Genomic DNA, 63,980 nt, shown 5'->3' with positions numbered 1-63,980 from the left:
ATAAATAAATAAATAAATAAATAAATAAAAATTTGAAATATAAAAGAAGGAAAAATTAGGACCAGACGAGATGTCATTTTCAACGAGAAATCAAGTGTAGCTGTGACTGAGAAACAATGATCAATGGTGATGTTTCGAGTGGAGAACAGAATGCAGAAAACGACTCGGTATCAGGAGAATTCGACAATTGTGTCAATGATTTCGTCGTGCATACAAATCATTTTGTTTTCACTGTGAAGTGATCAGAAAGAGAAAAAACCATGAAATTGAAGAGCACAAGTGTCTTCATTGCGGCGGGACTCCTCATGATTTTACTCAATGCCCGGTGTACATACAATGAGGGGAAAAACTCATACTCAAAGGAACGTTCCAAGCGGACTTTTGCAGAAATGCTTAAGAGTTCCGCTTCAACGACTCTGGACAATCCCTACTCCATTCTGCAGAACGACGAGCCTGTTGCTGACGCTCCCAATGCCGGATGTTCCGGTACATCGCAGGGTGCCATCAGGAAAGAAAAATTACTTCTTTTCTATCACTCCCCAGAAAGAATACCGAAACTTCCCAAGTTGGAATGAAGCCTCGAACTGAACGTGCTGAGAATAGGCCGAAGCAAGTACCTCCCGGTTTACGTGGTCATGCTACCAACCAGGGGTCCTCAGCACTTCCCGGAACAACAACGAACACGTCTGTTCCATTTTCGCGGTCGAAGCAACAGCCACTACCTGGCCTGCTTGCGCTTTCAGACCTTGTGGATAACATTTTAAATGCTTTAAATATAAATGATCCTATTAAAAGCATAGTATTATGTTTGCTTCCGGTTGTGAGAACATTTTTGAAAGAAAAATGTGGCTTTTTAGCAGCGTTCATTTCCCTCGATGCCTAATTCAGCGCAAGAGGTCAAGGATTTGACCACTGTCATACAGTGGAATTGCAGAAGCATCATCCCCAAACTAGACCAATTTAAATTTTTAGTTCACAGTTCTAACTGTGATGTATTTTCTCTCTGTGAAACATGGCTTTGTTCAGCCGACGAGCTGAATTTTCACGATTTCAACATTATTCGCCTAGATCGTAACGACTCGTTTGGTGGCGTACTATTGGGGATCAAAAAAGTCACAGGAGGGTTGTGTCTGAGACACGACTGCATAGTTGACGTAGGATTACGTTAGGCTATCTGCCACATGCTGATTTTGGATACGTTTGAGAAACTACAGGGAAACTTCGATATAACATACCCTCGTTATAACGTACCCTCGATATAACGTCACTCGATATAACGTCACTCGATATAACGTACATTTTACTTCGATATAACGTACACATTTCCAAAGTGTAAAGGAAAAAAAATCATTTTTTTTCCTGATAGAACAATGAATTATATGAATGTGATGCTAAAACAGTTGTGTACCTTCAATCAATCCCGAAATACAGCTGATTTTGTGATTCCGGATTCTAAATGAATCAAGATTCAATCAACACTACGAAGGGAAACATCATGAGAAAGGCTGGCTTCGTCTTCTGATTGAAGTTATTCATTAACTTTACTAAAACAGCAACACAATAATGTATTATAGACTACGTTTGTGGGTACTTTATTATGCTTCGATATAACGTACAATTCGATACAACGTACAATTTTGAAAGTGAAATGTACGTTATATCGAAGTTTACCTGTATATTGTTAAACTCTTTGATAATGATTTGGTGGCTCTGAAAAGAGCCGTCAAAAATCAAAATAAAAAAAATAAATACATTTAAATTTTATCAATTCAAAACTGCATTTGGGCCTGCTAGTTCGATGGGAGATTAATCTGCCTCCCTAAATGAATATTGCTCATGACGTCGCTTGGTGCCGCCGAAAGCAGACTCGTTTGCTGAGGAGTGCTGAGCGACAATGAAAATGTCTTTCTAAAGGTAGGTCGAGAAAGAGTATGAACTAGTTTTCTTCGCAAGGGCCCTTCTCAGGACTAGAGACGAATGAACGTAAAGTTTAAAGTCTCTATAATTCAAAAGAAGAAAAATATTGTTACCAGATGTCACGAACTTCGACATTTTTTGCTACTATGGTGCTACTCGCCCGTGTAGATGGCGCAAAGGCACCGCAAAAATATTATTTTATAGAATTCCTTCATGCATTTGTCTGATACGGGCTGTGTATCGTTCGTTCTTGTTTTTGAAGGGACTTTAACCCAAAGGTCATTCGTCCCTAACGGGCTGTGTATGACTGGAGCGTTCCGTTATATACATGCATGCATATGTCCTTCGCTTCTTTTGCCAAATCCAGTAAAAGGTGGTTGATGAAACGTATGTTTTTGACGTGATACCTTCCATGTTAGTTGTTAGTAGAAAATGTAAAAATAAACAGTATTTTTGATCGGTTCTATATAGTTTTTGTGGTAAGTGGAAAACAGTAAAATAAACTCTTTTGTTTCAAGACAAATTGATAGTCCTGAGAAGGACTGGAATGGTTTAATGGGTTGTGCGGAATCTGCTGCGTTTCAGTCGGATGTAGCAGTTTAGTTTTGGGAGCGGTAGCTTTTACGGAATCGCTGATGCTTTCCTTGACTTTGGCGCCATCGGCTTCTGTGCGTCGATTTGCGAGGGTTTGATTGTCACGACGAGCTAAACGACGGATAGCGGGTGTGATACGATGCGATGCAATGCACTTCGCTCCTCTGCCTCATTTGCCGCATCCAATTGTTGATGTGAAGAGGAGCGCACCAGCAATGCACACTAGATTTAATTCGATGCTCTCCGCTGCTTCCTCTTCTTTGCTCCCTTTGCCGCACCGCATCCATCGTTGGTTGCCGATGGCTTCCTCTCCTTTGCCGCACCGTATGGTGTTGGTTGATTTGTAGAGCACTGCACACTAGAAGCCCAGATGTATGCCGATCTGAGCGTTGAACGAGAATGATAAATCCAAAAATGCTACCGTCCATTTATATCAGTTGGTATGTGAGAAATAGGCGCCCCCCACTCGCTCGCCATGCAAATATTTGACTTATCGGGGAACGAAAGAAGCGAAGCAGGCGAAAAAGAAATGACGTCAATTTCGACCAATCAGTAACGTTTTGATAGGGGTTGAGATTTTTCAATTGTTCGATAGTTAATTACATGATATATATTATTTTATTCAAGGTGAAAAATTGTTATAGAGTGCCGCAATGTTTTGATGTAAAAATCTCATCAATCCGTCATGAAATGACTGAGCAATACGCGTTTGAAATTGGACATTTTTCACGATGCGATCGATATTCGATTTTCAATTTGTACCCCAGTATGTTCCCGAAAGACGTAATCCTACGTCAAAACGTCACTCCTTCTATAGAGTCACTATCCCATCGATTACAGGCATTGAAGTTGTCGCTTGCCAGATACAAATCAATGGCAAAGAACTCTGCATTGCTTCGATATATATTCCTCCCAGGACTACGGTAGGCCGCCATCAGTTCTTTGATATTATCGAGGCATTACCGGAGCCGCAGTTAATCTTAGGTGACTTCAACTCCCATGGAACAGCATGGGGGTCACTCTACGATGACAACCGTGCCACGTTGATTTATGATCTGTGCGACAACTTCAACATGACAGTTTTAAATACTGGGGAAGCAGCTAGGATAGCCAACCCTCCTGCACGGGCAAGCATGCTAGACATATCTCTCTGCTCTTCTTCATTATCCCTTGATTGCACATGGAAGGTAATCCGAGATCCCCACGGTAGTGATCACCTACCAATAATTTTATCGATCGCCAAAAGCAAAAAAGCGTGGATATTGGCGGAAATTCGTCAATGGTTTGTCAAGGGAGACTGCTATGAGTACTCTTTGGAATACGGCTAGGAGAATGCGTGGCTGGAACCATACCAATGAAAGTGAGGAATACTCTGACCGTTGGATTTTCAAATTTGCAAGGAAGATTTGTCCCGATTATGTTCCTGCACAAAGCGTCGTACGCGATATTCCGCTCCAATGCGATTATGAGAATTTTTCGATGGTAGAATTCTCAATTGCCATCCTCTCATGTAACCATTCAGCTCTGGGGTCGGACAAGATTAAATTCAACTTGTTGCAGAATCTTCCCGACTTGGCAAAACAGCGTTTGCTGAACTTGTTCAACAAGTTTCTGGAGCTGAATATTGTCCCGCATGACTGGAGACAAGTGAGAGTGATAGCCATACGAAACCCCAACAAGCCGGCTTGAGATCACAACTCGTATAGGCCGATTGCAATGTTATCCTGTATTCGCAAATTGTTAGAGAAAATGATTCTACTTCGTTTAGACAAGTGGGTCGAAACGAACAATTTGCTGTCAAATACGCAGTTTGGCTTCCGCCGAGGTAAAGGGACGAATGATTGTCTCGCGCTGCTATCTTCTGAAATCCAAATCGCATTTGCTCGCAAAGAACAAATGGCTTCCGTTTTCCTCGATATCAAAGGGGAATTTGATTCAGTTTCCATGGAAATTCTCTCAGAGAAGCTTCATAATCGTGGACTTTCACCAATTCTGAATAATTTCCTGTACAATTTACTGTCAGAAAAGCACATGAAATTCTCTCATGGCAACTCAAAATCTTCTCGTTACAGTTTTATGGGCCTACCGCAAGGCTCCTGCCTAAGCCCCCTCTTGTACAGTTTTTACGTCAATGATATGGATGATTGTCTAACTAGAGACTGCACGCTGAGACAACTTGCAGACGATGGAGTTATTTCCATCACGGGTACTAATCCCGTCGCTCTGCAAAAGTCGTTGCAAGATACCATGAACAATCTGTTCACGTGGGCCCTCAAGCTGGGTATCGAATTCTCTACGGAGAAAACTGAAATGGTCGTTTTTTCTAGGAAGCACGAACCCGCCCAATTCCAGCTTTACCTATCCGGCAAAACGATCCAACACTCTATGTTTTTCAAATACCTGGGTGTATATTTTGATTCTAAATGTACCTGGGGGAGACACATTGCGTATTTGAAACAGAAATGCCAGCAAAGAATCAATTTTCTCCAAACAATAACCGGAACATGGTGGGGTGCCCATCCAGGAGACCTCATTCAGTTGTACAAAACAACGATATTGTCAGTGTTAGAATATGGCAGTTTTTGCTTCCGATCAGCTGCCAGGATTCATATTCTCAAGCTGGAGAGAATACAATATCGTTGCTTGCGTATAGCCATGGGGTGTTTGCATTCGACACATACGATGAGTCTCGAAGTCTTGGCAGGAGTACCCCCGCTTACTCTTCGGTTCACAGAATTATCCTACAGATTTCTCATCCGTTGCAAGATCATGAATCCATTGGCGATTGATAACTTCGAAAATCTACTCCAGCTGACTCCTCAGTCAAGTTTTATGTATTTATACCATGAGTACCTTACCCACGACGTGCACCCTTCACCAGGCATCTCCAACCAAGTTTGCTTCCCATACTTTTGCAATTCCTCTGTCATTTTTTATCTGTCCATGCGACAAAAAATCCATGGAATACCAGATCACCTACGCTCCAATGTTATTCCGTCGATATTTTCGGAAAAATATGGGAAAGTTGGATCTGATCAAATGTTCTTTACTGACGGTGCATACATAAACGGGTCCACTGGCTTCGGCATCTTCAATGAAAATTCCAGTGCCTCTTTCAAACTCAAAGATCCTTGTTCCGTGTATGTCGCAGAAATGGGTGCGATATACTATGCTCTAGGGATCATTGAAATACTGCCCATCGACCATTATTTTATTTTTTCAGACAGTCTCAGCTCAATAGAGGCAATCCGCTCAATGAAAGTTGATAAACGCTCATCTTATTTCCTAACGAGAATAAGACATCTATTGAGTGTTTTGGTCGAAAAATTATTCAAGATTACGTTAGCATGGGTTCCCTCTCATTGCTCGATTCCGGGGAATGAGAAAGCGGACTCGCTAGCTAAGGTGGGCGCTTCAGAAGGCACACTTTTTGAGAGGCAAATTGCCTATAATGAATATTTTCACATTCCTCGTCAGGACACACTCGTTAGTTGGCAGCGCATGTGGAGTGAAGATGAGTTCGGTCGTTGGTTACACACGATTATCCCTAAGGTTTCGACGAGTGCTTGGTTTAAGGGATTGGATGTAGGTCGTGATTTCATTCGCGTGATATCTCGGCTCATGTCCAATCATTACAACCTAAACGCGCACCTCTATCGCATTGGGCTCACAGCAAACAATCTTTGTGATTATGGCGATGGCTACCACGACATCGAGCATATTGTCTGGTCGTGTATCCGGTTCCATGCTGCTCGCTCTCAGCTCTCTAGAGCACTGAGAGCACAAGGCAGACAATCGGATATCCCCGTCCGGGATATCTTAGGTAGCCGTGATCCTGATCTTCTGCTTCATCTATACCTGTTCCTCAGAAACGCCGATGTCAACGTTTAATGATGTTTCCTTCGTTGTGTTCCTGTTTCATATCCCTCTTATCCGATCTATAAACTTTTACTTAATCGTGGCAATACATACACACACTCTTTACAGATACATGGACCGAAGGTTGTGCAGTCCACTGATGATTCAACAAGAGCCAAAGGTTGTACCGCTCATGACAACTCTACACGAGCTGATGATTGCGCCGGCTAGGGATCATTCTATCCTGGATTCCTCGAGTCGAAAAATACGCACCACGCTAGATATGGGGTACATACTAGGAGGGCGTTGCTGATTAATGGTCAGCTGCATCCCAATAGGAAGTATCCCGTGTCGGGCATACGTACAGAGCATTGGAGACAGCAACATCCCAATTATGAGAACACTTGTAATACTAACCTCGATCCGACCGCGAGTAATCGGTTACATATTACTAACATAGATAATAAGAAAAACTGTTAAAATATTGAACTCCGGCCCCGTCAGGTTAACGCCATAGGAGCCTTGATAAAAATATATATTTTGGAAAAAAAAATCTACATTGAAGAAAAAGGAACCATCCATTTTGCATATGTATACATCGACATGTATTCAATATTACTGGTAAGAGAACGGATGTATACTTTCTTCCACGTTGTTAATTGGTTCGGTTAGAATCATTTCGAACGGAGAATGAAATCGTTCGGAGAGTAAACTCAGCATGATGAAATGAATAAAACACAATTTACAATGATACCTTCACGTGCATTATGCAAACGCCGCTTTTATTTCAAATCGATTTTGAAAATAAACATGTCTACACGTGTAACAAAGCGAACCGCTTGACTCGAAAGTAACTTAAGTTAAGGTTGGTTATCCATGTTTTCATTATTCGTAAACAACTAACATCAAATGATAATTCGTAGACTATTTGTGTTATGTAGACAGTCGATATTCCATTATTGTTTATTTTATTGAGTTTTGGGTACATATTGATATGATTACAATCGAGAAAAAACAAGTCAATCAAAAAACGCCTGCCATCTGGAAAGTAGATAAAGGTTTTGCTTTCTTGTGAAATCGGTTTATAGAAACTAATTCATGAGAAACCATCTGTTATGAGACGATAGTTAGGGTGCACATTTATTTGGAAGCACACTTCATTTTGTGCACGGTTTGAAGCAGTACATGTATTACATTAATTATTTTATGATAAATTCAAATTGTAAAATTTGTTCTATTAGAATAGCTTTAAAATTGATTTTATTCGCCAATACTCAATTCGTGTGTTATGTTGTAATATAACTAATCTAATTCATCCATTATCTTTCAACCCACCTTATGACAGCCATTACCAGAATATTGGAATGCCTCAAAGCAATCCGCGTCTCTGTTTACTTTTTCTCGTTCGTGAAATTAAAATGAACATTTTAGCGCGCACTTAATCGGTCCGAAATCACTGTTTTGTTTCCAGAATATCGCCAAAATTGCACGTCAGGTAATCATAAGGGGATAATCAAGTGTTGTAGTTTTGATAACTAAACTGTAAAATGGTTTTCCGTATAGATTTGGACTTTTCACTCACTCCATGTTTTTTTTCAACCTTGGGTCAAGTTGAAAAAGTTCTGAAAATCGACTATTTTTTTTTCCTTTACTGCAGGTGCCGGACGTTATTTGTCGGTGATTATTTGAACGATGATAAATTCAAAAAAATAAGAATTATTCTTATTTCGTTCCTCAATATGTTCTACGTAATTTATGAACACACAGACTTTGTCCTAAAGTCCGATGAATATTTTGAGGCTATCCGATGAAATTTCATTGCCTATCATAAGTACAGTGGAGTAGAAATCGTGATTTTTGAAGGTTTTCATCGAATTCTCACCAGGAATTGTTTAAAACGATATTGCAGCGAAATTGAGAAAATAGAAGTTGGGTTTTAAGGAAGGACCCCTGTCTGGTCGAAAAATAATGTGTTTTCATGATTTTTTTCGGCTACTAGGATAAGTGAAGTATTCGGGTAATTTGGTTATTGTTTAAGGTATATTTGAAGGTGTGTTTTCCATTTTTTGGAACTGGAAGAAAACCGGGACCGGAGAACAAAAAGACGGAGGGAAAGGTGAAGCGGACGATTAAAGCAAATCCCAACGTCGCAAGCCGTGATTTGGCTAAAAAGATCGGCATGTCGCAGAGCTACGTCCAGAATGCAAAGAAGAGAGCTGGACTACATACATACAAGGTACAGAACTTCCCAAACTGCGATGAGCGGCAATAATCGACGGCTAAAACTCGGACACGGAAGCTCTACGAGAAGATGCTGACAAAATATGGCTGCTGTGTGATGGACGACGAAACGGATATAAAAGCCGATTTTAAGCAAATTCCGGGGTTGGAGTTTTTCACCGGCAAGAGCAAGTTCGATGTGGACGACAAATTTAAGAAGAAGAAAATGTCGAAGTTCGCCTCCAAATATCTCGTTTCGGTCCGAAATCACTGTTTTGTTTCCAGAATATCGCCAAAATTGCACGTCAGGTAATCATAAGGGGATAATCAAGTGTTGTAGTTTTGATAACTAAACTGTAAAATGGTTTTCCGTATAGATTTGGACTTTTCACTCACTCCATGTTTTTTTTCAACCTTGGGTCAAGTTGAAAAAGTTCTGAAAATCGACTATTTTTTTTTCCTTTACTGCAGGTGCCGGACGTTATTTGTCGGTGATTATTTGAACGATGATAAATTCAAAAAAATAAGAATTATTCTTATTTCGTTCCTCAATATGTTCTACGTAATTTATGAACACACAGACTTTGTCCTAAAGTCCGATGAATATTTTGAGGCTATCCGATGAAATTTCATTGCCTATCATAAGTACAGTGGAGTAGAAATCGTGATTTTTGAAGGTTTTCATCGAATTCTCACCAGGAATTGTTTAAAACGATATTGCAGCGAAATTGAGAAAATAGAAGTTGGGTTTTAAGGAAGGACCCCTGTCTGGTCGAAAAATAATGTGTTTTCATGATTTTTTTCGGCTACTAGGATAAGTGAAGTATTCGGGTAATTTGGTTATTGTTTAAGGTATATTTGAAGGTGTGTTTTCCATTTTTTGGAACTGGAAGAAAACCGGGACCGGAGAACAAAAAGACGGAGGGAAAGGTGAAGCGGACGATTAAAGCAAATCCCAACGTCGCAAGCCGTGATTTGGCTAAAAAGATCGGCATGTCGCAGAGCTACGTCCAGAATGCAAAGAAGAGAGCTGGACTACATACATACAAGGTACAGAACTTCCCAAACTGCGATGAGCGGCAATAATCGACGGCTAAAACTCGGACACGGAAGCTCTACGAGAAGATGCTGACAAAATATGGCTGCTGTGTGATGGACGACGAAACGGATATAAAAGCCGATTTTAAGCAAATTCCGGGGTTGGAGTTTTTCACCGGCAAGAGCAAGTTCGATGTGGACGACAAATTTAAGAAGAAGAAAATGTCGAAGTTCGCCTCCAAATATCTCGTTTGGCAGGCCATCTGCTCTTGCGGACTGAGGAATGCGCCTTTCGTGACAAAGGGCACAGTAAATGGCGAGATCTACAAATCTGAGTGCCTCGAGAAGCGCCTTTTGCCGTTCTTGCAGCAGCACGACGAAGCTCCGCTATTTTGGACAGATTTGGTATCATGCCACTATTCTAAAAGTGTCCTGGAGTGGTATGAGGCCAGTTCTGTCCATTTTGTTCCAAAGGACATGAACCCGCCAAACTGTCCGGAGCTGCGCCCGGTGGAGCAGTACTGGGCAATAATGAAGCGGGAACTTCGGAAGAGCAAAGATGAGAAGGACATGTTAAAAAAATGGAAAAAAACTGAGAAACTGGTACCGGATGACACTGTAAAGACTTTGATGGAGGGCATCAAGCGAAAATGCGTTCAATTTTACACTCAAGGCTCCATCGATTAACTTTTCTATTGATTTTTTAAGTAAATATATGTATAAAACTACCCTAAAATTTTGGTTTGATTCTAAACATTATAAGAAAATTGGCATGACATTTTCGGTATCGCAATAATTTCATGTTCGCCCTTTACACACTATAACAGGCGCAACATAGTCAAAAACACTCCGAATTGATTATTTGATCTGATTGATCAGAAACGTATTGTAATTCATGTAACATTGACGTTAATTTTGTAGAGGAGTGAGAGTTTTTTTAATCTGGTTCTATAGTTATGAATCACTGGAATTTTAGTTTTTTGAATATTTCGCGCCTGAACACAACAATAAAGTTGAAATGACCTGTCTTTTAAATGAATATAGTTATTATATCCTACACAATATACTTCAATTCAATCGACTTCTTACATATCTCTACAAACTCAGAAAAAATGTGTGTAACCGTAATAAACTACGTCGGTTAACATCAACAGTAATAGAGAAAATACGTTTCATAGAACCTGAAGGAATAAGAACAGAGTCCAGAGGAAATTCCCAAAAACAAGCAAAAAGAGCTCCGGGTTATTAGCTGACTATGTGCGGTTGACAGAGAGCATTTGATTGATTTCCCTTCCACTATTGTTAATCAGTCGGACACTCCTAGAATAAAACAGTGTTAGCGAGCAATATATATATTTTTTTCAAATTCCACTTGAACTACCGCTATGCATTTAAAAAAAGCTCATTTTATAGCCATTCCAACGGAATCAACTAAATTATTCGAAAACAAGGAAAGGATAAACAGCGGAAGCGACAGTTTTGACAATTGGTGTGTTATTGAGTGCCTGCAGTACTTGTAGTATTACAAACGTCGACTGAAAAAATTATAAAATAACTGGAATGACATATCATAAAAAAAAGAAAAAAGAAAAAGAAGAAAGGAGAAGGAAGATGTGAGGTGCGTGGGAAATGATTAAATCTACACAATGTCCTACTCCTCGCAGTTGACAGTATAACAGTGATGTTGGTATCATATCATAGCAGCAGTAGTAGCACACATTTGACATCATTTCCTTTTTCATGAGACAACGGTCGAATAGGTAAGTCATACTTAATATTTACTCCCTATGCCGGGTGATTTCACCGTTGGTATATGTGAATTCAAAGAAATTATTCCTTTGCAATTCACTATAGTGATGTTGTATAGTTCTGAGAAAAAAATATAAACGACCAAAAGATTACTGCAAATTTCTTCAATGGCAAACACTTCTACTCTATGATCAGCATAAAAAATGCCTTGAACAATTTTTGATGAGAAAACAAACATGTTCTGAGAGGATACAATTTTTAAACTGCGTGAAACATGGAGAAAGATTGTAGAACAAAATAAAAATAATGTAGAAGGTAGAATAAAATTAAATAAAGGTTAGTCTACCTATAGAAATGATGCTATTGTTTTCCCAAAAATCACCATGAACTTTACGGACAACCCAATATGAGCTATCCTGATCTCTTCCTGGTTTTTATTTTCATTCTTCCTGATTCTTATAAATTATAGTTGTAAATAGCGAGCAATCTAGTACAGGTTCTTGTAACACTCATGATACGAGTCTTGGGAAAGTTCTATTCCGTTACATCCCCGTTTGCTATCCATGGGCGTGACACGTCAGTGAGGACGTATGCCTTTTTAGACAATGATTCTTCGACAACTTTGGTGGAACATAGTCTATTGAAAGAATTAAAACTAGAAGGAGAGCCGCATCCATTGTGTCTTAACTGAACAGCAAAATAGCAGAGTGAAGAGTAAAATAAACTGGCGCTAGAGATTTCGGGAGTCCACAACAAGAACAAAACATATCAGTTTTCGAAGGTGCATACGGTTCACCGTCTTCCGTTGCCAAGGCAATCGATTACAATGAAAAAACTAACTAGTAATTAACGTCTTTTGGAGGGCCTTCCGATTGATTCATACAGTGATGTGAGCTCTCGAATCCTCATCGGAATTGATAACTGTAAACTGGGTAATGCCCTTTGCATTATTGAAGAGAATGAAAACGAGTCCACTGCTGCCAAAACGTGTCTTTGTTGGTTATTGTATGCCCCGTGTTTGTCAGCCAACTGTTCATCGACGCCAATCTATAATGCCTACCATAGCTTCCAGATATGTCCCTGTAGTGAAGAAGGAGATGCAGAGCTTTAAAGAGCTGTCAAAAACTATTTTTCACTAGACAGTCTCGGAATTGTCAAGCAGGCGAAACTGTTACAGTTGAAAGCGGACGTTTAAGGCGAATATATTATTGAGATCGTTGACACGCATAGAAGGGAATAGGTATAGAACTGGGCTATTGTGGAAATACGAAAAATTTAATTTACTCGAAAGTAGATCGATGGCTTCAAAACGATTGATTTGTTTAGATAAACGCATGCAAAATGATGCAGATATCAAAGCGAAGCCAAAGCTGTGAGTGGTGTGAAGTTGGAGCGCGTGACGGAAGTAAAAACAGGTCGCCGCGTAGAAAAAAAACGAAGTCCGAGTCCGTGTGTCCGTGTGTCCGTGCGAGTGCCTATAGTGGGGAGTGTTACCCGAGCGAATTGTGGGAGAGTTTCTCTCTCGACCAGGAGGACCGAATTCAAGGACGCAGTGTCAGTTTCCCCGAGTTTCCTTCAACGTATTGGAGCCGCAACATCCGGTGACTCCGGTAGTCTCTACCAGAGTGCCGTGAGTAACCTTTATTCAGAAGTAATCAACCCCGAAATGTCGTCTTTCCTCCCTTTTGAGTTGCCTCATTGTTGGTAGGAACGCCCCTGTATAATGCACCCGCATGGAAGAGGGTGTTTGAGACCTGTGAACAGTCCGCCCTGCAGGCCTCTGTCTGGTAACAGCCTTCCTCGGCGTCAGTGGCTTGTTACGGCCAGGGATTGTCATGATTTTCGGTGCAACCAAGCTGTGCCCAATTTGAGAAAAATCATAACGCCGGACAGTTTCAAGAACGTTTACCACGAGCTGCTGAAGCTATACAAGAAGCACACTATGTTGATGACATGCTATATAGTGTCCATGCTACGTCCATGGTCAAGCAGGATTTGAGATCCGACACTGGTTATCACACTCACCGCTTGTATTGGATGCACTAGATGCACAACAATCAACAGAGAAAAGCCTGAACACCGGAACGGAGCATGCAAAAGAAAAGGTTTTAGGGATGTTTTGGTGTACTGCAACGGATACGTTCGCATTCAAAATCTCTCCGAGAATCGATAACGCTTTACTTCCAGGTCAAACTATTCCAAAAAACTTGATGGGTCTGAGCCTAGGGGCACGGACGGGATCTTTACATAGGATAGTGATTGTGTGTAGTAATTGCATTTGAATTGAGTTTTTCATTGTTTGTTTTCATCTGTATTTGTTTCTCTTTTGGTACATCGAATGGATGCCCTGGAAAAACAGTTTCCTTTATGTACTTGTATCCTTTAAACGGGTTAGATGACATAACGTGGTAGAATTCGGTACCGCATTCTGTTCAAAAATGTACACAAAAATATTATTAAAGCCATTACTACCCTTTTCTTCTGTATATTCAATCATGCAGAATAAGACAAAGAGTCATCATGTATCATTTTTAAACACAAGTCTAAATAGTTAAGACCTACATAAATATAAGCCTGAGTCAAATCAATCTATGGCTACAAAAATATAGTATAGATAAAAATAGTATTATCTCCTTCGTTACCAAGTTGTTTGGAACATTGTTTGTAATAACTTTATAGCCCTGTAAGATCACGACTACTCAAGCTATCATAATCTGATTTGCGTGGGTATACCCTTTCGATCTTCTAAATCAGCAGCCATTTAAATTCATGTATTGCATTTTCACATAATCAAACAACATACTCGATACATTGACTTCCTGGACCACAATTACACAAATTGTTAGTAGTGAGACCTACACGATAAAAACATGAATTGAGCACAAATTGACTGGACAACATACAAAATAATATAAAATTAGTGCCTATTATCGGTAAATAGAGAATAATTCATTTTACGCATCAACTCACATTATGAACTAACGCCTGAATTTAGGCAAAAAGATTGCTCGTTGCGTTGGGGAGGAAGCGAGTGGATAGTGCAATCGATAGGAAACATACCTAATTAAATCGTCAAATTGCTTACTTTTTGTACTATATTCACTGTTCATGTTTCCAGCAAAAAAAAAAAATCTGGATAAATTTCCTGTCTAATTATATATAACACAACATATGTCGCAATAACCATTTTGAGTAATATGCGTTTGAAAACTCTTAATAAATCGTTACATTTTTCGTAGAGTGACCCCCCTATATAGAAATCAAAGACATAGTCCTATGTCAAAGAGACAATTACTCAGAATCCTTATGATGATATACGATCCATTAGGATTAATAGCCAAATCTCCAAATGTATACAAGACCCTGCTTCAAGAGATTTGGCGTTCTGATGTTGCATGGAATGAACCCATTCGAAACGAGCAGTGACTAAAATGGCGTATAAGGCTGAATATCTTACCACAGGTTGGTTGGTTGGCAGAACAAATCCTGGGATAAATGAGGAAAATACGATTCGCTTCACGTTTTCGTGGATGCGTCTGGAAATGGCTTTGCAGCTGTTGCCTATTTTAGATTCGTGGAAGGTGAAACAATAGAATGTGCTGTAATCGGTGCAAAAACTCAAGTGACTCCATTGCGATTAGTCTCAATCCCTAGGCTCGAACAACAAGCAGCGGTATTGGGAGCAAGTTTGGCATGCAGTATTGCTCAATCGCATAAACTGAGATATACTCAAAGATTTTTCTGTTTTTTCGTTGGTTCAACACAGATCACCGAAAGTGCAACCAGTTCGTGGGGTTTAGAGTAAGCGGATAAACAAAACGTCGTAGATAAGGCAACAAAATGGCAAAAACTTCCAGAACTCAATCCATCAAGTCGATGGTTCCGTGCACCAAAATTCGGGTGAAAACATAGACGGTATTGGCCCATGTTTATATCAAGAAAGGGAACTACATCGGAAGAACTTCGTCCCAACATGTTGCATCATGTAATCCAAGACTCAACAATCAAGTTCGAGAATTTTTCCAAATGGAAACGACTAGTTCGTCATGTAGTGGTCGTCCTCATTTTTCCAGAAAATATACGGAGAAAATTGTCACAGAGAGAAACTATGCCAGTGAGGAGCTGCAGTATGCCCATTTTTTTATATCGTCTCGTCCAATCAGCAACCTTTTATGAAGAGATACAGATTTTGCGAAATTCAACATCATGTGACGTATCTCATCATCGCGCGTATCCACGATCGTTATTGTCATTTGAACCATCGAACAACTCTCAATGAGATGCATCAAAAATACTACATACCACGTCTGCGTTCCGTCTACGGTCGTATACGTCGAAATTGCCAACATTGCAAACTCTAAAATGTTCAGCTAAATCCACCAGCGGTTGGAAATCCTTCTGAGATGCGCCTCAAACCATTCATTCGACCCTTTTCTTATATCGGCATTGATTATTCTGGACCGATGCAAGTAATGTAGGGCGAAGGGTTGAGAACCGATGGTGAGTGTTGAGAGCCTGTATGACATAGAAAGCTATTAATTTTGAAATAGCACATTCTCTCAATACCGATTCGAGCATCTTCGCGTTGAGAAATTTCATAGCAAGGAGAGGCATTCCAACAGAAATTATTAGCGATCGCGGCACGGATTTTATAAGCGCCAGTCGGGAGCTAAAGAAGGAATTAGAAAAAAATAACCAAGGAAAAGTTATGACATATTTCGTGTCTACTTAAACAAAGTGGTCATTCAATCCACCAGCTTCACCTCACTTTGGAGGTTGCTGAGAAAGGCTTATTCAAACCGTTAAAAAGCGTTCAGCCAAATTAAACCAAAACGGTTACCAACAGATGAGCTACTTTAAAATACGCCACTCACGGAGGTACCATTAGAGGACGAGACATCATATCCTCTCAAACCAAATCATTTATAGCTAGGTTCATCGAACGATTTAGTAGCGTGGAAAATGTCGCAGGTGTGCGCAAAAGAATTTTGGAAGCAGTGGGCAGCGGAATACCTTCCAGTGCTCACTCGTAAAACTAAATGGTTCCAACCAGTGAAACCAATAGAGGAAGGCAACATCATTATAATGGTTGATAATAGCTTGCCCTGAAATTGTTGGCCAAAAGGCAGTCTGATCAGTGTCATCGAATCAAAGGACGGACAAGTTCGTCGAACATCCGTACAGACATTGAGTGGAATACTGGAGAGACCTGCAGTGAAGATAGCTGTTTTAGATGTCGGTTCAACTACGAGTAAGCCGGATCTTTGATAACGTCATATTGCGGGGGAGTGTCGTATCTTTAGCGGCGAACCTCCTTGGATTCGTATCCAGTGGTTAGGAAATGATTTCAATTACTCCTCGTTATTCCGTGTTAGACTGTGTAATACGGGACACAATTGATATAGAAATTAAGTAAAGAAAAACAGAACAACGCAAACTAAGATGGCAGACAGATAAGTAAAAACGGAAAAATTATTGATTAGGTTGTAAATTTATAGAGATTGTTAATAGTTGAGAGCATTGAAGTTAGAAAAAAATTAAGAAACACTAAACGTGAGTCACGTTCTTATATCTTCATGTTTCATTTTAATAGAATTCACAAAATTTTTTTTACCTCATACTACAAACAATAAAAATCGGTTAAAAAATTGGAAAAGTTTCTTGTTATTGAATATCAGGAGGTGTTGTGTTCCATCAGTACAACGCAAGGCCACACAACACCGGGAACTTGGTTGGGCTATTTCCATGCATCCACCATATAATCCGGACCTGGCACAAGCGATTACCACCTTTTTACCGCATTGTAAAACTTCCCGAATGACAAGAAATTGGGATCAAGAGAAAATTGTATTAAATCTATTGCTAGAGTTTTGACGTAGGACTACGTCTTTCATTTCTATACCGGGGTGTAAAATCAAAGTTTCGAAAACGAAAGCGTTACGCCGGAGACCGAGATTTTGAGCGTTAATAGCTCCTAAACAACTGAACGAAATGGTATGATAAACACTTCATTCGAAAGATAAAATGTCTACGCGTTCTATACTTGTTACTTTCTGATCCAAAAACTTGTTTCAATAGTTTTAAAATTGCTTTCAAAACAGGCTATTGAAATCACCAATCGGTATATAAGCGAGCGCCGCTCGGAAATCCACTTAGTTCTAATTGAACAGCGATTGGAGCATGTTGTCGCTGTTGTGGTGAAGCTCTTCGTTTATCATGAAAGCGCGGATGAACGGTGTCACCAAGAGCCTGTTTGTGCACCCTAGGCCAGAAGGGAATCCATCAGGAGGAGAGTGATGCCACAAACGATTCCCCGGGAAGATCTCGATGCAGCCGCTACCCACACACACATACACGCGCGGAATTCTTTCCGTTTGGATGCCATTCAGCATCGAGGAAAATGTGGAAATATCTAATCATTACTGAAAATAATCTGCCAGTTCCTCTGGGAACTTAAAATTACATGTGAAAGAGTTTATTTGAATGTTTTCTATCCATGCAACACTGTGACCAAATACATTTGGTTTTGTGATTTTTCAATCAATCGCAATTAACAGGATAGTTTCTGAAGATTATTCTTCCCCATCAGTAGTATATTTCCGTATCCAATATTGTATGCGCCCGCAATCGATTATTGCTCAGTCGCCGAAAGTTCCGAGCTCAGAGAGTTCATTCCCCTCTAGTTTGCCTTCCAAATAGCCATCGTAAACCACGCCTTTTCTCGATTCAATCACGCACAAAAAGCATACTTAAGCGATATTCTGGTGGTGACATGCATTCATTTTTCGTGAGGACATCGACAAAACAACATCGTTGCTGAGGGTGCTGAACGGCGAAGGATCGAGATCTGCCATGAAACGTAAGCAGTTTGTTTGAAACTGTGAGGGAGCACAGAGAAGCCGATCCTTCAGGAGAAGAGAAGGTGACCATCGAAGTAGCCGCTACACACACACATACACGCACGGAATTCTTTCCGTTTGGATGCCATTCGGCATCGAGAAAGATCCGGAAAATAATCTGCCAGTTCCTCTGGGAATTTAAAAATACATTCATGTGAAAGAGTTTATTTGAATGTTTTCTATCCATGTAACACTGTGACCAAATATGTTTCAATCAAGTGCTATTAACAGATGGTTATCGAGTTAGCATAAACCACTGGTGGGCTTCCAGTATCGAGGAAAATGTGGAAATATCTAGTCGTTACTGAAAATAATCTGCCAGTTCCTCTGGGAATTTAAAATTACATTCATGTGAAAAAGTTTATTTTAATGTTTTCTATCCATGTAACACTGTCCAAATATATTTGGTTTTGTGATTTTTCAATCAATCGCAATTAACAGGATAGCTTCTAAAGATTATTCTTCCCCATCAGTAGGATATTTCCGTATCCAATATTGGATGCATAAAACCTTGTGCCTCCAACGTAACGCTCTCGTTTTCGAAGTTCCCCAAATATTCATTCATTCAGAATGAATTCAGATTCAACTTCAAACAAATGATCTCTAAATCAACGATAGTCCTACGTCACCCTTGCGGTTATACCATAGATATAACCCACTTCCTGTTTTTTTTTCCAATAAGAACCAAGATTTCTATGAGAAAGGCATTATGAAGCTACCTTTAGAATTAAATTTTACAACAAAACGGTACATATATTTGACACAAATCGGACAATCCTAAGCACATTGAAAAAAAATGGAATTTCACGCAACAATAATGGATTACTTTTACCCCAACTGATACATGAAAATGTTCTGTTCGTTTGTGTATGGTTCAAAAACTTGAAAAATTTGGAAAGGACACACTATACAATCTACTTCAAGGATTGTTGTTATGACATAAAAAAATGAGTAAAAGAGGCAATGTTGGCACAGCCGACAAGACTTCGGACCACCGTTTAGCAAACTCGTTTGGAGGTTATTTTGAGTTGCTTTTAAGCTGTAATTTTTATTTGGTTTTAATATAATTCATGTTTAATTTATAAATAATTACGTTTTTAGTCCTGCTTTTCCTGTGTTAGATAATCTGCTGTCCAACTAAAGGTGCTAATATTTGTATTTTAACTAGATTTGAACTGTGCTGCTTTTAATTATACGTCCAATGTGTTCCTTTGTGATTTGTTGTTTTTCTGAATGTTTACATGTTATTTTTTAGATATTTTAGTATTCATATGTGTGAGTGAGTGTTTGACAATTGTGCGCTCATGATCTGTCAATCTATTGTTTTTTCGTCTGCAATGTCTTCAGTCACGGGTTCCTGTAACGCTGGATAACCCACTGGTAATTTGTGCTCGGTGCTGTTCGGAACATCCCCCGACCCGTATTGCTGCGAGTTCACTCCAGTTGTACCTGCTACTTCCAGAACTGCCATTTTGACCACTGGGCGATGGATGACTCCCGAAGTTGTCTTCACTACCGCACTGCGTACTCGACCATCTCGACCTGGGAATACTCGTAGTACACGTCCTCGCAGCCACCCGTTACGAAGATGTTCTTCAACTAGGATTACGAGATCCCCCACCTGAATTGGTCGGCAGTCGTTGAACCACTTCGTCCGCTTGGTAATTGTTGGGAGGTATTCCTTCACCCAACGACTCCAGAACTGGTCTAAAAGATGTTGGCATGTGTTCCAGGTTGAGTATGCTCCCAACTTCTCGTCGTCGATGAAGTGCCTCGTTGGTTGATTTACTCCACTCGTACTCAGCATCAAGAAGCAGTTCGGTGTCAGTGCTTCGTGCGCCTCTGATTCTATTGGTAAATAGGTAAGTGGCCGCGAATTCACGATCGACTCCGCCTCGACCAACAATGTCAAAAACATTTCATCGCTCGGCTTACGAATTGTAGACAACGAAGCCAAAGCACTCTTGACTGACCGGGTCATGCGTTCCCAACACCCCCCCCCCCCATATGCGGTGAAAGCGGAGGGTTGAAACGCCACTGCGTTGCTGTATTAGTGAACGTTGAAGCCAGACTTGTGTACATTTGCTGCAACTCCTTCTTCAACTCGTTGTTTGCACCAACAAAGTTGGTTCCCTGATCGCTAAATATTTCGGCAGGAGCCCCCCTCCTGTCGATGAATCTCCGAATTGCCAGTTTAAAGGACTCCGTGGACAAGCTGTGCGACACCTCTAAATGCATAGCACGTATAGTGAGGCAAGTAAATATCGCCACCCACCGCTTCACATCACTGCGTCCTTGTCTGATTAACATTGGTCCAAAGTAGTCCACGCCAACGAAAGAAAATGGACGAATGTAGGATGTGGTCCTCTCTGGGGGCAAGGGAGCCATCCTAGGTACTGCAGGGACCGCTTTGTAGATCTTACACCATTGGCAAAGTTTTCTGACCTGTCGAAACGCCGCTCTCATTTCTGATACGTGGAATCTCTGACGCATCTCGTTCACTGCTGTCTCTGCGTTCCGATGTTTGAGTTGACGATGGTACCAATTTATCAGCAACTGAGTTCCATAGTGGCCTTTCGGAAGGATTACAGGAAACTTGAAGTCTGTTGAAAAGTACTCGGAAATCGAAGCTCTACTGTCCATACGAATGACACTGTGCTTATCCAGGAAAGGTGATAACTTGCGAAGCTTGCTCGTTTTCTCCAAACCTAGTTGCTGTTCCATCGGTAGCTGTTTATTTCTAATAAGTGTGATGATTTCATCTCCGTAAGCCTCTTGCTGGATTTGCTTAAAAATCTCTGACTCTGCCTTTCGTAACTCGTCCTGATTCAACCAATTCGTCGTTCCTGCAGTTTGCTTTTTGACTCTGCGGCGCAGTTTCCAAAGATATCTGAGAACATACGCTACAGCTCGCACCAAGTGTTCCCATTTTGAGAACTTTCCGAACACGATCAGCTGCTCAACTATTGTAATTTGATGGTGAATGTGGATGGGGCGAAGCTCTTCTGGTGTCTCTGTAACACGTAGATCTTGATGAGGCCATAGATCAGGATGGTGATAGAGAAAAGCTGGTGCTTGGAACCAGCGACTACTGTTGTTGATAGAAGGTCCCTTGCCCCACTTCGTTGCTTCGTCCGCTACGTTCCAACGAGAAGGAATCCATCGCCACTCGTCTACCTGAGAATTCTCAAGAATCTCAGTCACCCGGAAAGCAACAAACTGTCGATATTTTCTCTGGTCTGAACGTATCCACGAAAGTGCGGTGCTGGAGTCGCTCCAAAATACTCTGCGTGTAATAGCTAGGGTGTGGTATTCTTCGACCGATTTGGCAAGTTTCACCCCAAGAACGGCCGCCATTAATTCCAATCTAGGAATCGATATGGGCTTTAGTGGAGCAACCTTTGTCTTCGCTGAAACAAGAACGCAGCGAACTGTTTGTTGTTCGATGATTCGGAAATATGCGACAGCGGCAAAGGCCTCCTCACTGGCATCCACGAAAATATGCAGCTCAAGTGAACGATAGATCCCACTTGAACTGCCAGGAAAGTAACTTCGGGGTATTTGTATTTGCTCAAGTTGCTGCAACAGGGTCAACCAGCGCTCCCATTGACTAACTAGCTCATCGGGTATACGCTCGTCCCATCCGATTTTCGAACGCCAGATGTTCTGAATGAGCATTTTTCCGTGGACCACAAAAACAGCTACCAATCCTAAGGGATCAAATATGCTCATCACGATCCGAAAGGTCTGTCTCTTGGTTTGAATGTAATTACCCTGGATCAGCGGTAGCATTTCTTCGCGAAACAACCCTTGGAACACGAAAATATCTGGATCTGGTTTCCAAATCATGCCGAGAACTCGTTCACTAGTAGTTGACTTGGTCGCTGCGAAGTACTTCGACGTTTCCACGTTCCTTTCCCCGACCCGTGTTAGAAAGTCGCTGGAGTTCGAGAGCCAGTTACGGATATGGAAGCCAGCTTTTGAGTGGATTTCCTTCACTTGTTGCGCAATTTGTACCGCCTCCTTCATCGTGTCTACACTGTACAAAAAATCATCCACATAGTGATGTTTTAAGATCGCTTCAGCCGCTTGTGGAAACTGCTTAGAAAATTCTTGAGCGTTTCGATTTTTTATGAATTGTGCTGCGGATGGGGAGCACGTAGATCCAAACGTCGCCACTTTCATTGCGAAAACCTCAAATTGTTTCGACGGATGATCTCTCCAAAGAAACAGCTGCGCCGATCGATCTTCCGGTTGTATCAATATTTGGTGGAACATTTCCGAAATATCCGCTGTGATGGCGACTTGGAATTGTCGGAATGGACAAAGTACAGCGGGAAGCGGAGTAAGGAGATCAGGACCAGCTAGTAGATTGGAGTTCAATGACTGACCCTGGACCTTGGCTGCAGCATCCCACACTAAACGTAATTTGTTTGGCTTTCTTGGATTGATTACGACGTTCGACGGTAAGAACCAAGTCCTATTCGCGTCTAATGCGGCTATTTTCACCTGGCTGAGTTTGTAGGCATATTCTTTGGATTGATACTCCTTCATCTGCTCTCGCAATTTGTCGTAAAGCTCTGGTTTGGACGCCAAGCGACGTTCAAGGCACTGGAGTCTTCTTTCCGCCATTGGTCTGCTGTTTGGAAACTGAATATAGTCGTGTTTCCACAGCAAGCCCGTCTGAAATCTCCCCGTAGGTGTTCGAACCGTAGTGCGCTCAAGTATTGCACGTGCACGAATGTCATCGTCGCTTTCTACGATCGGTGAAATTGAACCAACGCTTTCCAAAGCGAAAAAGTCCTTCACGAGATCATGGAGCTCCTGATCGGGCGAACGAGCACAGATGTGAAACTGTAACTGGACTTTAGAATCAGGACCAGCGTTGATGGCTCCATAAACCGTCCAACCTAACCGAGTTTTGGAAGCAATCGGTTCATTTCTGGAACCTTCACGACATTTCAGAGATGTTTTTAAATATGAGTTGTCTAAACCAATTAAAATGGTAGGAACTGCACTTTTATAGTTACGGACTGGTAACCCACGAAGATGAGAAAATTGTTGACTGATTTCCGAATAATTCAGTGACTGAACTGGTAGATTCATTTTTTCAACTGTGTGGATCCTTCTTAATGGATGCCGTTTCGTATGACCATCACCAGAGATTTCCAGATTAATCAGTTGTGACTCGTTTTCTGTACGCTCGATGTCATTTGTCCACTGAAGACAGAGTGGATTTACGTCGCCTCTCACTCCCAATTCCTTTGCGATGTGGGATTCCACCAGTGTGGTGGATGAACCGTCATCTAGGAACGCATATGTATCAATGACTTTGCCATTCCCATGCAGTGTTACAGGCAGTATCCGGAAAAGGATAGTTGGTTGGAGTTTGCGATGCACAGTAACCATACTAGTTGTCTTCGGAACTTCAACGATCTGTGGCTTTCCAAGATGAAGAAGTTTATGGTGACGTTCCTCACATCCATTCTCACCGCAAGTGGACGCTTTACACGGAAATTTTCCATGAGATACCAGACAACGGCGGCATAAATGTTGCTCTTGGGCGAGTTTCCATCGGTCGTTCAAGGTCATATTTCGGAAAGTGTAGCAGTCCTTAGCCTTATGCCCTTCCTTTTGGCAGACTGGACACGGCTTCGGTGTAACTTGTGGTTGACTATGCTGATATTCGGCTTATCCTTCGAAATGTCTGTAGCGTGTGCGTTCACGTACAACTTTTCTTTGGGTTTGGGTTTCTCGTGCCTGCTCACGCGATGCTCATCGGCTTCGTAAGTGAAGGTGACGTCACTGACCGCCGTTACTATGTCGTCCATATAGCTACCGAACGTAGTGAGATCTACGACTCGTTGTTGTCGCTTGAAGAGGGACCAATTCAATTTTATGTTCGCAGGCAATTTGTTCACCAGTTCCTGTAAAAGCATGGGGTTCGACAGGTGATCGTTAAGCCCAGCTGCTCGAAGATGTCCGCAAAGATTCTTGCAGGCCAGCCCAAAGCTTATCAACGTGTCCAATTTCTCGGGTTTAGGCGTTGGGGTTGCTCGTATCTTAGCTAACAACGAACTGATGATCAAATCTGGACGCCCATACAATGTTCTCAGTGTATCGATGATCGAAGGTACTGACGACGGAAGCATCAGATAACTCCGGACCGCTTCCAATGCGTTTCCCTTAAGGCAACGTTGAAGACGCATCAAATTCTCTCCATCTGAATATCCACACATCTCTGTAGAATTCTGAAAGCTGCTCAGAAACAACGGCTACTCGACTGGATCGCCCGAAAAGATAGGAAGTTCTCTGGGAACGACTTGTCTGGCAGAGAGTTGTTGTGAACTGGGACCACAGAATAACTGTCTCGAAACGGTGGCGGGATTGGAAATAGGTGCGATAACCATCGGTGAAACGATTGGTGATAAACAAGCGGACACTGTATTTGCGGAGGGGGGTGGAATGCGATGCTGCGGAGTACTCATAAGCGACGGAACGAACGACAAGGCAGGGGGGGTTTGGCATGGACCGGTCGAAGTGGGAGGTGCATTATAATTTATTGATTCAACTGGCATTGTACACGGCGGGGTTTTATCGAAAATTGAAATGCTTGTTGTATTCGTTAACACACCTCTCTTGATAGTGTCTACTGGCTTTGAGCACGTCTGACTTACCGAACTGCTAACAAGTTCATTACCCTTGTACTTTGGAAACTCATACTCAGGAATTCTGTTGCTAACAATCTGCGATGCCGACAGATTGGGTGCTGTGACTGGTAGTGTGTTCTGAGGTGGCTCTTTCGCCAGCTGCAGCTGTAGACCATCCATTCGTTTTCGCAGCTCAAACAGTTTCTGCATCAGATCATCGGTATGCTGCGTTGCAGAGATAGAAGAATCCACCTGGGGATTTTGCCGGAACGGGTAGTTGTCTAATCCTCCAATGGCTTCACTTTGTAAACCACTAGCGTTGGTTGTGTTGGAAAGCTGCATACCCATATTGCGAGGAACAGACACTCCAGTATTGGCTGGAGCTATATTGTTGCATACGGTACTGACTGGATTAAGAACGGTGGGCTGCAACTGCACATTTTGTGCGGTGAGCTCGGATGTGATTGGCATCACTTGCGGTGCTGGTACTGAAAGGATTTGTTTCGGTAGGGTTCCGGTCCGAGACGGAATACTAGTGGGGATTGGTAACCCGGTACTGACACTCGTAGTCGGGACTAACTGCTGAACCCATTCCTGTATCCTTTGTGTACTGCGACGCGATCGACGACTTCTGACACTCCCGTTTTCCTCTTCGTCCAGTTGAGCTTGGAGAACATCGTACTATTTGGGGAGATACCTTTTCTCCACCTCCTTTTCCTCCTCCAGACGTTGAAGCTCAAGCACTGCTCTGGCTCTGGCACTCGCTGTTGATCGACTGGATCTTGAGCATGCGACACTTGGGAGCTGTACAGCCGGCGGGATGCAGGCCGCACACACGAAATGTCGATCTTCCGCTTCAATGCTAGCTGTCGCGTTAGCACAAGTGTAGTGGTAGTATCGGGTGCAGCACTCGCATTGTACCATGTTCGCTTCAGCTTCATCCGGACGACCGCATGAGCATCGTTCATCGGCAGCTGGAACCGGATTCGAACCAGCGGGAGCGTTCTTCGACCTTGGCATCTAGCAAGATTTTCGCTTAAAAACCTTAAAAGTTTGTTGGCACAGCCGACAAGACTTCGGACCACCGTTTAGCAAACTCGTTTGGAGGTTATTTTGAGTTGCTTTTAAGCTGTAATTTTTATTTGGTTTTAATATAATTCATGTTTAATTTATAAATAATTACGTTTTTAGTCCTGCTTGTGTTAGATAATCTGCTGTCCAACTAAAGGTGCTAATATTTGTATTTTAACTAGATTTGAACTGTGCTGCTTTTAATTATACGTCCAATGTGTTCCTTTGTGATTTGTTATTTTTCTGAATGTTTACATGTTATTTTCTAGATATTTTAGTATTCATATGTGTGAGTGAGTGTTTGACAATTGTGTGCTCATGATCTGTCAATCTATTGTTTTTTCGTCTGCAATGTCTTCAGTCACGGGTTCCTGTAACGCTGGATAACCCACTGGTAATTTGTGCTCGGTGCTGTTCGGAACAGGCAATATATGGAAAAATATGTTATAGTGTATTTCTAAAATTGAGCTTTGAATGAAAATCGACTATTTCGTATTCAATATGTGTTCTATGTGATGAAAACACATTTTTTTGCAAGTGTTTGAGAAAGTCAAAAAAGAAAGTGATTTAAAATTAATTTATTTCTCTCATCTATACAGCTATTCCATGCCAAACCGATATATTTCAGATTTTCGTGAAAAGTGGTGGTTTTGTTTTTTATCGCAAAACATTAGACGCGTATTTTTTTTATTAGGGTGAGCGTTTCCATTTTAGGGTTGTCCGAAGAATAAACTTTTTCCTCTTTTTTTTTTTTTTTTTCCAAAAATGACTTTTTGAACTACTCGACCAATTCAGATGATCGACATATCATATTAAAGCCAATCAGATGGTCTCTTTTCAAAAAATACTACACTGGTAGAAAATTTAAATCCTGTTTTCGTTATTATTGATCGTATTTGTTTATTTTGTTTTCATGGTCTCGGGACCAAGGGCGCTATATTTTTTTCTGGAAAGCTGAGCATTTTTCACATAATTTTTTCAAGGGTTTTTAAATTAAAGCGATGGTTCGAAAAATCAATTTTTCCAACACAAAAATTCATAACTTTTGATCTACTGGACCAATTCAGATGATCGCCACATAAAATTAAAGCACAAAACAAAACAACCAACACTTCTAGGATTGTTGTTATGACATGAAAAAATTAAAAATTCAACTCAGCCATGCAACCACAATGTGCTACAAAAAGCATGACAGGGTACAGCTAGTAGTATATAATAACAGAAATTACAACTTTTTTGAATAAAATATAATATATTTTGTAATTTAACCATGTCTTAAAAGAGAACTACAATACAATGATTATTTGAAAGAAAATATAATTCAATTTAAAAAATTATTGGGAATATCCCCACTTCAGTGAAGATCATACTGAGAATTGCATGACTTTGTTTTGGATCATAAATGAAGTTAATAAAGTACCTGGATAAAAACTTTACTTCGGGATCTTTTTAAATTTGCCTACGAGTTCGTAATATAACAACGAGGATATAAAACAGTTAAAGTTATGTTCCCGAGTTGCACAAAACGTTTAAAAAATGCCACCAACGATGCTCCTTAGCATATGTGATTATCACTCCTAATATACACGCTAACGCCTTTTGGATGCACATGTTGATTCTCGATACATTGTCATGCCGATCACTTTGAACCCCTGCCGACGTTCGAGTAATAATATCAATTGCTGGTTCACCGCAAAGTGCTCAAGTAAACAAAACAAACATAATACAGTCATGTTAATAAATATCATGTTTCGCCACACCATCGAAGCAAACAAATGTAAAACAGTCCCTAATGCATACATCTGAAAAATCGGGGCCGAGAGAAAACGATGTAACGATGCAATGCCAACGACAGAAAACATATCGATAACACAAATGCACAGATACATTGATAATCTGAGCGAACATTACCTCTCCGCAGCGTCATTATTTAGGTTGGAAATTATAATTATCTTCAACAACTTTCGCATGTTTTGTTTTCTACCAAACGTCCGCTGGAACATTCCATATTACTAAACAGGTCGTTGTGTACGTATGTAGTAAGTAAGTCTGTGATTCTTTTTGAAGTATAAATTGTCACTGTTCCTATCGCTAGATACATGTTCGAAGAAGCATGTTGTTTTTCGGTATGCTCCGCCCAACGATGGCTACGATTGGTTAGTGGATATTTCCAATGGAATATTTGTTCACGCCTATCTTGGTACTCTTTCCTCTCTTGGCTGATATAGCTGATGTATCACCGTTGAAATACTGTATATCATAATAAATAGGATCGTATCGCAGCTTATCAGTAAATTTTCGATGAATGCGCTGGGTATATCAAATTGAATGTATAGGGTGATTAAATTGAGGGTATTGCATTCAAAAATAAACATGAATGTGTTAGTTGTGATGAAGTAGAATAATTTAGTTAACTGTCATTGTATTTAGGTTTCGTACTATTGTACAGTTTCGATTATTCATTTGGTGATAGTCGCCTCGACTATTCAAAATTATTCTTTAAATGGCCACATAAATTACACTTGAGTGACTAAATGATTCTCTTTAATTGTAAACTGAATATTATATTAACTCAAATCGATTGCGAGTTTTGTCGGAGACTTTTATGACTTAATAATGTGAATAATGTGTTTGGTATTGCTCCACCGTCACCGCTATTCAACACAGGTCTTCAGTATCATGTAACATAGAATTGTTATAAAATATCACTTGAATGATGACACCAATCAGTATTGCTGTTGTGCTTGTTGTGTTGTGCTTTTTCTTTCCTCCTGTTTGAATCACGTAAACTCCCCTCCGTAATGCTGTGTTCTAGCGCGGGATGAAACATGTGCAACAAAATACAGATGTCAATATTAGTACAAACCAGAGAAAATGGATATTTATTTTAGGGATGCTACCAAGATGAATTCGCCGAGCGCTGTCTACAAGAATCATATAGACACTATTCGCTCAGTAGTAGTATAGCACTGAACGGTTTCGGAAGTCGTTCCTAAGACTTTTCGGTGGTCGAAATGTTGTCCGTGAGCAACTTTCTCAAGTGTAGTAGCGACGATGGGAAAAGTGTTGTGGGATCGAGCGAAATTAGGGAATCCAGCAGTGGTGTGTGCGGAATAACTAAATCCAGTGCAGTGAGTTCTAGCACAGTAGTTAAACCTAATGGTACAAGTAACATACAAGCCTCTAGGATACCAAAGTGTGCCCGCTGTCGCAATCATGGTGTTATATCTGGACTCAGAGGACACAAGAAACACTGCGCTTACAGGAATTGTCGATGTGCGAAATGTGAATTGATTCTATCGCGACAGAAAATAATGGCAGCACAGGTGAGGTTCATCTTGTTTATGTTAAAATTAGATTCAGATTGTAGCTTGACTAGGCTGGCCAAATAGTTCAGGAATAAAAACGGGACACGTAAACCCAAAAACAGTTTTATATTGATTATTTAATATATTTTTTTATATTATATATTTTTTTATTTTTTCTTTATTGTGTGAATGAAACCAAACAATCAAATATTGTTAAATATAATATAAAAAAAAATTAAATACTCATTATAAAACTTGTGTCCCGTTTTTATTCCTGTACTATTTGGCCAGCCTAGTTAAGCTACAATCTAATTCGAAAAACGGAAATTGTAGTGGTATGTGGACACAGGAAATGAGCAAGTTCCTTAGGGTGATCTTTACCCCCCCCCCCCCCCTCCCCTATATTAGCTAAGCAAGCATATACCCGCTTAGCTCCCTATTACGAAATAATAGTTAGATGCTGAAGAGACTTTGCGAAGAAGATTATGATTATTGCAAGTTTTATCATAAAATTTGTCAAAGTTACCAATCGAATTTGAAATTCTCTGAGAGTTGTTTGATATGTTATGAATTACGATTCCCTAATTCATAAATGGTTTAAATTAACAAAAATTGTAAGCATTCCAATTTTCTCACATATTTGTTCTATGAACTTCTGTGCTAACCTGACTGTACTTTCTATAGCGAGGAACGAGGGGAGTCGTGAGGTATAAAGCGCTCGCTCGAACTGCAAATGCAACGTTCGATCATACGAACACTATGAAGAGAGGAGATATTGCAAATTAACCGGCCCGTTTATGACTTATTGAATTCAAATAAGGCATTCGCGATTTCTAATACTCATTCTCGCTCTAACCAGCAAACAGTCGGCAGTTTCTTTGATCGGTTTTGCTCGATACAAAGTTCAAAAGCAAAATCATTTTGGAGGACCGAAAAAAAAATTAATCGAAAACAATTGGTCAGTGATAACGGCTTTTTCTCGACTTTTTGACGTTCGACGCGCTGAATCGGACTCAGATGAAGAGGAATTGACTGAAGCTTTTCTTCCCGAAGCCTTTTGCGACTGACACAATCAAGTCCATTTGATCCCTAATTCAATATGATTTTGTAGAGATGGAACTTGAAATGAAAGTGTTCTTTCAACTACTATGCCATCTAAGTATGCCTTCATGTGGCAGTCTCACGGATTAACCACGTTCGAATTGCTTAAAGCATAGAAAACCGATTTTGAGCTGGAATTGTTTCATCCCTGATCGATCATTTGTTTTTATGGGCGGATGACGAAGCCCCGACGTTCAGTCAACCAAACTATTATAGCAATTGAAAAAGGGATCTCAAGACAAACGCAGCGGCATGGTACCGGTCCTCCAGCCGAAATGGTAAACAAGTGAATTGAATAAAATAGTTTCGTTGTACTGCGTCAACAATTACGGCTTGGACATATTATTTGAGAACACTTTACACATCACTTATCAAAACTACTTCTTCTTTTTTATGTTGAAGAATTCTAATAGAATCATCAAAATCAACAACAATTTTATTTGCAGATATAGCATCTCTTTAAACAAGGACAACAAATGTATGAAAGATGTACTTTCTTTTTTTGCTGTTCCGTTAAAAACGGTACGTTTAGTCAGCCTAAGCTTAACTTATTATTGTTCAATATAGCAAGCAGTTTTTATTATCGAAATTGAAAATAATACATTTATCATCATTAGAAAAAAGTTGAAAAATCGAACATTTTTTCAGTGAGGAGGTAAAGTGGTCATCTGTGGGGGGCAAAGTGGTAATTCGCACATATCATGCTAGAAAGGATAGATTTATGCGTATTTTCTTGTCCAAATTTGTTTAAATCATCGATGAAATAGTATGTACATGTATGAATTGAGCTAGACCTATTCACCTACAGTCGTAATTGATTTTTTTTCATACGTACAAAAACGTAGTGAGGCTTGGTTTTTGTTGAGTTGGCATATTTTTCCTGGGTCAAAACCACAAAAGGGACCCCCTTAGGAGCATAAAGTGATAAGGTATATCAGCTTTTGAAAACAGAACATTGTCAGTAGTAATCCTTCACTGACCATTTTACCATTTTTTTTGACCAAGCGTAGAAGTTTATCGCTCGCGAGAGGAATAATTTCGCTCTCACTCAGTGTGTGTGCGTCCAGTAACTAAAATAGAACAATAAGAGAAAGCAATATAAAAAAGATTTCAATATTATTCCCTTCACTTCCATCATGCATTGGATGTGATTATGGATGTGACTGTCCATTTCAACCTCACCAGTGCAATTATTCCGATAATTTAAATTTACCGCTTATGAAGGAATTTACTTTTCCACTTCTCTGTCAACTCACAAACCGAAATATAACCATCAGTGAATTCAATTTTGCAATTAAACACGCGGAATCATGTTTGATTTTCGGTTTTCGCTCCCTATTTCACTTTTGATCAGTATTCATTGCCATAGGAGGGTTTAAAAGTTATAGAATAGCATGTAGAAGAAGGTTAAGTCGTTCGTGAGTTATAGTGTCGCAAATATGGAGCAAAATAAAGAGAAAATCCGACATATTTTACAGTACTACTATGACAAAGGCAAAAATGCATCTCAAGCTGCCAATAAAATTTGTACAGTTTATGGACCCGATACAGTTTCCATTTCCACCGCACAACGATGGTTTCAACGTTTTCGTTCTGATGTAGAGGTCGTCGAAGATGCGCCACGCTCCGGAAGGCCTGTCGTCGAAAATTGCTACAAAATCGCTGAATTTGCCGAGAAAGACCGGCATAGTAGCTGCCGTAGCATCGGCCAAGAGCTGGGGATAAGTCATCAAACCGTTATTAACCATTTGAAGAAGCTTGGATTCACATAGAAGCTCTATGTATGGGTGCCACACACGTTGACGCAAAAAAACATCTTTGACCGTATCGACGCATGTGAATCGCTGCTGAATCGCAACAAAATCGACCCGTTTCTGAAGCGGATGGTGACTGGCGATGAAAAGTGGGTCACTTACGACAACGTGAAGCGCAAACGGTCGTGGTCGAAGCCCGCTGAAGCGGCTCAGACGGTGGCCAAGCCCTCATTAACGGCCAGGAAGGTTCTGCTGTGTGTTTGGTGGGATTGTCAAGGAATAATCTATTATGAGCTGCTATGGCCAAACGCTCAATTCGGACCTGTACTGCTAACAACTGGACCGCTTGAAGGTAGCACTCATGAAGAAGAGGCCATCTTTGATAAACAGAGGCCGCATTGTCTTCCATCAGGACAACGCCAGGCCACACACTTCTTTGGTGACGCGCCAGAAGCTCCGGGAGCTCGGATGGGAGGTTCTTTTGCATCCGCCGTATAGTCCGGACCTTGCACCAAGTGACTACCACCTGTTTTAGTCCATGGCGAATGAGCTAGGTAGTCAAAAGTTAGCCACAAAAGAGGCCTGTGAAAATCGGCTATCCGAGTTTTTTGCCAATAAGGAAGCGAGCTTCTATAACAGGGGTATTATGAAGTTGGCATCTCGTTGAGAACAAGTCATCGAACAAAACGGCGCATATTTGACTTAAAACAGATGATTGTAACTAATTTTATGAACAAATGAAAAAAAAATACCACAGGACTTTTTTGACAGCCTAATATATAAGTCTCGTGTCACGATGTTCGTGGCCGAACTCCTCCGAAACGGTTCGCCCGATTTTAATGAAATTATGCACAAAATGTTTGTTAGGCATGAGAATATATTGCATGCCACTAGGATACCGATTACCGTGTATTGAATACCGATTAGGCTGACACTATGCAAAAAAAATCAATTTTTATGAATAAATTGAATAACTGGATAGTGACCTGACATTTCGAATACATTATAGTGACGTTATCTCTAGAGCAAATAGGCAACTTGGGTTCATTTTCAAAATCTCAAGAGAGTTCTGGGATCCATTATGCCTACGATCTCTATATTGTTCATTGGTGAGATCTATTTTAGAGGCAAGTGTGGTTGCTTGGTGTCCATACCAAGCTAATTGGATTGCCAGGATTGAAGCAGTGCAGCGGAAATTCGTTCGCTCTCCGCTCTCTCCCGTGCAGTGTTTGACAAATGATCCATTCACTGAAAAAATCGCCTTCGTTCGTTCAAATATGATCATACACAAATCATTTCCCCCAGCGGCATCCTTTCATTGTTACGTACTGCAAATCACGACACAAAAGAGAACGAGACAACTCTGCATCGGTTCGCACTTCATGATACACCGACACACAAGCAGAACCATCATACACGCTTTCGGTGCAGAAAGTTTATTTTCTTCTTTGCCTCTAACATATGCATATCGACCTCTCCATGCATCATGAAACAGCAGGATCGTACGGACTACGCAAAGCGAATGATTCATATTATGTCACAGAGAGTGCAAACTATATGATTATTTAGCTCGATAGAGGCTAAGAGAAGTGTAGACAGATCATATTTTCCATTGTTAACGCCGCTGTCCCTTGAAATGTATATATTCATATAGACCGCAAAGTTTTATTGGCAACACCGCCCTCTTTTCATATTCGTTGCTCTCCGCAAATGGTGACCGAATGATGACGTAATTTTTCTTGTATCATTTATTGCTTTGCACTTGTCTGTGCAGTGGGTTTCGCTATAGTAGAGCGGGACGATATATGCAGTTCAAACTTGTGTGCAGGCTATGAAAATGGTTTGCGATGTTTGATACAGCTCGAATATGCAAACAACAGTCTTCGTTCCTCTCTCGGTTGAATCATGTAATGTTACACAAGTGATTACTAATTACACGATCACTAATTTTCGATTGAATGACAACGACGAAATAGTTCGCCAAAAAATTGGCCAGTATATCAATGAAGTTGTCATATCTTTGGTTTCACAATTCATGAGCAGGACCCAACAGTCATGATTTTGCCTGTCCATTCAGAAAAACTATTTTTCACTAACGAGACCGTAATTGAACAAAATTAATACTGATTTTCTTTATTTCATTTTCTACTTGTGCCAAAAATATATTACTTTATTTCACCTCACATTATTTATGTTTTACTTATTTATATATTAATACTTTTTTATCAAACACACCAGTTACATTGAAATAAGATAGTGTTACGGGAGAATGTTGCTGACTGGCGGACTCGGTGAATAGAAAAAGTTTCTTTCCGACTGTATGCTGTATGCTTCGGATCAAAAAAAGAAAGACGAATTTCAACTGCGCACTTCACTCGTTAATGGGTTTTATTGGAATGCACCTTTTGTGGTGATTGTCCAAGGTTATTTATGACAGTAATCATTTCCGTTCGATGTTTTTGTGTGACGTTTGCGTTTTATGTGAGGGTTGCGTTTCATAAAAGGTAAGTAAATAGAGGTAAGTACAATTCGTGAGTTATTTGTGTATGATTTCTTTTTCGTGTTTAATTAATTTTTTATTTTTTATTTTCAGGATCTGGAGCTGTTCTCAACATGCCGGCCGCCGTTGAAACAGTCTGTTTCAACCAACAACCACGTCGCCAGTTGACGTTGCTGCTGAGCTGTCTTCCTCGTCGCCGGAGTCGATTGGATGAACCGCGATCTCCGTGACCGCTCGCTTGTAGTCCTTTGATGCCGTCCTGACTATCACTACTCGGACTCGACCGTCTGGACCGGGGATGGTTTCGATTATGCGTCCGAGAGGCCATTGTAGCGGAGGGCAGTTCTCTTGCTTCAGTAGTACCAGTTGACCCTTGCGAACGTCCACCGCCGGACGTCTCCACTTGCTACGCTGGTGTAGCTGGCTCACGTAGTCCCGAGACCAGCAACGCCACAAATCCTGGACCGAGCGTTGCATGTCCTGCAAACGGGTGATGCGATTAGGGGACCGGGGAAGCAGGTCAGGCTCAGGTATAGAGACAAGAGGCTCTCCAATTAGAAAGTGCCCTGGGGTCAGAGCAGAAAGGTCGTCAGGAGAATCAGAAATAGGAACGAGTGGACGGGAGTTTAAGACTGATTCTACTTGAGCTACAACCGTTAGGAGCTGATCCATTGTGAAAGCCTTTTGTCCCATGATACGACGAAAATGATACTTAAACGATTTCACTCCTGCTTCCCATATGCCACCGAAATGCGGAGAGCGTGCAGGAATGAAACGGAAGGTGATGCCATTTCCTGCACAGTAGTTTCCCCATTTCGTCGGCTGAAATTGCTGCAGGTACTCCTTTCGTAGCATCCGCAGTTCACGATCTGCACCGACGAAAGCGCAATGCAACTCAAGAACCCGACCGCGCTTGGCAATGAAACGTTTGACGGCGTTTATGCACGCGGCGGACGACAGGTCGGCGACGACCTCGAGATGCACGGCCTTCACCACCATACAGACGAACAACGCGATATATACCTTAACCGACGAACCTTTCCCAATTAGCGGACGAACGAGGAATGGCCCACAGTAATCCATCCCGGAGTACGTAAAAGCTCTAGCTGGCCTGAGGCGAACTGATGGTAAAGGTGCCATAATTTGGTTGGATGTTGTAGGATTGCACCGAAAACAGGTGATGCATTGTCGGACAACCTTACGAGCCAAGTCTCGACCCCGGAGCGGCCAGAATCGTTGACGGACTGTAGCGAGCAACAGCGACGGTCCACCGTGAAGTGTCTGTAGGTGAATGGACTTGGCAATGAGAAAGCTCAAGGTGTGCCTTGCTGGAAGCAGAATCGGATGACGAGTATCAAATGGTGCGTTTAAGTTTTTCAGCCTTCCATCAATCCGAAGGAGTCCAAATTCATCCATGAATATATTGAGGTTTTTCAGCGGTGATTTTGGTGCGAGCCTGGCAGCGTTCTCGGACTGCTTTTGACGGTAGGAATGAACTTCCGTTGGGAATTCCTGGTGCTGAGCAAGGCGAATCAACGCCTTCAGTGCGTAGTCAAATTCCTCGGGTGACAGCGGGGACAACACGCGTTGGGTTTTCGGAAGCTTGCAGTTGTTTCGAAAGCGGAAGCAGTAGGCGACGAAGCGTGTCAGCTTGGCTAACTCTGAGAACTCGCTGAAGATAGTTGTTTTGTCTTGCAGTAGGTGGAGGGAAACCAACCATCTCCTCCTCCAAGTCCGACTTGATCGGTATTGAAACCACACACTTTGGCCAAAGCTCGACGGGGGAGGTTAGATACTGTAGACCATGCCACCACAGACTGTCGTTGATGATCTGGCTCGCAAGCACTCCTCGGGAGATATTGTCGGCAGGATTCAGATCAGTCGGTACATGCATCCACTGTGAATCCTTTGTTAATCGTTGAATCTCTGCGACCCGATTTGATACAAAAACTTTCCAGGAATTCGATCTGGATTTGATCCAGTGAAGTGCGACTGTAGAGTCAGTCCAAAACGTGACTGGTCCAGTGGTGTCGGTGTTAGTCAAGAGGTTATGTACCAGTTGAGTCCCGAGGAGAGCTGCACATAGCTCTAAGCGCGGAATTGATTGTCCACGAAGAGGAGCGACACGAGATTTCGACGTTAGTAAATGTGAATGGAGCTGGCCCAACTCGTCCTTTGATACGATGTAGACGCAGCATCCGTAACCCTTCTGCGAAGCATCGCAAAAGCATTGGAGTGAGTACTGACGTTTGGGGTTGCATACGACCCTTCTTGGAACTTGCAGCGAGTTGAGCTTCTTAATGTCCGCACGATACCTTTTCCATCATGTTGCTGGTTCTTCTGCAAGCTCAGAATCCCATGACATATTCGCTGCCCAAAGAGTTTGAATGAACATTTTTGCGTTCACGACTACTGGTCCGAGTAAACCAAGAGGGTCGAAGAGCTGAGACATCTCGGAAACGACAATACGCTTGGTAACCACCTCTAGCTCTGGGAGCTCAGGGACCTTGAATTTAAAGACATCCCGCAGGGGGAACCATAACAACCCCAATGTTTTGACGGCTTGCGAACGATCGAGCTCAAGTTCCGTGAACGTTTCCCATTAGGCTTCTGGGACGCTGCTGAGAACCGTCTTGTGGTTTGAAGCCCACTTGCGAAGGACGAAACCAGCGGACTTCATCATCTCCATCAGCTGCTTGCATGTTTCCGTCATCGTGTCGTGATCGTCGTGTCCGGAGATAACGTCGTCTACGTAAGTACCCTTTAGCAAAACTGGTACGGCCAGTGGAAAGCGATGTCCTTCATCGATAGCTAGCTGGTTTAGGATGCGAGCAGCATGAAACGGCGAACTTGCAAGGCCGTAAGTGACGGTTTTCAACTGGTACTTGCGGATTGGCTCCGACGGTTTTTTATGCCAAAGAACTTGTTGAAATTTCCGATCATCTAGGTGGACCCAAATCTGTCGAAACATTTTTTCCGCATCAGCGGTTATGGCGAATAGCGGTAGACGAAAGTTCACGACGATGGTAAAGAGAGCTGGCTGAACCGTTGGGCCGACGTAGAGTGCATCATTCAACGAAAGCGAGGTAGCTCCACGACAGGAACCGTCGAATACCACACGTATCTTGGTGGTTGTACTCTCTGGTCGATGAATAGCATGGTGGGGAAGAAAATACTGTGGGCCAGACGATGCGACGGTACTCAACTCCATATGACCCAACCTCTCATACTGCTCCATGAACTCCGAATAGTCTTGACGGAGTTTTTCATCGGCGAGGAACCTTTTCTCCATCTGCTGGAATCTCCGTAATGCGGCGGGGTAGGAATCTCCAAGAAGCAACACTTTGTCTTTCCTGAGCGGTAGACGAACGACGTAACGACCCGTATTGTCGCGGACAACGGTGGATTGGAAGTATTCTTCGCAGAAATTTTCGTCCGGAATGAGAGCCTTACCATCTTCGAAGTTTTCGAAGTTTTTTTTTCCCAAAATCGCTGAAGCTGTGTATCAAGGCTATCTTCGACACAGATGTGACAGGATTGTATTCCAGTGGCGTTTGTCTTGGGCTGCTCCAGTTTTCCACAAACTATGTAGCCTAGAACCGTTTTCTGCAGTGTTGGATAACCAGCAGCAAGAAAGAGTTGCTGGTTTTCGAGAACCTCGAAAAATAGTCCGGCTCCGATAATCATGTCCACACCTTGACTAATGTTGAATTGTGGATCAGCGAGTGGAAGATTCCTTGGGATTCTACAGCGAGAGACATCAATGTGGTGATTTGGCAGCGAGACAGTTAGTTTCGGCAATACTAGACAATCTAGTTGAGTGGAGAAATTTTCAAAACGAGATGCGAGCGATAGCGACACAGCGTAGCGAACGTTGACAACGGATTGTCCGATCCCACTGACTGGCGAATTCAGCTTTGTCCGCGGCAAACGAAGCCTTTGGCATAGCGTTTCCGAAATGAAACTTGGTTGTGAACCGCTATCCAAAAGAGCTCTGGTAAGAACGTAGTTGTTATCAGCATCCTTCACCTTGATCACCGCCGTGGACAAAATGACTGTTGACTGTCGAGGTTGGGTAAATAATTCTGCACTCTGACAGGCAGTGGGTGGAGGAATGAAATCAACCCGCGAAACCGACGATTTGGGAAAAGTTTGACCGCGCGACGACTGCGAAAGACCCGATGTGCCAGGTGGTGAAGCAACAACGAGCTCTTCCGACGGAGAGCTTTCGATAAAATCTGGAACGAAGTGCGACATTTGGCACGTCTGCGAAGTGGATGTTACAGTGGACTTGCTCGTCCATAATGGCTGCTTGACTGTTGCCGCTGGTTGTGAACCAGAAGCCGACGAGAGAGGTGGCAGGTGTAACAACGAATGATGTTTCTTTGAGCAGTTCTTGCAGGCCCCGCTGGAACAGTTCTTTGCATGATGTTTTCCCTTGAGACAGTTAATGCATAACCCGTGCCTCTTCACGACTTCAAAGCATTGTTGAGGAGAGAGCGTTCGGAATTGCTCGCACTGGAACAGGAAATGGGCCTGCTTACAGCTGACACACAGTGGCACGTTATCGGAAACAACATGCGCAACGACGGATCGTGACTTGAGATGCTTGATCTCGGATTGGGTGGTTGCCGATTGGGAGAGCTTAAGGGTTTGCACAATTCGCGATCTTCTATGGATAAACTCGAGCAACTCTTGGTACATTGGATATCTGTTGTTCTCAGAAACATGTGTCTCCCACTCACGGAGTGAAACAGCATCGCTCAATCGTTCGACCAAATAGGCGTTCCAGTGGTTCTCAGAATCTTCGAGCTTATCCAGCAGCTGTACGTGACGATCGAATTCGTCAGCAAGATCTGCTAGTCCCTGTGCAGACTCTTTTTTCAGAGAAGAAATCATGAGTAGGGCAGAAACATGCCGCTTTACTAATAAATTAGGATTTTCGAAACGTTCCTTCAATAGCTTCCACGCTACGAGATAGTTATTAGCAGAAATCTCGAGCGAGGAAATGATTCGCGCTGCTTCGCCAGAAAGTGTAGCTCGCAAATAATGCATTTTCTGAACTGCTGTAAGTTGTATGCTCGTATGAATTAGCGAGACATACAAATCGCGAAAAGAAACCCAATCGTCGAGATTCCCAGAGAACTCCTTCAACTTTATTTCCGGCAGACGAACACTCGACGAAATCGGAATAGCGAATTGGTTGAACAGGAGCAGGGGGTGGTACGGGTGGTTGCACAGGAATTTTACTTTGCAACGATGTCTTTAATTCGTAGTACAAGGCTTGAAATTCTTGTCTCTCTTCAGCAAAATCTTCCTCTCCATCTTCAAGAAGCTCAATTTCTTCTTGAGTTTCTTCAAATTCTCGCCATAACGCATCCAGGCGTTGAATGCGAATGGGCACTTGTGCGAGTTTAGTCGAATCAAAATCGTCGTCAAATGATTTTATAAAATGCGCGGAACCAAAAATATTTGTCCGCCGACGGTGCAATATTTTTAATTTAGTTTGTTTCGTCGCCTTTTGCTTTGGTGGCGTCATTATGAGCAACTCTTTATTCAATGGAACAAAATTTCACGTACCTGTGTTTTCTGCTATTGTTACCACCTTACCCTGACTTCTTCAGCCTGCTCTTTGTCCTCTTCGTCGTACAGGTAATGACGGGGGTGAAGATCCAATCTCTGCTTTCGGTAATCACCGACGGTTGTCGATAACGAGATGTGATGATGAATACGATGAACCTTCCACCGACCAGGTAGAGGGAATTTTCGCTGTTGGTGGCTGCGAACTGCTGTTGACGATGAATTTTCTGCTGCCGACGGCTGGTGTAAACAACTCCTGCTCGACGAGAATGATCGACGAGAACTGGGACGGTGATGATGATGATGATTCGAAATGTGCTACTGCTGGTCGAATATGATCGACAATGACAACGAACACGATGCTGATTGCTGTTACTGGGCAACAACTTGCTCCTGGCCGATTTTAATCGGCGATGACGACGACGATAGCTTTGTCTGCGACGGTGATAACAACACTGGGATAATACTTCTGTTGTTGTTTGTCTGGTGCAATGACCAGTTCCAATTCACGTGGTGACGTGGAGTCAGGCGATGACGACACTAACTGATTACCGTTCTTCTGATGATGGTGATGACGACGATGATGAGAGTGAAACCTTTCAACTCACGTGGTGAGGTTATGAAGCGACAACTACTTCGGCCGATTTTGCGACGACGATGACGAGGGCGATGCCGATGATGACGAGGGCGATGACGATGATGACGAGGGCGATGACGACGACGGGATGATGAAAGCAGGAAGATGCTTCTACTGCTACTGTTTGTCCGGCTAAATGGCCGGTTCCGATCCGCTAAGCTAGGACAACTACCCACTGGAACTTTCCAACCACGTGGGAATGAGGTTAGCTCCTTCGTTCTGCAACTTTAATCCCGGGTTTCGGCACCAATGTTACGGGAGAATGTTGCTGACTGGCGGACTCGGTGAATAGAAAAAGTTTCTTTCCGACTGTATGCTCCGACCGACCACTTATGCGAAAACTTTCCTCCACTTCGGATCAAAAAAAGAAAGACGAATTTCAACTGCGCACTTCACTCGTTGATGGGTTTTATTGGAATGAACCTTTTGTGGTGATTGTCCAAGGTTATTTATGACAGTAATCATTTCCGTTCGATGTTTTTGTGTGACGTTTGCGTTTTATGTGAGGGTTGCGTTTCATAAAAGGTAAGTAAATAGAGGTAAATACAATTCGTGAGTTATTTGTGTATGATTTCTTTTTCGTGTTTAATTAATTTTTCATTTTTTATTTTCAGGATCTGGAGCTGTTCTCAACAGATAGTTTGAATGATTGGACTTTTTTATTGTTGTCAGTAGTCATCGTCTAAAGCACTCTATTCCTCTGTAAGTCATAGCTCTTATTGCCACATATTCGTTTGATCTTCATCAATGAACGAATCAAAAACGTAAAACCATTCAAACAAACTTTCAATATATTATTTATTGTTTATTCAATCACTAAAATAATTTATTTGGCAGAACAACGTTTGCCGAGTCAGCTTGTTTCACTATAAATTCCTTAAACTCGAAACGCCCAACACTACGGCCGAATGGCTACCGAGAGAGCGATTTTTGTTTTTATTTATATTTTGACATACGACAGCTCCACGAAAGTAAAGAGTGACTCAAGAGTTATAAAATTCTTCATACATAAGGTGACTATCAATAAGATTTCAAAAGTCAAAAGTTATACTACCAACCAAGCAGGGCAGGTGGCCACTTCACCCCACGTGACCACTACCCCTAATCCCCCTGCTCAATGCACTTGATCCAGTGATTTTGTTTTTTCTGGTTACTTAAACCGGCTACTGACTTTATATCAGAACGTTCGGGAACTGCCCTCCCAAAATCGACGACTTCGTTGCTGTCGTTGAATCCGATCACGTTATTATCGTTCTAGAAGATTTTTCCCCATAACTATTTGGAAGTACATTCACCGTTTATCGTAACGATCGCAATCCAAGCAACAGATTCGAAAAATGCTGCGATGCTGCTTTAAGAGTTTTCCTTAGAGGGGTGACACCAATGCCCATGACAAGTATATTATATTGAAAAAAGTAATGATTTTGAATAAAGGTAACCGGTTATTGCTAATGGCATTATCTAACAAAACAATTCACTATGGAAAAGTCCATGTTATAGAATCTTTCATGGTTTTTTTATGTTCATTATTTTGCCATACTACATCTTTTATTTCTGTACTGGGGTGTAATTTTCAAAGTCTCGAGAACGAGGGGGTTACGTTCGGAGTACAGAGTTTTGAGCGTTAATATCTCTCTACCGGATGAATGAAGTGGTATGAAATTAGCATTATTCAAAAGATAAAAGATCTACGAGAGATTTATTTTACTTATTGCCCATAAAAACTTGTTTCAATAGCTCAAAACTACTTCGAAAGCAAAATCATTATAAATAGCGATAGCTTCTTGAAATTTAATTCATAATTGAACAGCGATTGGAGCATGTTGTCCCATTCACAGTGTTATGCGGGCGCTACACGTTTCACTCGAATGTTGGACTCAAACATTTGACTCGATGAATCGACAAATGTTGTGACGAATGTGCTACTACACGGTGAAGTGAAAGTTCGATTCAATGCAATCGGTCCAAACAATCGGCGAGTATGTGGATCGAATATTTATTGTTTTTATTTACCATCAAAAACGTTAGGAAACTGGATGACGATGCGAGTATTGAAATTACTGCCGTTGCAATTGTACTGATATCGGGCAGTAAATTAAAAATGCTTGAAATCAACATTCTTAAACTGCAATATTTTGCCGAATATTTTGAATTTTATAAATCAATTTCATAGTTCCTTCATCTAAAACTTGTAAAGAAACCAATCTGTCAACGATAGATTCGGACGAATCGTGTAGCGGTGTATCGAATGTCATCGAGTGTCGAATCAACGAATGACAAAAATCCTTTGACTCGTGCCACTCGCGTTGGAAGGTAATCCACAATGAACGGATTACCTTCCAACGCGAATATTCGACACTCGACATTGGAGGTCGACTACACGATGCGGCGAATCATCAAGCGTCCAGCATTCGAGGGTGTTCGTAGCATCGTGTAGCGCTGGCTTTAGCTTTCACCGAGTAAAGGCGTATTGGGTTTGACGTAGAACTACGTCTTTCATTAAGGGTGCCAAATCAGAAAACAGGTCACGTTTTTATGAAATCAGGTCACGTTAACGTTAATAACTATTCTTGCCGCAAACAGATTTTGGCGATTTACATACCAAACGAATCGGAAATAACCTAAGATTTGTTTGATATGCTATACATTACAATCCCAAAGTATATGGTTTACATTGATGAAAATTGGAAGCATTCCCTTTTCCCCATAATTTTCGAACATATGGGTATTCAATTTATCGAATTATCCTACCTTCCTTCAGAGTTTTCCGATTTTTCTCTCCATAACATTGATCTATGGGCAGAGACTAATAGATCAAAATAAAGATGGCTCAAATCGGACGATTCCTTTTTCGGGTTTCGCGCCTAGCAACACATTTGGCCTTACATTTTTATTTGTATAGATGTACTTATGCATGTGAAGAAGTCATTATATTCGACTGTTTTACAAAGGATTTTATAAGAAAACCAAACTTCGTTGTGTAATTACGCAATAATAGGCGGTAGGTCAGTATAAGCGGGGTCATAATAAACGGATTCTAGTGTACTTACTTTAATCTTGTTTACTTTTAAAATTTCCAGTTCCATTGATTCAAATATTTTACAATTTTATTCTGTACCAAATATTCTCATCTTCCAAATGGAATCAACAGAATCATTGCGTATGTTACGTTAAATAGTGCACTTTTGAGAGCCAGTTTAAGGCTAATAGAACACAAATAAGAAAAGTTCGAAAACTCTACCATAGTTGAGATACGACTACATGTGCAGAAGATTTTTTCCAACTCCTGAAAAATTCGGGGGCGGCATCCTGTAAATATTTTTTTTTTAATGGGAGAAAGGTGGTTTCTGACTTCAAGGAGGACAATTAAAAATTATATTCTTCTTTTATATTCAAAAACTCTCCTTAGGCATTTTAAACATATTTTTATTAGATTAGAAAACTGTTTCAATTCAACAAATATATATGTACAGTGGAGCCGTGTCGGACTGAACACAATAAAGATATGCGTATCTGAAAATTGATGAAATTTCAAAACTTTGCAAGATCCTAACCGCTTAAGAAAAATAATGTTAACAACGGAATCTACATGCGATTTTACAAGGAAAATTATGCATAATATTTCATACTTAGGACTAACCGTTGTCGTGAAATAATCGATTTCATATAATGAAAATAATATTTGTGAAATTTCAATACGATGTCGATACTTCAGTTGTAATGTAGCATTTTCTATTATTTCACGAATTAGATTTTCATTATATAAAATGAGTTAAATCTCAAGAACGTTCAGTCCTAGGATAAAATGTTAAATGTAGTTTTTCGTGCTACTTTCATGTTACATTATTACTTATCTTAAATGGTTACGATTCCGTATTGAAATTTCGTAAATTTTTCAAAAACTCCTATCTCCATTTTGATGAATTTCATGCCAACTCGACTGGCCGTTGGCAGCATCATCTCAGATAGTAGCGAAACGTTGTGAATGTAAACACATGGGTCTTTTAAACAACTTTGCATACTTGAAATATTCAAAAAAGAATGAGACTACTTTTTTATAAGAGGCAACATTTTTTTTCTTGATTTTTTACAAAAAAAATTAAAACTCAAAAACTATAATACCTACAAAATTCGGGTGAAAGGATGAAATGTAGAAAATCATTTAAATTTTCATAAAAAAAATGTCAAAACCTTTTTGAAAACAAATTTTACTGAAAAAAGAAATTAAAAATCAAAATTCGTTTTTCTCAAAAATGTATTTTTTTAATTCTTTTAAAAACTTTATAAATGGCCCTTACAATTCCCAACGAGTCGTGCATACATCGGAAGATGGGCACTTTTGCAGGGAAGAAGTTTTTCTAACAACAACTTTTTCATGTTTTCTTTGAATAAATCACAACTAATCCTTATTTAGAAAGAAAGAAGAACGAAGAGGAATATTTACCTAGAGTATAAACAGTGTATCTCGCATTATTCTCGTTCGACGCTCAGTTGCTCCGCTCCCGTGCTTTTCTAGTGAGCTCGTGATTTTTAATACAGTTAGTTTTGTTGTTGTGTGCGTGGCGCGTTGCATTCGGCAAGTGCATTTACCCTCGATATGGGAAAACAACGCTCTAATAAAGAGCAACCAAACTCTGCGAAGAGGACTCGCTCTCAGGCAGAACTAAGTGATGAACAGTCTGAAGAAGCGTTTTATACAAAAGGTTTTCCGGACAAATTCCGCGAGGAAATTAAATTGCTCATCTCTAAGGGCCTTCAACTTAAATATAGCCTGTGTACTGATGGTTATAAAATAATGGTTCCGGGATTGAACCATTACAGGGCAGTTCAGGAATATCTGAAAAGAAAAGGGGTGGAGTATTTCACTCATGATATAGTGGCAAACAAACCATTCAAGGTTGTTCTTCGTGGACTGCCGGATTGGGAAACCAAAGAAGTGCAAGATGGTTTGACCGAACATAACCTGAAAGTGATTGCAGTACATAAAATAATTAGACGGAATAAAAACATCACATATCGCGATCAGCTGTATCTTATCCATCTCGAACGAGGATCCATCAACATGGCTGGGTTGAAAGAAATCAGATACGTAGAACATATGACCATAAAATGGGATCGATACAATCCCGTTCATCGCGATGTTACTCAGTGTACGAACTATCTGAACTTCGGGCATGGTGCCAAGAACTGCTTCATTAAAAGTAGATGCAACTTATGCAGCGGTAATCATCACACGAGTGCATGTATGAAGGAGGATGCAACCACGAAATGCATACACTGTGGCGAAGAACACTCATCTACTAGCCGTGTTTGCCCTAAGCGGGCAGAGTTCATAGAGAAACGGAAAAATATATCGATGAATAATAACTCTATTCGGAGAAGTTCACACATCCACCATACGGTTCCACAGCAAACTAATACACGGAGACCCATTCCTGTTATTGAGCCTCTTCCGCTCTCCGCCGCGGAGAAAAACAAAAAGGTCACTCTATCAAATCGAATTCCAAATACGCCGGATCTGTCGACATCGCGCGCCCCTCCTCCTGGAATAATGAGCTTTGCTCAGGTAGTAGCTGGCGCTACTCAATCAACAGCAGCAGATTCAGAGGATCTGTATACCGGCGAGCAAATGAGCGCCCTTTTTCTCGAATTTTCGCGTCAGTTTCGTGCCTGTAAAACCAAACAGGACCAAATCACCACGATGATGAATTTCCTGTACCAGTATGGCCAACCATCCAACCAATCTTAAAATCATCACGTGGAATGCCTGCTCGCTTGCAGCAAAACAGATGGAGCTCGCAGAGTTCCTTAGAAACTATAGATCGACATCGCAACTATCACCGAATCTCACCTTAAACCCAACATCAACTTCCACCTGCCTGACCATACTATTGTTCGACTGGATCGCTCCACAACACGAGGGGGTGGTGTCGCTGTAGCAGTTAGGCGAGGTCTGAAGTTCCTTTCATTAAGAAGCTTCAACCTCAAAATTATTGAGGCTATCGGCATCGAACTTATAACAACAACAGGGTCAATCAACATCATTGCAGCGTACTGCCCCTACCAAGTGAAGGAAGGAGACGGCTCCAGTCTGCTGCTACGCAGAGACCTCATCGCACTTACCCGGAATCGTGGCAAATTTATCCTAGCTGAAGATTTGAATGCCAAACATGAAGCCTGAATCTTCGACGAAACATGAATGGCAGAGTTCTCTTTAGTGATCTTCCTTGCGGGCACTACAACATCATGTGCTCCGAGGAGGCAACATACTTTTCTCCGGCTGGGGTTCCATCAACTCTTGACATTTTTGTCACAAATATGATCGACATCCAGCAGCCAACGGTGGTGCACGAGCTAAGTAGTGACCACTACCCGGTAATGATAGTTCTTGGTGAACAGGTGGAGACCAGGAGGTTGCAGCGTAGGAATTACCATCGAGTCAACTGGCCAGCTTTCCAGCAACTGGTCGACGCTGGCGTGATTTTTGACCATTCGCTGCATACCAAGGAAGACATCGATAGTGTGCTGAGTGGTGTAGAAGAGGCACTGTGTGTAGCTCGCGAGCAGCATGTCCAACAAGTTCCGTGTGTAAGTAGCTTTCTCGAAACCAAACAACTTATCAGATTGCGAAACATCTATCGAAGGCAGTTTCAGCGAACTCGCCTTCTAGAAAAGAAGTTGGCGGCGAATCAGCTTTCCAGAGTGGTCCAAGCCAGAATCTTGGATCTCAAAAACAAATGTTTTTCTCAAAAATTGAACCAGCTCCCATCCCATTCCCGTCCCTTCTGGAAACTGTCAAAAATTCTAAAAACCAAACCCAAACCTATCCCTCCTTTAATTCCCTATGCTCCTGGTCCTGATCTTTTAATAACTCCTGCTGAGAAAGCTGATGCGTTGGGCCATCACTTTTGTAATTCACACAGTATTGGGCAAGCCATGATCAGTCCCCGGGAGGCTGATGTCGCGGAAGCTGTGGCTGAGGTTGATCGGACCCAACCAACTTTGGATGATGAGCAGAGAATAACCGCTGAAGAGGTTGAGGCTAAAATTAAAGCCTCGAAAAATATGAAGGCCCCCGGCTTTGATAATATCTTCAACCTGGAGCTGAAACACCTAAGCTCCAGGTTATACGGACATTTAGCATCGATCTTCAATCGATGCTTACATCTTGGTTACTTCCCCTCGAGGTGGAAGTTAGCTAAAGTTGTACCCGTCCTAAAGCCGGGGAAAGAAGCATCCTTAGCCGGAAACTATCGCCCAATCAGCTTATTGTCTGCTCTCTCCAAGGTTTTTGAGAAACTGATCAGCTCCAGGCTCACAGTTTTCGCCATAGATAATAATGTTCCCCCTGACGAGTAGTTTGGATTCAGGAGAGGTCGATCAACAATCCATCAGCTCGTCAGGGTAACGAACACCATCAGGCGGAACAAAACTGTCGCCAAATCAACTGCAATGGCATTATTGGATGTCGAAAAGGCATTCGATAATGTCTGGCATGATGGTCTGGTGTATAAGTTGCATCAGCGTCATTTTCCAGTGTTTCTGATTAAAATAATCAGAAATTATCTTTCAGACAGAACATTCAGGGTCTCACTGAATAATATCTGCTCAGAGGAACTGAACATCATTGCAGGGGTGCCCCAAGGCAGCATCCTGGGACCCTTATTATTCAATATATACACGTCGGATATTCCTCCCTTACCAGATGATGGTAAGTTATCTCTGTTCGCAGATGATACGGCCATTATCTATAAGGGACGAATAACACGTGCTCTGACGGAGAAGCTTCAGCGGGGTCTTGATGTCCTGTCTGAATATTATAACAACTGGAAGATTCGCGTGAATGCGACGAAAACCCAGACCATCCTTTTTCCATATTCGAAATCCCCGCGACTTGTTCCGCCTGAAAACCTCAGGATCAGCTTGGGAAATAATGCCTTAAACTGGTCCAATGAGGTAACATACCTTGGGCTCACCTTAGACAGCAAGCTGTTATTTAGACAACACATTGATATAATAGTGACTAAGTGTGGTATAATGATCAGATCATTGTACCCACTCATAAATAGAAAGTCTTCTCTGTGTCTGAGTAACAAACTTGCTGTCTACAAACAAATCATCTTTCCGGTGATTGAGTATGGCTTGCCTATTTGGAGTAACTGTGCCTAGACGCATCGGCTCAAACTCCAGCGAATACAAAATAAAATCCTCAGAATGATCCTCAATCTTCCCCGCTGGACAAGAATAACAGAGGTCCATGATCTGGCTGAGATTGAAACACTGGAAACCAGATTCGCCACCAAATTAAATAAATTTCGAGAGGACTGCTTACACTCGGAACAAACCATTATAAACAACCTGTATAGGTGATTAGTTTAGGTAGGGTTTCTCATTTATGTAAATAGTTAGGGTAACAAATTTTATTATTTCTTTTCTTCTCAAAAAAAAAAAAAAAATAACTGCGACTGCGGTTAATGTAGAATAGTTATCCATAACAGAAAAACAAAAATCAAACAAAACGAAAATCTTAATTTTGAAACGAAGCTGAAAAGAATGTTTTTTCTGTATCACTTCTACTGTAAATTATAGCTTAGCTCTAAGATTTCTGAATAAAACCAATTTTAATGCAAAAAAAAATGCAGTGTATCTCGCTGAGGAAAACTTTCATTCTTCGTGGGTAAATCGACTGAACAACATCGTTGCTGGGCGAGCTGGACGGCGAGGGATCGAATGCCTTACTCAAGGCAATGGGGATGGTATTATGGATAAAGTAAAGTTCTCCAAGAGCCTTTTGAAGGTTAGAGACGAATGAACTGAAGAAGTTTAAAGTCTCAATCAAGGAAGGAAAGCAAACTTTAAGTATTCTTTTGTATTCAAAGCAGTGAATATCGCTTGTTCTTCCTTGTTAGTTAAGCTAATCTAGACTGGCAATATTAACAGAAAGGGCTTCTGTTCAGAAGAGCGCAAAACGGAGATAAGTGTGTGTATATTTACTTGCTTCAAGCCATCGATATATGGATATTTGTATGCGTGAATTGAATGAATTGGCCCTGTAACGATGCAACAATCGTCTATTTTTTTAATGCTATGATTGACTACTGTTTGGTGTTACAAATTATGCAGTCGTAATGATAAATATACACAAAGGAGGGGAGATAGCGGTAGGGAAATATTTACGCTAGGGTATTGGTAATGAATCTCTGCTGAGGCAAATATTCAGCCTTCTTCCAAACAGTTAACATTGTTTATTTTCTGTCATCAATGCATTGAACTGACGCTATGGTGAAGCAGGTGTTAAGGTTGTGCACCAAAACATTATTTGGGGAATACCAAGTTATTCAATAAGTTATATTACGTTATTAATTTATTTGGGCTCGTGTGCCAGTCGCAAAACTGCTTTCAACTAGGATTGCATTTGATAGAGTTTATTTCGTTTATTTAGTCACCAAAAAGTAAATGGCGTTCTGAAATTTTGTATGTGATTTGGTTTCGCTTGCCAGTAGCAAAACCTTCTCCACTAAGGATGACAGCTGCGCTTATCTCGAGCATGTACTGTTCTGCGAGCACAAGAATCAATCATCAAACAATTATCGTCAAATGATTCTACAATAAAAAACATTTTAGGGCCACCAAACTGGTAGAATGGTTATTTCAAAATGTTCGTAGCATTATTAAATAATATTCGCAGTTATAAATAAACGACTTGAATTAACCTACAGCGTAGTTCTACGTCAACAATGCGGTTGTGTCTTGAACACAACCTCCTATAATTTTTTCATCGAGCGTAGTACAGTCAAGTGTGAACATGGGAAAGAAATAGAAGAAGATTCTCAACCCCAATGACTCTAGCAACAGTCCCGATGAGAAGAGAGGTAAACGGAGCAGCATCGTGTCTGTCCGTACACCGGCTTCCCTCACCGGAAGCGTAGACCAATCAGACCGGACCAGTAGCCGATTACCGATCCTGGCGGACGCAGATGCAGAACTTACATCAAATCGAACCACGGCAACGATGGGAAACAACAACGCGGATCCCAGCGGAGTATTATCTGGAATCCAACCCCCGGCAAAAGAGAAACTGAAGCTACCCCCTCTGGTGGTTGCATCGGTCCCTCTGGATAAGCTCAAGCTTACGATACTAGCGATCGGCGTAAAAGCCGTTTATCAAGTCACTAGTATGGGAATCAAGATCCTCACGGCAAGCCGAGACGAATACAGCAAATGTAAAACCTATCTAACCAAGGCTGGCATTTCATTCTACACGTATGACTTGGCAGCACACAAACCGTTTAAAGTGGTAATCAGGGGGCTTCCGGCTATGGAACCTGAGGAAATTATAACCGAGTTGCGCGATTTGTACAAGCTACAGCCTCTGGCGGTATTCCCTATTTACCATCGGAACAAAGAGCTGACATGTCGTGATTGCCTGTACTTGGTACACTTCGCCAAGGGCAGTCCATCACTATGTGCCCTGCAAGCAATCCGCATGATCAGCGACGTAAAGGTTAAATGGGAGACATACAGAGGACCTAATCGGAGCGTGAAGCAGTGCATGCGCTGTCTCAACTTTGGCCACGGCACAAGGAACTGCCATTTGAAACCAAGATGCAATGCTTGCGCTGCTGTTCATCTCACCGACCAATGCCCGATAAAGGAACCTGAAGTCTTCAAATGCGCAAATTGCAATGGGGCCCATATGTCCACGGACAGGAATTGTGCTAAGCGCGAGGAATATGGCCGCATCCGCTACGATGCCTCTACAAAGAATCAGCAGCCAATCCAGCGCAAGAAGAAGAAGCAAGAAACATCAATTTGGATGCCTTCCCGGAACTGCTACCTCCGCGGCCGAGACCGGTACCCAATGTCGCGACCCTTCCACTTCCGAATCATAGGCAGACGCGAAATCCATCAATAGTTGACCGCTCTTCCGGGTTTAGAGGTCAGCCCTCCGTTGACACAAATCAATGGCCGTCCGAAGGAAACTTTCAAAGGTCATGCACTTCTTTTTTTTTTTTTTTTTTTTCAATGGCACTAACGTTCCTAGAGGAACTTCGCCGTCTCAACGTAGTATTACTTGCGTCATTTTTATTAGTACTTAGTTGAGATTTCTATGCCAAATAACACGCCTTGAATGCATTCTGAGTGGCAAGAATACGCGTGATCACAGTGCAAGTCGGAGGAAATTTCTTTGACGAAAAGTTCCCCCGACCAGAACGGGAATCGAACCCGAACACCCGGCATGTTAGTTATGACGCTAACCACTCGGCCAAGGGAGCACAAAGGGTCATGCACAGATCCATCGAATCAGACGATTGTGCACCAAAAGGTTTAAAGTTGAAAAAAGCACCCGGCCCCGATGAAATTCCCAACGTGGCCTTGAAATCGGCGATCCTTGCTTTCCCCGACATGTTTAAGATGTTTTTAGGACTGTCGAAAATGCAGTTTGGGTTCCGGAAAGGAAAGTCGACAGTGGACGCTATTCGCGCAGTTATCGAGAAAGCTCAGGTCTCGCTTGAACAAAAACGAAGAGGCGATCGTTACTGCGCGGTAATTTTGATTGACGTGAAGAATGCCTTCAATAGTGCCAGCTGGGAGGCCATCGCCGAGGCGCTAGACAGACTGAAGGTCTCTGGCTACCTGTTTAGGATACTGGGAAGCTATTTCCAGAATCGGATCCTAGTTTACAACACAGACAGGGGACAGATACAGAAGAACATTTCGGCGGGTGTTCCGCAAGGTTCCATCCTAGGTCCTACGCTTTGGAGCACGATGTACGACGGTGTACTAACGCTGAAACTACCCAGAGGTATGGAGATCGTGGGATTCGCGGACGACATCGTAATAACTGTACTCGGCGAGACGCTCTAGGAGGTGGAAATGTTGGCGACCGAGGCTGTAGACATGATCGGTAGTTGGATGGACAGCGTAAAGCTCCAGATGGCACATCACAAAACCGAGGTGCTGTTAGTGAGCAATCGTAAGGCAGTGCTGCGGGCAGAGGTATCGGTCGGAGGATATACCATCGTTTCGAAGCGGGCAGTCACATCAAATTGCATCACGGAAAAAACGCTGTAGAAATTCGCCCAGTAGACCGATCCTTTTGAAAATTGTAGACAGTAAAATAGAAACTATTAAACAACTTTTGGCATTTTCCATTTTTCATACTTCGAGCCCAAGCCCGTATGCTCGTACCTTCCTCTTTACCCCGTCCATTAGATTCTGTACAACGTCAGGTTGTAGTTTTTTTTTGAACAGAAATCCATTTTCTCTTGAAGTCCGTCTCCGATTTGACAACTTTTGGGTTCTTCCGGAGGGCCTGCTTCATAAAGGGTGTGTCACATCAAATTGCATCACGGAAAAAACGCTGTAGAAATTTAATTTTTAGGAATTATATCTTCAGCTTTCGCTTATAATCAGATTAGAGTGTATAGATCACGTTGGCCATGCTTCACTGTCAATTTTTCGTAAATTTGGAAAAATGTCGTCGAACGAAAAAGAGCGTCGTGAATTAATCCTGTGCACTCATTTCGAGAATCCGGAGTTGTCACATTGGGACATCGGCAAGATGCTGGGAATCGTCCAATCCACGGTCAGCAGAGTACTAAAACGATACTTCGAGAATCTAACCATCGACCGGAAGGTGAAGAACGGCAAAAATGGATGCTCCGTCAGTGAAAAAGATCACAAGCGCGTAGTTAAGCAGTTTAGACGTGATCCGAGAAGTTCGGTCCGGGATGTCGCCAATAAGCTGAATTTGTCAAGTTCATTCGTCCAGCGGACCAAGCAGCGGGAGGGCCTGCGTACATACAAGGTTCAGAAGGCTCCTAACCGCGACGAAAGACAAAACATGGTGGGGAAGACGCGAGCCCGGAAGCTGTACACCGAAATGCTGACGAAGCCGCATTGCCTGGTAATGGACGAAGAAACCTACGTCAAAGCGGACTTTCGTCAGCTGCCGGGCCTGTTGTTCTTCTCCGCAGAGGACAAATTCAGCGTTCCGGAGGAGATTCGCAAGCAGAAACTATACAAGTTTGCCAAAAAGTACATGGTGTGGCAAGCGATCTGCTCTTGCGGAAAGCGGAGCGCCCCCTTCGTGATGACCGACACGGTAAATGGGCAGGTTTACCTTAAGGAGTGCCTACAGAAGCGCTTACTACCACTATTGAAACAGCACGAGGGCCCGACCATCTTCTGGCCGGATCTCGCTTCGTGCCACTATTCAAAGGACGTGTTGGAGTGGTACGAAGCCAACGGGGTTACCTTCGTGCCAAAGGAAATGAACCCGCCCAACGCGCCGGAGCTTCGCCCAATAGAGAAATATTGGGCGATTATGAAGCAGGCCCTCCGAAAGAACCCAAAAGTTGTCAAATCGGAGGCGGACTTCAAGAGAAAATGGATTTCTGTTCAAAAAAAACTACATCCTGACGTTGTACAGAACCTTATGGACGGGGTAAAGAGGAAGGTGCGATCATACGGGCTTGGCCTCGAAGTATGAATAAAAAGAAAATGCCAAAAGTTGTTTAATAGTTTTTATTTTACTGTCTAAAATTTTTAAAAAGATCGGTCTACTGGGCGAATTTCTACAGCGTTTTTTCCGTGATGCAATTTGATGTGACACACCCTTTAATCGCCCAATATTTCTCTATTGTGCGAAGCTCCGGCGCGTTGGGCGGGTTCATTTCCTTTGGCACGAAGGTGACCCCGTTGGCTTCGTACCACTCCAACACGTCTATTGGATAGTGGCACGAAGCGATATCCTGCCAGAAGATGGTGGGGCCCTCGTGCTGCTTCAATAGTGGTAGTAAGCGCTTCTGTAGGCACTCCTTAAGGTAAACCTGCCCGTTTACCGTGCCGGTCATCACGAAGGGGGCGCTCCGCTTTCCGCAAGAGCAGATCGCTTGCCACACCATGTACTTTTTGGCAAACTTGGATAGTTTCTGCTTGCGAATCTCCTCCGGAACGCTGAATTTGTCCTCTGCGGAGAAGAACAACAGGCCCGGCAGCTGACGAAAGTCCGCTTTGACGTAGGTTTCGTCGTCCATTACCAGGCAATGCGGCTTCGTCAGCATTTCGGTGTACAGCTTCCGGGCTCGCGTCTTCCCCACCATGTTTTGCCTTTCGTCGCGGTTATGAGCCTTCTGAACCTTGTATGTACGCAGGCCCTCCCGCTGCTTGGTACGCTGGACGAATGAACTTGACAAATTCAGCTTATTGGCGACATCCCGGACCGAACTTCTCGGATCACGTCTAAACTGCTTAACTACGCGCTTGTGAACTTTTTCACTGACGGAGCATCCATTTTTGCCGTTCTTCACCTTCCGGTCGATAGTTAGGTTCTCGAAGTATCGTTTTAGTACTCTGCTGACCGTGGATTGGACGATTCCCAGCATCTTACCGATGTCCCGATGTGACAACTCCGGATTCTCGAAATGAGTGCACAGGATTAATTCACGACGCTCTTTTTCGTTCGACGACATTTTTCCAAATTTACGAAAAATTGACAGTGAAGCATGGCCAACGTGATCTATACACTATTATCTGATTTTAAAGCGAAAGCTGAAGATATAATTCCTAAAAATTAAATTTCTACAGCGTTTTTTCCGTGATGCAATTTGATGTGACACACCCTTTACGACCTCTAAATTTCAACCAACACGTCAACTATGCATGTGGGAAGGCGTCAAAGGCCATCAACGTGGTGGCGAGGATCATGCCAAATAGCTTTGGCCCAAGCAGCAGCAAGAGGCGTCTCTTGGCAAGTGTATCTTCGTCGATTCTGAGGTATGGTGGCTCTGCTTGGTTGGCGGCTCTGGATACCCACCGAAATAGGAGGAAGCTAAATAATACATTCCGACTCATGGCCATACGAGTCGTACGCGCGTACAGGATCATTTCGACAGAAGCTGTGTGTGTAATCGCCGGTATGATTCCCTTCTGCAATACTCCGACGGAAGACAGCGAGTGCTACAAGCGGCGGGAAACCAGAGGGATCCGGAAATTGATGAGAGCGGAGTCGTTGAACAAATGGTAGCAAGAATGGAATACGGCAGAAAACTGGTTGAACAGGAAGCAAGGTGAGATTAACTTCTACTTGACGCAGTTTCTGTCTGGACATGGCTGTTTCAGGCAATATCTACATCGGTGCGGGCACGCAGTTTCACCCCTCTGTCCGGAGTGTGGAGATATTGAGGAAACACCAGAGCATGTCGGTTTTGTCTGTCCCAGGTTCACCGCAAGGCGCGAGGGGCTGCCTGCACTTCATGTCGGGAGTATTGTGGAGGAGATGTGTCGCGACGAGAGGATCTGGAATACCGTGAGCAGTGCAATCGCACAAATCATGTCGGAGCTGCAGCGAAAGTGAAGAGTCGATCAATGACCTTTCCGGAAGCCTGGAAAGCTGCCTACATCGTTCCCATTCACAAGTCTGGCAACTACAAAAAAGTGGAGAATTATCGTGGCGTTACTATACTGTGTTGTATTAGTAAAGTATTTGAAAGGTTGGTGCACAAAGTTTTGTACAACGTGATGTCCCCCATTATTTTTGAAGGACAACACGGGTTCATGAAGCATCGCTCTACTACTACGAATCTTATGTGCTACGGCACTGCCCTGTCTCGCGAAGTAGAATATAGACGACAAGTTGACGCAGTATACGTTGACTTCGCGAAAGCGTTCGATACGGTTCCGCATACGCTGCTCATCGAGAAAATGAAGCACATGGGATTTCCAGATTCAATCACAAATTGGATTTCCTCGTACTTGCGTTACAGAACCGCATATGTGGCGCTCAACTCAACTCGATCCCGAGTCTTTAACATTACATCTGGAGTACCGCAGGGTAGCGTATTAGGACCGATGCTATTCCTCATATTTATCAATGACTTGCACATGTTACTTTCCTCATCTAAACTCTCTTTCGCTGACGACCTAAAATTCTACCGTACTATCGAGACTTCCTCAGATTGTGATGCACTCCAGGCAGATATTATCACTATGTTGGTGTGGTGTAGAGACAACGGAATGCGTGTCAACGGCAATAAGTGCAAAATTATTTCTTTCGGCCGTTGCAATAGTCTTGTTATGCATCATTACTGAATGGAATCGACAGAGTTGGAACGTGTATCGTGCATCAACGACCTTGGAGTTACTATTGATTCCAAGCTTAGATTCGGTGAGCATGTGGCGGTTACGACCGCGAAAGCATTTTCCGTTATGGGCTTTATTCGACGTCACGCAGCTGAATTCACAGATATCCATGCACTAAAAGTACTATACTGTTCACTAGTTCGCAGTACGCTGGAGTACGCTGCGCCAGTCTGGTCCCCTTACCACGCTGTCCACACCTTGTCGATCGAGCGGGTGCAAAGAAAGTTTTTGCGCTTCGCTCTTAGACTACTTCCATGGAATGATGCGACCAACCTACCGCCATACCCTGACAGATGCAAGCTCATAGGATTGGAAGCATTATCAGCCAGACGAATTACGATGCAGCGGTTACTTATATTCGATATTCTTGGAGGTTCTATTGACTGCCCTGAATTGCTTGCACAGATCCCGCTCAACATACCTCCCAGACGTTTCCGGAACACGCCTTTCTTTGCAATACCATACCACAGAACAAACTACGGCTACAACAATCCGTTCGATTCTTGTCTCCGCCAATTCAATCTTATTTGTGATGTGTATGATTTAAACTTGACTAAGAACGCTTTTAGAAATAGGATAAAATGTCTATCATAGGTATAAGCAAATTACAGTCTGTACGACTAGTCGAAGACGGTGTAAATAAAAATAAACATGCTGACAACGCCTGACTGCAAGTCGAACAACGGCGACGGCTGTTGCAACCGATGGTACCCCACGAGAGTAGCTGTGATGGAATGCGCGTCAGGTTGGAGGGCACTTTCTAATCGGCACCTCGTTGGGAAGAGAAATTCTGCGAGGGTGACGGTGACGGGGCGCGCGTCAGGTTGTAGGGGGCTTCCTTATCGGTTCACGTCTCGACAGGTAAACGGATGCTGATTGGACAACAGCGACGGAATGAGTGTCAAGGAGAGCGTCTACAAACTGGTGTATACCCCACGAGAGCTGCCGAGACGGATGCGCGTCATGTTGGAGGGCACTACCTAATCGGGGCTCCGCTGGGAAGAGAAATCCTGCGAGGGTGACTGAGACGGGGGGCGCGTCAAGTTGGAGGGCGCTTCCGAATCGGTGCACGTCTCGACAGGTAAACGGATTCTTCCGCAGAGAACAGCAAAATGCCTGCCTGGCAACGCCTGATCGTGGCCTGGATGGAGGAACACTGTGAACGTTTCGACTGAGCAAGCGCCTAGGAGGGCATCATCAAATCGGTGTGTACCACACGAGAGTTGCTGTGACGGAGTGCGCGTTATGTTGGAAGGCACTGCCTAATCGGCGCTCCATTGGAAGGAGAAATCCTGCGAGGGTGGCTGTGACGGGGCGCGTGTCAAGTTGGAGGGCGCTTCCTAATCGGTTCACGTCTCGACAGGTGAGAAACCCCGCGAGGGTGGCTGTGACGGATTGCGCGTCAAGTTGGAGGACAATTTCTAATCGTTTCTCGTCTCGACGGGTAAATGGATGCCTGCGAAATGAACATAAGCGCAGTGGAAAGAAATGGAGAAAAAAAATATTGAGAAGAAGGGAAGGATCAACGCTATTCAGCGTTGAAAACTCGAGAAGTGCATGAGCACAGGCGCCCCCTGAAGTTGTCGTCTAGATGTGGTCCCAGGGGGAATGAGGCAAGGAGTAGAGGGCTTGGTTTTTGTGGGAGCGATCCCCACTCGACGTCTGGGTTAACCCTTCCCAGACAAGGCTGGTAGAGCGTTCCTCACCTCTATAAAAAAAAGACGATTGTGCACCTGACAAGCATCGTGGCCGAACTCCAAAAAATGATGGTGCAGATGATGCATCTCTTTACGCAGCTTAAAATTCACCATCAGAATCCATAATTGGAATGCCTGCTCTAAAGCAGCCAAAAAGTTAGAACTCATCGAATTTCTGCAAAATATCCAAATCGACTTCGCGTTCCTAACCGAAACGCACTTCAAGCCTTCCATTAACTTCACTCTGCCTCATCACGCCATCTACAGACTCGATCGAGCTGGAGCTTCCAAAGGTGGCGTTCAATAGCCATTCGCAAAGGACTGGAATTAAAAAACTCTGCCCAGTTTCTAGGAATCTACATATACATTTGCGTGGGATTGTCCATGTACCATTAGTCTTGAAACTCAAAACAAATGAGCCGGTATTCTAATAAAAATATACATTGAATTAGGTAGCTAATTCTGAATATTTCAGGAATTGATAAAGGATCATATTTGATGAAAAAAATCCTTGTACGCATATGGTCAATTCTTAACTAGGATAAAGTTATTGAACTTTTCTTGAGCTCAAATTTATGCCTTGAACTAACTTTGAGAAGAAACTTTAAATGTTGTGTTTTATGGGGTTTTATTATTTTTCCAAAAATGCATGGTAAACTGGATTGTTTCTATCAACCAAATTGAAGCTCTCCAACCACTCTACAATTTCTTCCTTGAAACCGCATTGTTAATATTTCACAACAGAATTTTATGCAAAATTTCCTCAACTTTCAAATGAAAGTAATTGAGTTGTGCTAAGCAACGTACGTTTTGGAGTCCGTTCAAGGCAAAAAAGTCGGTCTCAATTAAAGTTTAATAATTCTTTCGTAGTTGAGATTTGACCATAAGCGTCAATTATCAAATCGATTCATTTCTCAAACACTTGTTTCAATCGGGTAGCAGGTTTCAGAGCTATGATTTTTTAGAAAAGTTAACCCTCTACTGCCCAACTTTTTTATTTACCTAAAAAAACCTACTCCACTTTTATCTCGAATTTCGGAGTAATAACTGGACCTGGCATAAAATACTTTCAAGTTTGCAGTGCGCGATGAGCAGTTCTGACCATCGATTTGCTTGGCGTTCATTATTCCACTTGCAATATTTCAACAAATGGCGAAAATTGTGTTTTTTCTCTTTGGTTTTATAGAGGCTCTGAACTGTAAAGTTTGTTTGAGTTAGCCTTGAAAATAATCGACATAAAGATCTAAATAAAACTTTAGTTTTAAAAATTTTGAGGTTCAAGATGTGCGTACGCCATCAAACCTTTGGCACGAATATTATGTGGATCTACAAGTGAATAAGATAGCTGTTCAGCAGAACGGCGATTTAGAAAATGTGATTTGTGGGATATACCTGGTGTACACATATAATTTTTTTGTTATCTGTATTATAGTGATTTACAACTCATTTGGCTGGTTCGTCACTTTTACTTCCATTTTTGGAAGAATGTCCGGAGTGAGAATTGAACTCGTGACCTTCAGCGTGAGAGGCATATATGAATTGTATACGTTAATTAACATGTTAATTTCAAAAAAGCAAACATATTATATTATTCATAATTTAATTTTCGTAGGTTGCACTCAAAAGACAGCAGGCGGTAGAGGACGCAATTGTTTTACGTTTGGCATCTACTGAAATGGGTACACAACTTGAGGCTCTTCCACCTGGAAAAATCTACGGTATGACTGTCACTGAGCCATGCCCATCACCTCAGCTGGGCTCCTCATCTATGGATATTACATCGTCAACATCATCTACCTGTAGTGAGAAAGACTCTGTTCCTGGATGCAGCCAATCCACATGTACGGTTACCCATATTACGTTTACATTGTAATTTTAATAAATACATATTTTTTTAGCTATAGATGACACCCAAAATACACCAGTGTCGCAGAATGCACTGGATATGTTATCTCAACTTTTTCCGCATCGAAAAAGATCCGTGCTCGAGTTGATTCTCAAGCGATGTGATTCGGATCTTCTCAAAGCAATAGAGCAATGCAGTAAAAGTCCTCCAGCGAGTGCGTTCAGACCTCCAGTATCTTCAGCATCCATCGTTGCGCATCACCAGGTCTGTATCTTGTTGATTTGTTCTAGGAATTTCTGAATAATAATGACCGTTTTCTTCAAGGTTCCTATGACGCCTGCACATCCCACAAGTTACGCACCGTTAATTGCATATCCCAAATGGTTGCTGCCCATGTCGATCCCGGTATCGATGGGACAAATTGCACCTAACTTGGCACCTCGATGTACTCTCCCGAATTGTTTACTATGCGTGCATCATCCCGTTTAAAACGTGAAAATCTAATTATAGAATTTATAATTTAGAAAGCAAATTAAGTGTTCTCATCAACCTCTGTTATTTCTGTTGATAGGTTAGAATTATGCAGAATTATGTAGTTCATCGCTTAATGTACTGAAATATTAATTTAGAAACTAATGGTGGACCTTAGAGTCAAGATATTACGCTCATTGGAACAACTTTCGTGTTGATAATAAACTTTTAATAGTTAATGTAAATAGATATGGGTGCATTTGACCTAACCGCGAATTTCTACTAGTAATAGCGTTATAATAATTACGAAAAACAATTCTCCGAAAACATATAGCAACTACATCTGTTGTGTGTCTGTGAAACCAAGTGTTATTAAATAATCACAATTTAAGAATAGACAGTGAAGGACTGTTAAGGTTGAATTGATTACGCGATGCCTAAAGATTGAGTCACATTATACAGGAAAATACCGAAGCCGGGAATCATAATCTTGGCATAATCTTGGCTTTATGTCTCTTTCTGTTGAAAAAAATATGATGAATCGAAAAGAACTACAAACATTTTTCTCCGTGGGTAATTCATGGGTGGGTGTAGTATATATAGTATATTTTGTGGAATGGTGGGCCTAACAATCAAAATGCTGCTAAAGCTGTCTGAAACATGGGAAACAAATATGTACAAAAAAAACAAATATTGAATACACTAAAATGCGTTGAAAAATATTGGAAAGTGAATAAATCCTCTTGCCACAGTTGGATCATTTGAAGCCGAAATCGTCATTGGAACGTAGAAAGTTGAAGCCGATTTTTCATAGTTTTTTTTTCGAGATCAAACAGCATTACAGAATCCCATGGGAAGGGCTAGGAATGAAATGCTGGAGAATTTAATTTTGTAAGACTCGAGAGAGCCAAGGATCTCCTTGGGGCTCCAAATGGTTAACGAGGTAGACGTAGAAGTATAGAGCAAATTACATATTCACATGGTTCTCTACCAGTGTTGAGTTGGGTCCGGAATGTTAGGATGTTATCACGTCCATGATTCATTCTCTGTAGATGAATTCCGTGTAATCTTCTATATCCCGAAAGCTCTGATACTGTTACAGAGTTGCCAAGCTGTCAAATGGAAAAAGAGATGCTGGCGGGGGCATGGAATGTGAAACGAATACGCATCATCTTTCGTTTTAATAACGTAATGTAAGGCACTTGAATATTTTTATGACGTTGGCATTGGCACAGAACATTGACATTGTTTTACTCACAGAGGCTTTTCCCTATTCTTAAACACGGCTCATTGTTACTTAATGTTGCTGGGCCATTTGAAAATAAATTTAGTACAAAAATATTTTTATGGGCAAAGTTGATTGCAGTGCATGTTAAGAGAGGGGAAAAGAAAATTTTCAAAAATTTCATAAAATTTAGAAGGCTTCACATCTCGCATTCATGCTGTTCACACTTGGTCGAAAGAAAAGATTAAAAGCAATAAGGAGCCAGTGATATTTAACACGTTGACTGCCATTTAAGTCATCGGTGACTGACACCGGGTTTTCGTTTAGGTCAGTCACTAGTGACTGACAGTATAACATATGATAATAAAGGTAACTAATATAAACATATGAGTTTATAAGCATTCCTTTTCGAACAAAAATACCTTCCACTATGATAAGAAACGTTGACCCTAATACGTTTAAAAATTACCATAGAGTCGCTATAAAACCGTGGCACTCAACGTGTTAATGATAATCGTTACTATGATCACCGATATGTTTGAGTCACAATTGAGTGCCCTTGATATGAAGGAGCCGGAGTTCCAACGATACTTTTTAACTACGCTAAAAAGTCGCAAACGTATGACGCTTTCAAAGACAACACTCGCCCCATTATCATTAACAATAAACCTACCACAAGGGGTTAAATGACTCATTTTAAACTTTTTGTCAAAATTTTCTTGCAAATTGCATTTTCACAACATCATTTCCCTTCACTACTTTTTTTAAAACATACATCGAATTTATTTTTCAGTGTTTACTCCTTTCTTGTTATTTTTTTTACTGAGAAATATATGTAATCTGTCCTAACTACCGCAACGGGACATTTGACCCGTGCAAACATTCATATGATATCAAAAAGATTTGTATGTGTGGTTGTGATACAAAAACATTACATTACACATTTTTGCTGTTGCTTTATATATTTTGTTGTACTTGTGAATGAAGAGTGAATGATTAGAATTTATTGTATTGCTAACAGTAACCATTCCTAGCTACAGTGCTATTTTGTCAAAAATTGTAATTTAATAATTTTGCTAATAATTGTTATCCCAAAATGTCGAAATGTACAGGAGAAAGATGGTATGCCACGTTCCTCAACAAAACTAACATGACCCGCTGTGGTAGGAATAGGTGTACATGAAACATCGGTAGGTTTAGGGTTAAAATATGCTTTTCAGTACAGCAAAAAGTGCTTGAAAATTGGACTCCGTCCGACCTAGCCAAAGGAGTCACATGATGTTAATCATATTCAAATAAAAATGCGGAGAATAACTTTCGGAAAGTAGCAAATTCACGATTGAATGTAACATAGTTTTTAGAAGTTCTTCGTAGCCTTATTGGTTGTGTGTTCGCTACTAAGCGAACGATCATGAGTTCAAAGCTTAGGGCCCTCAATTGACCATCTTTGTGAGTTATGGTTGCTAGCATGTGAGGGTGATTCCTGCCTTTCACCGTTCACACACGAAACATCAGACTGGTGCTATAAATAGCAAAACAATGGAAACCTCTGTGTACGCCGCTGTGTACGTTACAACTGTGAACACTCGAACAATTAGAATACTCTTACACCGAAGAGGTAATATTGTGTAATTTATAACATGTGTTTCGGTTCTGTTACAGCTGAAGTGCTAAATGAGTCTAAATAAAATAAACAGATGGGATAAAAAATAACACAGT

At 41.8% G+C, this 63,980-nt stretch overlaps 2 protein-coding genes across 3 annotated transcripts; one reads left to right on the top strand and one right to left on the bottom strand.

The window, feature by feature from the left end:
* Window positions 1-20,252: 20,252 nt before the first annotated feature.
* Window positions 20,253-23,867, bottom strand: LOC129761164 (uncharacterized). The gene has a single exon (XM_055758877.1). The coding sequence runs from the start codon at window positions 23,865-23,867 to the stop codon at window positions 20,253-20,255; it is 3,615 nt and encodes a 1,204-aa protein (XP_055614852.1).
* A 5,106-nt stretch (window positions 23,868-28,973) lies between these two features.
* LOC129762918 (doublesex- and mab-3-related transcription factor dmd-4) lies at window positions 28,974-61,652 on the top strand. Of its 2 annotated transcripts, none has more exons than XM_055761534.1 (4): window positions 28,974-29,322; window positions 60,332-60,560; window positions 60,624-60,829; window positions 60,890-61,652. In XM_055761534.1, the coding sequence occupies exons 1-4, from the start codon at window positions 29,011-29,013 to the stop codon at window positions 61,052-61,054; spliced, it is 912 nt and encodes a 303-aa protein (XP_055617509.1). In that variant the 5' UTR covers window positions 28,974-29,010; the 3' UTR covers window positions 61,055-61,652. The 2 variants fall into 2 exon arrangements, with proteins under 2 accessions (XP_055617509.1, XP_055617508.1); XM_055761533.1 differs by having other exon boundaries at window positions 60,618-60,829.
* The last annotated feature ends 2,328 nt before the right edge of the window (window positions 61,653-63,980 follow it).

Source organism: Toxorhynchites rutilus, chromosome 1 (assembly GCF_029784135.1).
Source record: "Toxorhynchites rutilus septentrionalis strain SRP chromosome 1, ASM2978413v1, whole genome shotgun sequence".
Classification (NCBI taxonomy): Eukaryota; Metazoa; Arthropoda; class Insecta; order Diptera; family Culicidae; genus Toxorhynchites; species Toxorhynchites rutilus.
Note: the sequence above shows the minus strand (reverse complement) of the source record. Positions and strands in the feature narration are given on the sequence as shown.

Bases quoted from the DNA above. Each gene is read 5' to 3' on its own strand.
- LOC129761164 (XM_055758877.1), bottom strand. From the start codon at position 23,867: ATGACCTTGAACGACCGATGGAAACTCGCCCAAGAGCAACATTTATGC.
- LOC129762918 (XM_055761533.1), top strand. From the start codon at position 29,011: ATGTTGTCCGTGAGCAACTTTCTCAAGTGTAGTAGCGACGATGGGAAA. The intron at 29,323-60,331 runs GTGAGGTTCATC...TAATTTTCGTAG, and splicing joins AGAAAATAATGGCAGCACAG to GTTGCACTCAAAAGACAGCA. The intron at 60,830-60,889 runs GTCTGTATCTTG...GTTTTCTTCAAG, and splicing joins CCATCGTTGCGCATCACCAG to GTTCCTATGACGCCTGCACA.